The sequence below is a fragment of the Phocoena phocoena genome, chromosome 3 (assembly GCF_963924675.1).
Source record: "Phocoena phocoena chromosome 3, mPhoPho1.1, whole genome shotgun sequence".
In the NCBI taxonomy this organism is placed as follows: Eukaryota; Metazoa; Chordata; class Mammalia; order Artiodactyla; family Phocoenidae; genus Phocoena; species Phocoena phocoena.
In genome coordinates this window covers 168,456,486-168,523,456 of record NC_089221.1, presented here as the reverse complement: position 1 = coordinate 168,523,456, position 66,971 = coordinate 168,456,486, and the positions used below count along the sequence as shown (strand labels likewise).

At 55.1% G+C, this 66,971-nt stretch overlaps 6 protein-coding genes across 14 annotated transcripts in view; 1 reads left to right on the top strand and 5 right to left on the bottom strand.

Annotated features, from left to right (window-relative positions):
- KHSRP (KH-type splicing regulatory protein) overlaps positions 1-8,527 on the bottom strand; it is a 9,662-nt gene extending 1,135 nt beyond the window's left edge. The window contains exons 1-15 of the mRNA XM_065873222.1: positions 8,270-8,527; positions 6,436-6,532; positions 5,764-5,802; positions 5,379-5,418; positions 4,397-4,446; positions 4,035-4,106; positions 3,193-3,250; positions 2,710-2,884; positions 2,436-2,534; positions 2,003-2,101; positions 1,773-1,875; positions 956-1,056; positions 716-860; positions 478-638; positions 287-396 (exon numbers count right to left, since the gene is read on the bottom strand). Coding sequence (XP_065729294.1) covers positions 287-396; positions 478-638; positions 716-860; positions 956-1,056; positions 1,773-1,875; positions 2,003-2,101; positions 2,436-2,534; positions 2,710-2,884; positions 3,193-3,250; positions 4,035-4,106; positions 4,397-4,446; positions 5,379-5,418; positions 5,764-5,802; positions 6,436-6,532; positions 8,270-8,527 — 1,607 coding nt within the window. The remainder of the gene's footprint in view (positions 1-286; positions 397-477; positions 639-715; positions 861-955; positions 1,057-1,772; positions 1,876-2,002; positions 2,102-2,435; positions 2,535-2,709; positions 2,885-3,192; positions 3,251-4,034; positions 4,107-4,396; positions 4,447-5,378; positions 5,419-5,763; positions 5,803-6,435; positions 6,533-8,269) is intronic.
- A 2,236-nt stretch (positions 8,528-10,763) lies between these two features.
- On the bottom strand, positions 10,764-17,069 carry SLC25A41 (solute carrier family 25 member 41). Its single transcript, XM_065874242.1, is given in 11 exon segments — positions 10,764-10,841; positions 10,844-10,938; positions 11,945-12,092; positions 12,317-12,429; positions 12,432-12,477; positions 15,577-15,685; positions 15,865-15,983; positions 15,985-16,047; positions 16,497-16,669; positions 16,884-16,970; positions 16,973-17,069. Coding segments are annotated over 11 exon segments (1,128 nt in total).
- A 6,476-nt stretch (positions 17,070-23,545) lies between these two features.
- Positions 23,546-35,004, bottom strand: SLC25A23 (solute carrier family 25 member 23). Its single transcript, XM_065875470.1, has 10 exons — positions 34,849-35,004; positions 33,642-33,768; positions 32,982-33,069; positions 32,619-32,730; positions 31,123-31,281; positions 30,885-31,037; positions 30,574-30,681; positions 29,282-29,449; positions 24,734-24,884; positions 23,546-23,730 (listed from the first exon to the last, which is right to left on the bottom strand). The coding sequence occupies exons 1-10, from the start codon at positions 35,002-35,004 to the stop codon at positions 23,546-23,548; spliced, it is 1,407 nt and encodes a 468-aa protein (XP_065731542.1).
- Positions 35,005-37,821: 2,817 nt separating this feature from the next.
- CRB3 (crumbs cell polarity complex component 3) lies at positions 37,822-39,894 on the top strand. Its single transcript, XM_065873842.1, has 4 exons — positions 37,822-37,903; positions 38,642-38,715; positions 39,354-39,497; positions 39,823-39,894. The coding sequence occupies exons 1-4, from the start codon at positions 37,822-37,824 to the stop codon at positions 39,892-39,894; spliced, it is 372 nt and encodes a 123-aa protein (XP_065729914.1).
- A 481-nt stretch (positions 39,895-40,375) lies between these two features.
- On the bottom strand, positions 40,376-48,909 carry DENND1C (DENN domain containing 1C). Its single transcript, XM_065874003.1, has 23 exons — positions 48,893-48,909; positions 47,904-47,968; positions 47,775-47,818; positions 47,583-47,632; positions 47,098-47,217; positions 46,948-47,017; positions 46,697-46,777; positions 46,540-46,605; positions 46,398-46,451; positions 46,175-46,285; positions 45,321-45,421; positions 45,171-45,216; positions 44,953-45,054; positions 44,739-44,864; positions 43,750-43,854; positions 42,899-42,989; positions 42,753-42,793; positions 42,498-42,569; positions 41,838-41,882; positions 41,661-41,768; positions 41,414-41,481; positions 41,092-41,275; positions 40,376-40,990 (listed from the first exon to the last, which is right to left on the bottom strand). Exons 1-23 carry the CDS (start codon positions 48,907-48,909, stop codon positions 40,376-40,378), a joined length of 2,382 nt encoding a protein of 793 aa, XP_065730075.1.
- A 7,805-nt stretch (positions 48,910-56,714) lies between these two features.
- Positions 56,715-61,738, bottom strand: TUBB4A (tubulin beta 4A class IVa). Of its 9 annotated transcripts, none has more exons than XM_065873242.1 (5): positions 61,565-61,621; positions 60,916-61,024; positions 60,697-60,807; positions 57,762-58,369; positions 57,312-57,416 (listed from the first exon to the last, which is right to left on the bottom strand). In XM_065873242.1, exons 1-5 carry the CDS (start codon positions 61,619-61,621, stop codon positions 57,312-57,314), a joined length of 990 nt encoding a protein of 329 aa, XP_065729314.1. The 9 variants fall into 9 exon arrangements, with proteins under 9 accessions (XP_065729315.1, XP_065729314.1, XP_065729307.1 ...); XM_065873235.1 differs by having other exon boundaries at positions 57,312-58,143; positions 58,216-58,369; XM_065873240.1 differs by having other exon boundaries at positions 57,312-58,000; positions 58,247-58,369.
- Between the last annotated feature and the right edge of the window lie 5,233 nt (positions 61,739-66,971).

Below are 66,971 nucleotides of genomic sequence, written 5' to 3'. Positions count from 1 at the left end.
CGCAAACGCCACAGGCTGTGCTGACTCAAGGAAGTGCAAGTCCCCGAGCGCACCATGCATGGATATACACGTGGGTGGAGACCAGGAGCAACACCTGTGGCATCTTTTAAGAATGTGTCTGTAAACAGGGGGCCAGCAGGGATCATGTCTGGGGCCAAACGCTCAGCACTTCCACGAGGCAGGGCTGGCCATCTCAGCGGAGGGGACGGACACAGGGTCTTCCAGTCTCCCTGCCAGCACAGCCCTACCCCACCCCAAACCCCAGGGAGCCGGCAGGGATACTCACTGAGGGGGAGCCCCGGGTGGCCCCTGATTGAAGGGCCCGGGGTTGAAGGGTCCCATGGGGCCGGCAGGGCCTGGGCCCCCGGGGCCTGGTCCCACTGGGCAGAGGGGACCCTGGAGGAAAGAGAATCGGACAAGTCAGTGGAGGGGGAGAAGGAGCCGGGCCCAGGCTCCCAGAGCCCCTCCCCAGCCCACCTCGATCTTCTCCTCGATGAGCTGCTTGGCGTGGTCGATCTGCTGGGGCGAGCCCCGGATGATGAACAATTTGAAGTTGGGGTCCCCGTTGGGTGGCAGCTGCCGGGAGATCTCTACAAAGGCGCCCGTCTGCTGGTTTATGGCTTTCACGTTCTCGCCACCTGTGGGAGCCACAGGCCGTGAAGGAAGGGTGGGAGGAGAGCGGGGGAGGGATGGGGCCCGTGGAAGGGCTCCTCACCTCGGCCGATGACCAGCCCACACTTGTGAGTGGGAATGGAGAAGGTCATCTCCCCACCGGGAGGGCCCCAGTTGCCTTGGCCTCTTCCTCGACCTCGGCCCCCTGGGGGCATGCCAGGACCCCCTGGAGGGCCCGGGGGACCACTCTGCAGGGCAGGGAGGAGATGGAGGATTAACACAGGAATCCAGCCTGGCCCCTCTGTCCCCACCAGCCCTTCTCAGCACAGCCGACGCCACCCACCCTGAGGCTCTGGAGGAGATCATTGATGATCCTCGCGGCGTGCTCACACCGGTCTGGGGGCCCCATTATGTGAGCTATCTTCTCAGGACCCGTCCCATCATCTGAGGCAGCACCCAGAGAACAGAAACGCAATTATAAGAGAAGCACAACTCCAAACCCCCGTAACACCGCCTCTTCAGGGCAGAAGCTGGGCCAGGCTAGGTGTCTGAAATATCTCAGCCTCAAAGTACTGCTTGCCGCCCTCCACGTATTCAGGGGCCGAGAAAGGCCGGCGGGCCCACGTTGCCAGAGAAGGAAACCAACCAGCTAAGGCAGGGTGATGGATGAGGCTTCTTTCTGCATCGGGTATCCCCCAGAACTAACGGATGCACTTGACAGAACTAAGAACTGACAACATATCTCTCAAAAGCGCAGAGGAGTCCCTCCTCCCCACAGACCAGCCACTCAGACACTCTCACTGCAGTTGGCAGGAGCCCAGAGCTGGGGCCGTGCAAGCTAATCCAGCCCAGGGGCCCCGGTGGCTTGGTCAGGAAAGCCCTTGGGCGGGGGAGAGGAAAAAGAGAATTTGACAGGAGAGAAAAACACACTCCCCCCTTCGACTTGGAAAGCCTGCCTGTCACCCACTTTTTCACATGGCTGTCCCACCGGGGGGGAGGCGATGAGGCATGTCCTGGTCTAGGAGTAATGAGGCACTGCAGAGGCTCAACAGGCTAACCCTGGTGCCAAGCTGCCCGCAGTGAACCCCAAGAGTGCTCCTCAGCGGACAGACCTGGTCAACATGTCCACATGCCCAGCGGATGCCCAGCTGGCCCCTGACCTTGTTTAAACTGTATCCGAACACCAGCATCATTCTGGATCTTCTTGATCATCTCTCCACTCCGGCCGATGACCACCCCCACAGAATGCCTGGGCACTGGCACCTGAGGGTGGGTGGGACGCAGGAGAGTCAGCTGGCCTCTGTCCCCAGCCTGCGGCCCTCTGCTGCCCAACACCCCCCACCCTCTGCCCACCCTGGCACTCCATCCACCTGGGGAAGCCTGCACTCACATCGATGCCCCCGCCGATCCGGGATCCATACTCATTCCGGTCCCCGAAGCCACCCTGGTCACGCTCCCGAAGAATGTCCATCACCATCTCACAGGCTTGCTGAAAACACACGAAGCACAGCGCTCACATAAGCACCGCCGCCCCACCGCGTGCCCAGGGGTCACGGGCCTAAGCTAAGGACCAGCGCACGTGTGCCGAGCTCTTTATCCGCCGCCCTAAGAGGCAAATGTGGTGAGCACCCCCATCTTCTGGAGTTTAGGCCACCTGCTCACGTACAAACGGCCAGGAGGCAGAGTTCAGCAGAGAACAAGTCCTGGGCTGATTTCAAAGCCAGCGCTCTTGAAAACCTCTCCACTTGCATATGAATCTCCAGCTCACCTGCCTGCCCTCTCTCTGCCCCAGAACCCCTCGCCAGCCCCCAGGGTGCGCTCACCTGTACTTTGTAAGGGTCTCCAATGATCCGGAGCGGTTTGTCCACGTTTGTGTTCTGGGATCCATCTTGGATTAAAATCATCTTCACTCCAGCCCGTTCCTTTACAGCCAAGGTTGAGAGTCAGTGCTCTCTCAAAGGACTCTCTGGGGCGTGTGGGGGGCCAGATGTGATAAGAAAGGATGAAGGACCCTGGCAAAGCGGCTGGGGCAGTGGCGTGCAGACGCACAGCGCCAGGGAGGAACTTTCTTGGGAGGGGAGCGGCCCACTCCCTTACCTGCAGCTGCTTGATCGTCTCTCCACCTTTGCCGATAACCAGGCCGGCCTTCCCCGCGGGGATCATGATCTCCTGCACTGTGCCGTTCTGGCCCCCGTTGGCGTTGTCGTGGAACTGTCCTGGGGGGCCCCCACGACCCCGAGAGACGATGTCATCCAGCATCATCTTCGCTTTCCTGGGAAGGGGAAGAATGGGTGTCATCACCTGAGAGAGGACTGGCCTGGCAGCTCCACCCAGGTCCCAGGGAAGGAGATTCCAACCCACACGGTCTGACAGATGATAAATGGTCCTGTCCTCGGGGGTGGGGCTATTCAGGCCCAGGTTCCCCAGATCTCAGGATTCATGGGAATCGTAGTGTCAGGACAGCCCCCTGGAGAGGGCAAGGCTTGAGAGACATGGTGTGGGAGTCACCCTCAACTTCAAAGGGATCCAGAGGGCTTCTGCCACTCTCCTCGTCAGTGACAGGCCCAGCCAGGGACTTACTGCACAGACTCCGGGGCTCCTGTCAAGGACACGCTGCGCTCGGGTAGGCCACCGCTGTCTGGAGAGAAAAGAAGACAGGGTCAATGCCTTCTTGGGTCTGCAGACACCAAGAGGACTTTCCATGGAGATGAGGAGACCTCCAGAACAATCAGTGGCTACTTCTGCCACCGTGCAGGGGCCTGACAGATCAATCTGCCTCCCCAAACACTTGGGAGGCTGCTCTACACGAGGCCAAGGTCAGGAAGCTTACAATCCAGCAAGGGAGGCAAAACTTTTACAAAAAAGATGAGATGGAAAGCAAGGCAGATTCCAGAAAGTCCCAAACCTGGGCCCTGTCCATCACCACTGATGACGAGCAGCTTCCAGTCAATGAAGGGCACGGGTTAGGCAGGGCGAGCCCTCAGAAAGCCCTGCAAAGCAGGCATTTGCCAAGGAGCAGGCAGAACTGGACTTGAACCCAGGCCTGACCTCAGCTCTTCTTCCTAACGAGCTCCCCTGCCTCACACATTCCCACCTGTTTTCCACCAGGTGTTTAGCTCAGGTGGCAACATGGTCAGAGCAGGGTCTGGGGTGCAGCTCCCTGCACTGCATTCCAGCCCTCCCCACTCACCAGAAAACTGAAGAGAATAAGAGTTGCAGCTACACCTCGAGGCGCCAGAGCCTAGCACATAAAACGTGCTCAATGAACACCAGCCTGTTTCACCTCTAACCAATCACGGCAGTCAGAAGATTATGACAGAAAGCCCAAGAGCACCCCCCCTCCCCCACCCACACCCCAGCCCCGCTCAGCTCAGCTCACCCCAGCCCAGTGCCTGTCCTGGCCCAGATCTGGCTTCCCATACCTGGAGAGATCTGCACTTTGCAGCCCGAATCCTGCTGGATTTTGTTAATCTGTTCGCCTCCTCTGCCAATGACTAGGTGGAGAAAAAGAACAAAAGCAGAGATTGAGGCGGGGAGCCTGGCGCTGAGAAGACTGTGTGAAGGGGGTCCCGGCCCTGCTGATGTTTGGGGGGTGCGGGTGGGGGGGGTGGAGCAGCCAACTTGAGAGCTCCGCCATCCCCCCCGCCAGAGAGGATGGGGACAGAGAGAGCATGAAATGGGCTCTTTCAGACCAGAGGTTCCCGGGCTGCCGGGGGCGCCTGGGAGACTGTCCCAGAGACGGGGGGATAACGGGCATCCCTGATCACAGCTGACCCACACTCACTTAGTCCCACCATGCCATCTGGGACTCTGTACTCTTCTGTCATTGAAGTCCTGCAAAGAGAGATGACGAGAGTCAGCCTCAAGTAGGAGCAAAGTAGGGGGGATGCAAGAGCCAGAGGGCCTCCTGGAGAAAGACCCCCAAAGCCACAGGCCCTGCCTTATGACATGGGGACCAAGCCCCCACAGGCCCGAGCAGGGTCTGACAATGGCTTGGGGGCTCCCTCGGCCCACAGAAGATCACCCAACCTCTCGGGGCCTCAGTTCCCCTTCTGGGCCACAAGAGGCTTGGTCTGGGGTGGCGTGAACCCCTGGGCCAGTGCAGCTCCACCGACTCAGGGCAAGGAGGAGAACTTGGGCCACTTTCACAAGAAATCTGATGGTGTCACCTGATGTCTATAGATTTTAATTAAAAAAAAAAACTGGTTTTGTATCTTTTTCATTTCATTCTCCTAGTAAGTTGTTTTTAATGCATTTCACAAAACTTTAGCCAATTGAAAAAAAAAAAAAGAACAACAGGGTCCTTCACAAAGGATTCTACGTCAGATTCACTGAGGTCATTCTGGGGCGAAAAGGTAAGAAAGACCTTCCTCCCACCCCAACCCCCTGGCTCCTCCAGCTCTCAGGGAACAAGAATCTACGGAAGACAGACGAGAAGGCCAAGGTCAGTCCCCAGCCTTTTCTAGGAGGAGGGAGAGCTGTGCTTCTGACTGTCCCCACTCCAAACAAAGGAAGCAAGAGGATGCAGAGATCCCCCTTCCTCATTACAGCTAACAGCCACAGCCCTGTGCTCTCTGCAGCCCCACAGACAGTAAGTACAAGGGACAAATGAAGCTCCTTCTGCTTTTCATTCCTTTCCCTGGTCGAGCAGCAAGGGAGACAAAGCCCTAAATGATGTGGCCTCAGACAGAGCCCTCCCTCAAGTCAGTACAAAAGGCCAGAGATAGCGAGGAAAGAAATGACATGTTCTCCAAATCACAACTTACCTGGGGGGAGGATGGATGGGTCCGAGCTGAGAACTGATGGCTGCAGAGAGAAAATCCAAAGGAAAGATTGGCCTGGCTCCTCTTTGGGACCCCAAACACTGCCGGCCCCAGGCATTCCTGCCTGCACGAGGGGCAACTAGCACTTATCACAGTGCTTCCCAGCCTTCCTGAGTGAAAGCAATGGAGCCCGCCTCAAAACCACACACACTCTGAGGTTTCTGCCTCAATTCCCAGGCTCTGGGTTCTCTAAAGCTCGTGGACCCCAGAGAAACACCAAGAGCCTCCATGAAGGAGAGGTGTTGTCTGCTCAGTAATTCCAGCTCCCCAATGCTAGAAACCTAAAATCCTGAAGCTGCCCTCTGCCTGTGTCACCCAGTGGACTTACAGTCTCCCTGGGAAGCCAGTTTCTTGCTCTCCGGTTGGTCTGTGAAAAGAAGAGGATGTCAGATGCAGCACCCACCCACCCACCCACAGCTGCCTCAAATTTGATGCTGGTGCCGCATGTCCTGGCAGACAATCGTCCTGTCCCCCAGCCCCCACGGCAGAGCCAGGACAGGGGAGTAGCAGAGATGAACCCCTGAGGGAGGCCAGACTTCATCAATCCCCCGCCCTGGCACTCAGGGATAAGAAGCCCTTTGTAACAGGGGGAAAATTACGGTGGCACCCGAGTCCTTCCGGCTTAGGACCAAACCTGCCTTGGGGAAGTCAGGCTGATCACTGACTTGATACTCTGGGCTGCTCTGGGTCACACTGCATGCCCCGGGGCCAACCACACTGCACTGATGTGGGGCCTCGAGAGAACTGCCAACACTTCCCTAGCTTGGCAGGAGGGGAGGAACAGTCTTGAGAACTCACAGCTTGGACCTGGTCACAATCAATCTGCCCTCCACTCAGCCACCTGATACCTCAGGATAGCAGCGCGAACAAAAAGAGACAACAAAGCTGGGATCGCTGAGGTTTTAAAAGACCAAAATGGCAGCGGGCTCCCCCCACTTTGAACCACATTCAAACAAAGGCACCTCACTCTCTCCCCGCTGCCCCTCCAGCAGGTAGTTACCTCCATCTTCTAACTGTCTCTTTTGGCCTCCAAAACCAAAATCAGGAGTGCTGTTATTCACTGTTGTAGCGGCATCACCTCCAATTTTGGCTGCGATCTAGAAATAAAGTTGTAAGCAGAGAAAAATTACCACCCAAAACCTCCCTCCATGGTGCTTAGATCGACTTCTCTGGTTCATTAAACCCAACAGGTCTTGTTGTCTGGCCTGGGAGTGGTTTCCCCCAGATTTCGGTGAGAGCCTGTGGGTTAAGACCTTCTAGAAAAAGTTTTTACCCAAGGCCTCAGAGTTCAAGAGTTATTCAGGAATTTCAAAACTCCTTTTTCTCTATGAGATTTGTGCCTAAACTGTTCGTGGCCAGAGTGTAATCCACACTGACTTGTTCTAAGGGTGAAAGGAACAGAAGTTCAGGTGCCAGGGAAGGTCCTCAGGGCCCCTCCTCCAGGGAGAACTTTCAGACATTCACTTGCCCAAGCTCCTGGTCCTCTGGGATGCTGAAGAGCACAATTTTCCTTTATCTCCCCTCCCTCACCCTCATAATCTTTGCATTTGTTCAACAAATCTTAGGAAAGTTTTTGTTTCAAGGCATCTGAAACCCTCATTTTGACCAAAACAGAAGACCTTTCTCGGAACACATGTTACATTTTAGACACACGAACAAGCAACATCAAGTAAACTCCAACCCAACAAATTTAAGACCAGAGTCGGCTGATAGAATTATTGCAAGTTTTCCAAAGAAACACAGCCATGAGCTGAGGACCTATCTTTTCACCTCTAATACTTTAATAAAAACAAAAAACAAAAAACAAAAAAACCCCACTTTGAGCCAAAGCTCTTGGGATGCCTAGATGAGGCCTTATCCCACTCCAAATGACAGCACCAACTCCCCTTGTCATAGTTGCTTCTCAATCAAGACAGTTTGGGGACAACCAGATCAAATGCAGCTTAGAACCCTATCCCACCCCAGGGGTGAAAGCCACAGACAACGCTGGGAGGAGAAGAGGGCATTCCCCTAACGGGACCTCCCACTGTGTCCTGGAGGTTTGGGGACAATCCTGAGTGAGAAAGCACTCAATGGCCTGAGCCCGGTCAGCTTCCTTTCGAAAGGGCAACAAAGTCCTCACTTTCTATGGGCCTCCTCCCCTCAGGCCATGGGGAGGCCGAGAATGGAGCCGGGGAGGTCACACACCAGCATGTGACACCTCCATGGAGTCATCATGCCCCCAAACACAGTGGTGGGACCCTTCCCTTCCCTCCCCAAAAGAGACAGACCATGCTTTCAAGTCACCAGAAGCATCAAAAAGTGCCAGTCCCTAGGCCCACCCTCCCCATTTCAACTAAGTGCTTGGCCACTGCCTGGCAGCCAAAGGGTCCCCTTTCTACTTTCCAGGCTCAAGAGGACTTTTCTTCCCCTCCACCCCGAAGTCCCTCTTTCCTAGGGAGCAAGCAGAAATGGGACCGGGTTGGGGGCAAACAGTGCTTTTTACCCTGATGGGGAAGTGGGGGCACACAGACCTCCCTGGGAAGGCGAGCCCCCTGCTTCCAGGAGTGGAGGATGTCCTAACGGGGGAGGGAAGTCCCCAAAGTGAGTCCCTGCGCTCCAGGTACCCTGCACACCCAGGGGCCGCTCTTGGGTGAACCCCGGACGACCCTTCCCCCTGCAGGGGGTCACCCCCGGAGGGGGCCCCACTCCAGGTGTCTGGGGAGGCCCAGGCCCCCGCCCACCGCCCCACGTGACCCCGCGGCGGCCCCGCCCCCCCGCGACCCCGCGCGCGCACGTGACCCCGCCCCCTCCCCCGCCCGCGCGCGCGCCCCTCAGGCCCGCGGCCTCCTCACCTGGCGGGCCCGCTGCACTGCGTCTGCGAAGGCGTCCTTGCGGATTCCCGGGCCACCCCCGCCGGGCGGCTGCGAGGGGCCCCCGGCTGACCCTCCGCCCGGGCCGCCGCCGCCTGGACCGCCGCCGCCCCGGTCCCCCGCGCCCGGCGGGCCCGGCGGCGGGCCTCCCCCGGCACCCCCGGCTCCTCCGGAGCCCCCGCCCCCGCCGGCGGGTGGTGGCGGCCCGGGCGGGGGTCCTCCCGTGCTGTAGTCCGACATGGCGCGGCGGGGCCGGGCCTGGCGCGGAGGCTGAAGCTGAGGAGGCGGCGGCGGCAGCAGCGGCTCAACGCGGGAACAAGGCCTCGCTCCACACGGCCGCGGAGCACTCTGGGAACCCAGCGGCTGGAAAGACGACGAGGGGGGAGAGGGACGCCCCCTCCCGACGCCGGCTTGACGGACGGCGCCGCCGGGCCAATGGAAGGCGGCTGCTGTTCCCGGGACACCAATCACGGGCTCTGGAGGCGAGCGGCCAATCGGAGTGCCGCGAGGGGCAGTGGGCGGGAGGCGCCGCGAGATCGACAGCTTTCCGAGGCAGTGGGCTGCGGGCTGCCGGCGCTGGGAGGGCAAATCGAGGAGATCCGAGAAGACCCGAGGCCCAATGAAGCGGGAGTTCCAGAATCGGTGGGCGGCTTCAGAACCGGATTGATGGCTCGGAAGAGTCAAGTGGACAGGAAGGAGGGATCTGGCGAAAGGCTTCTTTGAACGGCCGGGCGGGCGTCCGGCGAGATAGTCGTCTACGCAAGCCAATGAGTACACATGGAAGGAGGTTTTTATAGAGATTGGCAATCAACGTATCCAGTCTCTGACGAGATCTGTGTGACGCGCTTGCGTTTGGACTGAATTACTTTCGGTCTTAACCAGAATCCTTTTCTAGTCCTGTCTTCCAAGCCAATGGTTGAGTGGCGGGGGCGGGCGCAAAGTGACTGACACCTCTCCGGGCAAATGGCAATGAAGGAAATAAAGGTGCTTCGTTTTGGTGGGAGCCAGTGGAAGCGCAGCTGCATTGGGGCGGAGCCGGCCACCAGACGGCGGGAGGGGATTAGCCGTAGCCGGAGTGAATGGCAGCCGACGTGGGCATTGGCGACCGGCTGCCGGAATTCAGGCCTGACGTCTGGGTTAGCGCCCCAGGAACCTGGCTGGGTAGGCCATGCACGTGGCCTGCTTGAGGCCTTGGAGACGGGTGCTTCCGGGGGTGGGGTGGCCCCAAAGCAAGAGGAAATCGAGGGATCCACTGTACCCCCTCTCCTCTCTCCACCCAGGGATCTAGAGCCCCCACTTCTCTTCCAGCACTCACGGAACCAGCTCTCCTCCCGAACTCAAGGGTCTAGGGCCTTTGGTTTCCTCCCAGGACCGAGGGATCCCAGACTCTAATTCCACACCCCACATCCGCTTCACATAAGGTCTTTGGATCCGAGCTCCAAGCTCTGATCCTAGGCCCTCATTTTCTCTCCTAGACCTAGGCTTCTTCCAGGCTTCCAATTCCCATTCAGGACTGAGGGGCCCAAGGTACCCATCCCCTCTCCAGGACCCAGGGATCCAGATACCCAGCTCCTTCTTAGACCCAGGGTATTCCAGGTTCCCAGCTTACCCACTGGACCCAGGTATACCGGGTCCCCAGGTCTTATCCTAGACCCAGGATTCCAGGTCCCTAGCTCACTTCCTGGAACCAAGGATTCCAGGTCCCTAGCTTTCTTGCTGGACCCAGGGAGTCCTAGTTCTGTCCTAGACCCAGAGATTCCAGATAACCAGCTCCTCTCTTGGACCCAGGTATAACAGATCCCCAGTTGCCCTCCTGGACCCAGGTATCCCAGACACGTCCAGCAGAAATCATCACTTTATTCCTGGTTGTCTCCACATTCACCCTTTTGCCCTGGAACAAGGACAAGTCACAGCGAGTCAGACTGGAGTCCAAACTAGTCCCAGGCTGCACCCTGGAGAGGAGGCTCCAGGAATCTTTTTTTTTTTTAAGTTATTTATTTAATTTATTATTATTTTTGGCTGCGTTGGGTCTTTGTTGCTGCACACAGGCTTTCTCTAGTTGCAGTGAGCGGGGGCTACTCTTCGTTGTGGTGCCCGGGCTTCTCATTGCGGTGGCTTCTCTTGTTGCAGAGCACGGGCTCTAGGCACGCGGGCTTCAGTAGGTGGCACATGGGCTCAGTAGTTGTGGCTCGCGGGTTCTAGAGCACAGGCTCAGTAGTTGTGGCACATGGGCTTAGTTGCTCCATGGCATATGGGATCTTCCTGGACCAGGGATTGAACCCATGTCCCCTGCACTGGCAGGTGGATTCTTAAACTCTGAGCCACCAGGCAAGTCCCTCCAGGAATCTTCTGACCCAGGCCCCCAGCCTGCTTCTGACAAAAACCACCCTGGGTCCCAAGCCTGGAGGGTTCTTTGGGGCCAGGGGACACTGGATCCTCCTGTCCATTTCTGCCCAGGGTATGCCTAGTTCACTGCTTAAACGCCCAGGGTCTTCTTCATGGCTTCGTACACCACATAGCTGACGCCACCTGCTGGTAACACCTTCAGTAACGTGAGGGGGTCATACCTCGGTACAGCCCCGGGCAGCCCTGCTGGGCCAGGATCTGCCGGAAGACTCCACACATGGTGAGGTTCGAACCCTCCACGGTGTCTGCGGGGACAGAGGCAAGCTCAGAGCCTGGGCCAGAGATGACTGGGCATTCTGGTGGGGGGCGCGGGCTGGAAAGTTGGGGGGGTCAGTGAAGCCAGGAGCAAGGGGTCTGGGTGTCAGTTGGAAAGAAGTTTGGAAGACTTTTAGAGGAAATTGGTCAGTTTGGGGAGAGTGAGGGGCAGGAATTTTCAGATTGTTGTAGGGAACATCTTAGAAAACATTCCAATTTCTAAGATCTGCTAGAGATTTGGGGATTGTGCTAAGGGATAGTTTGGGGACATTTTCAAGATCAGGGTGCTGGGCTAAGGACCTGTTTGAGGATTTGTTTAGGGGTTTGAGAGCCCCTTTGGGGGGTGGTCACATCTGGGGAGTTCCCAGCATACTGCAGCAGGTGGTTATGAGTTTGGGGATGTCTCAGAGTCAGATTTGGCAAATTTAGAAACGGTTTGACTTCTGGAGTCAATTGAGGGCTGGGTCCGATGTGGAGAAGTTGGGAGGTCATTTGGGGAGTATATGTCTTGAGGTCAGTATGGGGGCCTGAGTCACATTCAAGGAGGTTTGTGGGAGTCATTTGGGAGCTGGTTGTTTGTTTTTGTTTTTGCGGTACGCGGGCCTCTCACTGCTGTGGCCTCTCCCGCCGCAGAGCGCAGGCTCCGGACGCGCTGGCTCAGCGGCCATGGCTCACGGGCCCAGCCACTCCACGGCATGTGGGATCCTCCCAGACTGGGGCACGAACACGTGTCCCCTGCATCAGCAGGCGGACTCCCAACCACTGCGCCACCAGGGAAGCCCTGGATGTTAGTTTTAGTGATGTGCAGGGTTAATTGAAGGGCTGAGATCAGATTTGGGGGTGAGTGTAAGTTTTGGTGGATTCAGGGGTCAGCAGAGGTGGCCAGGATCAGATATGGAGAGTTTAGGAGTCAGTTTGGGGCAGGGATGAGAAAGTTCAGAGAGCAGAGGCAAGGTGGGGAGGGGCATGCGAGGTCGCCTCTAGGGCCAGGCTGACCTTGGGCTTGCATCCTGGTGCGCACCGAAGTCAGTGGGTAACTGGCCATCTGGCCACAGGTTGTGGACAGTGTCACGGACGACAGACTGACCAGGCCACTGGGGTCCTCCATATCCCTCCCTGATTTCAGCCAGAGGCACCTGAGCATCTACAAGAGAAAAAGGACAGGAGAGGGACTTCCCTGGTGGGCCAGTGGTTAGGACCCCATACTTCCACTGCAGCGGCACGGGTTCGATCCCTGGTCAGGGAACTAAGGTCCCACATGCCACGTGGCCAAAAAAAAAAGAAGAAGAAGAAGAAAAGGCCAGGAGGAAGCTCTCTAAAGGCCTGGGTTCACGCCGCCCCTGACACCCCCCTCTGCGGGACCCACACCTCGTAGACAGCCAGGTCGGTGCAGGTGTAGGGAATGATGCCAAGCATCAGGTAGCCGCGGTAAAGGACACGGGTGCCCTCCTGCTCCACGATATGCCTGGCGCAGTCCAGCAGCCCTTGTACTGGCCAGTCTGGCACAGGGTCAGCCATGTCTTCAGCACCTGGGGAGGATGAGGAGTGAGGTGGCTTGTTTGATCTAATCCTCTCAGTGACCCCCAACTATGGCCACATGTCCCCATCTACACAGAAGGAAACTGCTCAGGAACGCACACAGCTGAGTTTCAAACTCAGATGCCTCGGCCTGTATGTGCTCTCAGCCCAAGAGGGTGAGGAAGGGACTTCCCTGGCGGTCCAGTGGTTAAGCTTCCGCACTTCCACCGCAGGGGACGCGGGTTCGATCCCTGGTCGGGGAACTAAGATCCCGCAGGCCGCGTGGTGTGGTCAAAAAATTAAAACAAAGGGTGAGGGAAGAGATGTGAGCCGGGTGGGGTCTGCCGCAGCTCTGCCCTAACGCCAGCCAACTGTAGTGCCATGCAAGTGTGGACCCCAGGTAGCCAGATCTGCCAATTTTCTGAAAGAAGCCAGTTACTGGAATTTTTATGAAATGCCCCAATATCAAAATATTGGCAGCTCTACAATTGTGCAAAAGACAGCACACCGAGTGTGGTAGGCAAAATTCTAAGGTGGTCCCCAAGATTTCCATCCCCCGATAGCATCATCTATTTAATGCCCTCCCTCCTGCCCTTGAGCTACTGAAGCCCGCCTGCCTAGAGACCTGTGAATGTGATGGGCTGTCACTCCCCTCGGTCAGGTTACATGATATGACAAAGCTGAAGGGATTTTGCAGATGTAATAAAGCCCCTAACCAGTTAAGTTAATCAAGAGAAATCGTCCTGGGTGGGCCTGACCCAATCAGGAGAGCCCTTTAAAAGAGAGTCTATTGCCGGAGACAGAAGGCGTCAGAGAGATTGGAAGCATCAGAAACACTCTTGGGTTGTGTCTTTTCTTTTTTTTTATGCCGTGCCACAGCTTGCAGGATCTTAGTTCCAGGGATCAAACCTGGCCCTTGGCAGTGAAAGTGCAGAGTTCTAACCACTGGACCATCAGGGAATTCCCTCAGGTTGGTCTCAAACAAGCAAACTGTTATGGAGAGGATCACATGGCAGGAAACAGTGGGTGGCCTCCAGGAGCTGAGGACCTCGGTCCTACAATCATAAGAAAATGAATCCCACCAACAACCAGGGAGTTTCGCAGAGGACTGCAAGCCTCAGATGGGTTCATTGGTAGCCCAATTGACACCTTGATTTCCACCTGATCAAACGCTGAGCAGAGGACCCGATTAGCCAGTGCCCAGACGTGACCCACAGAAACAACGAGATAATAAATCTGTATCATTTTAAGCTACCGAGTGCAGTAATTTCTTATGCAACAATCAAAACCAAAAACACTTCACAGATGCAAACTATTGTATACAGAATGGATAAACAGTAAGGTCCTGCTGTATATAGCACAGGGCACTATATTCAATGTCCTGTGATAAACCATAATGGAAAAGAATATGTATATATAAAAGAATGGGGACTTCCCTGGTGGCGCAGTGGTTAAGAATCCGCCTGCCGATGCAGGGGACACGGGTTCAATCCCTGGTCCAGGAAGATCCCACATGCTGTGGAGCAACTAAGCCCGTGCGCCGCAACTACTGAAGCCCACACGCCTAGAGCCCGTGCTCCGTAACGAGAAGACAGTGAGAAGCCCGCGTGCCGCAACAAAGAGTAGCCCCCTCTCGCCGCAACTAGAGAAAGCCCACGCGCAGCAATGAAGACCCAGAGCAGCCAAAAAAAAACCAAAAACAGAAAGAAACAACCAGACAAGGGCAAGAATTATGTGGAGAAAACTTTAAAAGACCATTAAAGGGCAAAAAAGGAGACTTGAACAAATGGAAATGTTCTCGGATATGTAGAACCGATATCATGTGGATGGCAATAATCTCTAAACTCAACTACGAATTGAACATCATGCCAGTAAAAAACAAATACCAGTAGGTGATTTTGTGTTCTGAACGAGGTGCATTGCTTCTGAAGTTTGAATGGAAAAACTCAACAGAGAATAGCTTGGAAAACTGATAAAGAAGAGAAGGGATGGAAAATAATAAGACATAATATCAAGTCTCAAAAATTAAACACGGGGCTGGGACTTCCCTTGTGGTCCAGTGGTTAAGACTCCACGCTTCCAGTGCAGTGGGTGCGGGTTCAATCCCTGGTCGGGGAATTAAGATCCCACATGCCACGTGGTGCAGCCAAAAAAAGAAAAAATGGTGGGGCAAAACTTCATAGACAGGGCTTCCCTGGTGGCACAGTGGTTGAGAGTCCGCCTGCCGATGCAGGGGACACGGGTTCGTGCCCCGGTCCGGGAAGATCCCACATGCCGCGGAGCGGCTGGGCCCGTGAGCCATGGCCACTGAGCCTGCGCGTCCGGAGCCTGTGCTCCGCAACGGGAGAGGCCACAACAGTGAGAGGCCCGCGTACCGCAAAAAAAAAAAAAAAAAAAAAAAAAAACTACATAGACAGTAACATGATCAGTGGTCCCCAAGGACTGGGGGAAGGAGGGAGGGGTTAATAGGTGTAGTACAGAGACTTTTTACGGCCGTGAAATTATTCTGTGTGATGCTATTATGGTGACTACTTGTCAAAACCCATAGCAAGTACAACATAAAGGGTGAACCCTGATGTCAACTCTGGGCTTTGGTTAATAATAATGTATCAATATTGGCTCATCAATTGTAACCAAAGTACAACCGAAATGCAAGATGTTAATGGTAGCGGAAACTCTGTATGTGCGAGAGGTATATGGAAACACTCTGTACATTCTGCTCAATTTTTCTGTAAACCTAAAACTGTGCCACAAAATAAAGTCTATTCATTAAAAAAAAAATTAAAAGATAGTAGTGCATGAAGAGACCCCAGAGCGACAAGAAGAGAAAGGTCAGAAATAAACCCAAATATATACAAATATAGGTAATTTACCCAATTTAGTAAATTACAATGATGGCGTCTTGGGTCATTGCTGGGGGAAAGGAGAGGACCCATTCAGTAAATAGTGTTGAGGTCAGCAGGTAGCCATCCGGAATACAAGTTTGATACGTATCTTACATGAAGAAGGAGAGGAGGAAGAGGGGGAGGGGGAGGGGGAGGGGAAGGAGGAAGCAGTAGCAGCTACCACCTCATCATGTTTCATCTTCTACGGGGCAGATATTCTCTTACCTCCATGGGGTCGATGAGCATCTGGGAAGTGGCCACAGCCAGGGAGCTGGCAAGGAGTCATTCCTGAAAGGGTGGTGACTCATGCACTCCGCAGAAGTAATTCTTAACACTGGGACAGGAGAGAGGAAAATGAGAGAATAACTAACCTTCCTTCCTTCCTGAAGCTCATCCAGGGGAAGAGGTCTGGGACCCGGAGGATGAACATATGTCTTGGATAAGGATCTGGGCCTTGGGGGTCGTGGGTACAGGAGAGGTGAGGGCTTGAGGGTGGGGATGGGAAAAGCAGACCATCCCCCCACCTGTTCAAAGACAGAGAACTTGATGGCATACTCCGGGGCGATCTTGAGTACGTTGATACCATTGCCCCTCCATAGCAAGCAGACACCACCACCCCCACCCCCACCCCGCCTCCTGGACCATGCTCCGTATACCTCCCAGCAAATTCATGAAATTTGTCTTGGAGGAGTAGACCTGGGGATACGGAGGCCCCTGGCCCTCTGAGGAAACCTCCACCCCATCTCCATCCCCATCCCAGCCTGGAGCTCAACCTCTCCTGTCTCCAGCTGCCCAACTCCAAACCTACCCGCTCCCATCCCCATTCCTTCTTCAATGCCTTCCTTCACTAGTCGTAGAATTCTCTAAAACGACCCAGACCCAAACCCAACACCTACTCACATTCCCATCTCATCCCTCATCTTCTCCTCCTCTCCAGTCCTATTTTGTCTTCAAAGACCCCATCCCCAGTTCTCTGATCCCCACCCCATCCTTGTCCCTGGTACCATCCTCTCAACTCCAACCCCTTTCCCCACCCCACCCTTTTACCTGTTTCCGGTTACACCCTCACCCCCATCCTGAACTCCATCAGCTCCACTTCCGCCCATCCCCATCCCAGCAGCTCCAGCGCCATGTTCCCCATGCACCTGCATGTACACCTTGGCACAGTCCAGAGGGGCCGTGCCCAGGTGAGACACCGCCCCAGCCATGGCTCCCGAGAGGAGAAACTTCCACAAGGCTCCCTGATTATCTACCTCCACGATAGCCATGGGGACCATCAGCCGCTCTCCAGTGTCCAGCACCTGCAGGACAGACCCGGCTCCCACCCCCACTCAGCCAGGCTGGAGCTCCTTCCCCAGACACATCTCCAGAACCCCCTCCCAGTCCAAGGCCTACCCGGTCCCCACTGCTTCAAGGTGGTATTCCATCCAGGTCTGCTGGGAGAGGAGCGGGCCATGCAGGGGTGTGGGCAGCGTAGCCTTCTCCCCCTGCAGTCCTGGCTGGAGGTTCTGGGAGGCCCATGGTGCCCAAACTCCGCTGCTGTGTTGGGAGATACTCCGGTTTGCTTTCAGGCACGTGCCCAAACACGTACCCATATACATGGGTACAGCCCAGGTTCAAGGAGCGGGGTGAGTTTTGGTGAGTAAGGACTTGACCCTCTTAAACAGGGTCTGGACCCTCGAGCAAGCCTTCTGACCTTCCTCAGGTTGGGCTCCCATGGCAGCTGGAGGGTCAGGACACTTAGGTTCAAATGCCTGGTGAGAAGTTTGCCCATCCAGCAACCATGTGGGAGGGACGCCTTGTAAATTTGGGTCCCAGGGGATGATGAGGTTACAAAGGCCCTTGTGAGCTCACTGCATATGAGACGGAGTGAGTGTCTCCCCGCCCACGAAAGGTCCACATCCCAACCCCTCTAAACATGTGAACGTGAAACATTACATGGCAAGGGGGAGGGGGTGGATTAAATTTGCAGATAGAATTCAGGTTCCTAATCAGCTGATGGGGAGATGGAAAGGTTGTTCTGGATTAACCACAGGGGCTCAATGTAATCTCACGAGTCCTTCAACAGGGAAGAGGGAGGCAGAACCATCAGTGTTAGAGGGACTGGTTGTGAGAAAGATTCCACTGGCCACTGCTGGCTTTGAGGATGGAGGAGGGGGCCACGAGCCATGGAATGCAGGTGGCCTTTAGAAGCTGGAAAAGACCAGTTAGCAGATTCTCCCCTGGAGCTTCCAGAAGGAGCCAGCCCTGCTGACAGCTAGATTGTAGCCCAGTGAGATCCGTGTCAGGCTTCTGACCTCCACAATAATATTTTAAGCCACCAAGTTTGTGTTCCTTTGTTACAACAGCCATAGGAAACTAACAAACTATGTATCGTTGTCATGGCAAGAGGAGGTGGAAGTGGGGGAGAATGGGAAGGCTCTGGAGCTCTGGGAGAGAGAGACACAGTTAGTCCCCGAAGTAAGACAGGCATAGGTTTGGAGTCAGATGGACCTGAGTTTGAATCCTAACTCAGACACTTCTTGCTGTGTGACCTTGCTTTTTTTTTTTAAAGAATCATCTTTTTTTTTTTTTTTAAATTTATTTATCTTTGGCTCCGTTGGGTCTTTGTTGCTGCACGCGGACTTTCTCTAGTTGCGGGGAGCGGGGGCTACTCTTCGTTGCGGTGCGCGGGCTTCTCATTGCGGCGGCTTCTCTTGCTGCGGAGCACGGGCTCTAGGGCGCGCAGGCTTCAGTAGTTGTGGCTCGCGGGCTCTAGAGCGCAGCCTCAGTAGTTGTGGCGCACGGGCTTAGTTGCTCCGTGGCATGTGAGATCCTCCCGGACCAGGGCTCGAACCCGTGTCCCCCGCATTGGCAGGCGGACTCTTAACCACTGCGCCACCAGGGAAGTCCCGGGGTACCTGCTTTACTTCTCTGAGCTTCAGTTTCCCCAGCTGGAAATTGGAAGTAATGAGTAACTCTACCAAATAGCGTTGTCATAGGATCCAATGAGAGTCTTTGTTGGGAGCATCTCCATCCTCAAAGTTGTTTGATCAAAACCCTTGAGGTCATCCTTGATTCCTCCCTTTCTCTCTTACACACAGTCTGTCACTAAATCCTGTGGGCTTAACCTTCAAAGTATATCCAGAATTTGGCTGCTTCTTACCATGTACGTGGCCACCACCTTGGTCCAGCCCCATCGTCGCTCACATGGACCAGTGCAGTGGCCATCACCCAAGTTCCCCCAGCTCCTGCCCTCGCCCTTCACAGTCTGTCCTCCCCTCAGCAGCCATCAGAGGGCGCCTGTGAGCACCTGAGTCAGGTCCCGCCCTTCTCTGCCCACAGCCCTGTAGGCTCCACCTCCCGTGGGTAAAAGCCCCAGTTCTCCCCTTGGCCCAGAAGGCCCTGCAGGACCTGCCATGTCCTCTCTCTGTCCTCACCTCCTCCTTCTCTCCCCATCACTCACGCTGGCCTCATGGGCCTCCTTGTTGTTCCTCCAACACACCCAGGCCCGGTACTACCCCAGGACCTTTACACTGGCTGTTTACTCTGTCTTACGTGCTTTTCCCTAGACATTCCCATGACTCCTTTTTTTATTTTTTATTTTTGGCCATGCTGCGTGAATTGTGGGATCTTAGTTCCCCAACAAGGGATGGAACCCAGGCCATGGCAGTGAAGGCACCAAGTCCTAACCACTGGACCACCAGGGAATTCCCAAATCTTTTTTTTTTAAACCATCTTTAAATCTTTCTCCAAGCATCACCTTCTCCCTGACGCCTTCTCTGACCACTCTACTTAAAATTTAAACTCAATCCTGCAGTATTTCTCATCCCCCTTCCCTTCTTTGTTTTTCTCTGTAACACTTTTACTATCTACACTGCTACATATTCACTCACTTGTGTTATTTCTTCATCTCTCCCCACTGGAATATAGGGTCTATGAGAGCAGAGATCTTTGTTTGTTTCATTCACTTCTGCATCCCATGTCCAGAACTGGATCTGGCATAAAGTAAGTGTTCAGCACATATATACATTAAGGGGGGCTTAGCACAGAGTGAGGGTACATAGTACTTGCTTAATAAATGTAAGTTCTTTTCTCTTTAAAGATGTCAGTGGACATCTTTAAAGTGTGGGTGGGGAAACTGAGGCTTAGAAAGGGGAAAGCAGCCTGTCTGATGTCACACTGCATGTCAGCAGAGCCTCCTAAATCCCAAACACAGTGTAACGGTTTAAAAGAATGTGGACAATGTATAACAGCAACTGACATAATGTTTAGGTCAACTACACTGCAAAAACAAACAAATGCAGAGAAAAAGAGATCAGATTCTTGGTTACCAGAGGCAGGGAGTGGGAAGAGTGGGAATTGGATGAACGTGGTCAAAAGGTACAAACTTCCAATTATAAGATAAATAAGTATGAAGGATGTAATGTACACATGATAAATATAGTTAACACAGCTGTATGCTGTATATGAAAGAGAGTAAATCCTGAGTTCTCAAGAAACATTTTTTTCTATTTCTTTAATTTTTAATGAGATAATTTTTAATATGAGATGATGGATATTCACTAAACTTATTGTGATAATCAATTCAGTATGCGTGTAAATCAAATCATTATGTTGCACACCTTAAACTTTTTTTTTTTGTGCTGTATGTCAATTATATCTCAACAAAACTGGAAGAAAAAAAAGAGTGTGGACAAGAAAATGAATGTTAACAGGCACAATTAAATCAAATGAAGTGGTAATACTCAGTGCTGGCATGGCTGCATTAAAACTGGTAATGCTAATTCCTTGTTGGTGGCTGTGTATATTGCATACAATTTTTCCAGTGACATGACCCTGAGATAGTCATATCCTTTGACCCAGAAATCCCACTTCTGGGCATTGATCATTAATTCAAAGGAAGTAGAAATACAAAATAGTTAGCAAGGTTTGATCCCTTATCTGGGTGTGTGAAAAATCATATCTCTGTATGTGTATATGTATCAGTTAGCTACTGCTGCATAACAAATAACCCCCCTCCCCAAACATAGCAGCTTAAAACATGAACAAGATGGTAGCTTCAATGTCTTTTTTTTTTTTCTTTTCTTTTTTTTTTTTTTTTTTGCGGTACGTGGGCCTCTCACTGTTGTGGCCTCTCTCGTTGCGGAGCACAGGCTCCGGATGCGGAGGCTCAGCGGCCATGGCTCACGGGCCTAGCCGCTCCGCAGCGTGTGGGATCTTCCCGGACCGGGGCACGAACCCGTGTACCCTGCATCGGCAGGCGGACTCTCAACCACTGCGCCACCAGGGAAGCCCTCAATGTCTTTTATAACCTAATTCTGGAAGTAATATACCATCACTTCTGCTGTATTCCCTTGGTCCTACAGACCTGCCTTGGTACAATGACAGAGGAGATTACACAAGAATGTGAACACCAAGAGTCAAAGATCATAGGGGGACATCTTAGAGAATGACGCTCACAGTCCACATAGGAAAAAGTTTGATCACGTGAAGACAGGCAGAAATTGGAATGATGGGTCTAACATCCAAGAACACCAAGGGGTGTGGGCAGCCACCAGAAGTTAGGAACAGGCACGAACAGATCCTTGCCTGGAGTCTTCAGAGGGAAAATGGCCCTGCCAACACCTTGGTTTTTGACTTCAACCCCCCATAACTGTTAGAGAATAAATTTCTGTTGTCTTTCATTTATGATAGCCAAAAGGTGGAAACAACCCCAGTGTCCATCAACGGATGAATGGATAAACAAAATATGGTCCCTCCATAAAATAGAATATTATTCAGCCTTAAAAATGAAGGAGATTCTGACACCTGCTACAACATGGAGGAAACTTGGGGACATGATGCTCAGTGAAATAAACCAGACACAAAAGGGTAAATACTGCATGATTCCAGTTCTAAGAGGTCCCTTGAGGAGTCACATCCATAGCGACAGCAGGTAGATGGTGGGGGCTAGGGGCTGGGGGAGGGGATGGGGAGTCAGTGTTTAATGGGGCAGAGTTTCAGTTTGGGGAGATGAGAAAGTCCTGGAGGTGGATGGTGGGGATGGTTGTACGACAATGTGAATAGACTTAATGCCACAAAACTGTACACTTAAAATGGTAAATCTTATGTAACGTGTATTTTACCACAATAGAAAGATATTTTTAAAAATTTTGTTGTTTTAAGCCCCTTGTTCGTGGTAACTTTTTAAGCAGCCCAAGGAAAAGTACAAACTTGTGTAATTACAAAAAATACAGGAAAAATTAGGAGTGCTCTTGAATGTGGACCTTCCCCCACACCCACTTTACAGATGTGGAAACTGAGGCTCACGGAGTCATTTCCTGGTCTCCCGCAACAATGTATGATGGAAGTCGGCCCATGTCCCTTCCCTGTGGGCGGTATGAGGTGGTCCCACATCCACCCCACCCCCTTTCAGTAAAAAACACAATGAAAGAGCTTAGAAAATGTATTCCTTTGTTCTTTTCCTTTGAAATAACACACACAGGCAGGGAGGTGGGGAGTGGTGTAGGTGGGGGAGGTGGAAGCATTGTGGGGGGTCATCCTGTCACCCCAAAATCCAAGTTCTTCTTTTACAGTCCTTTAATGGGGTTCCCCAAGGACTTGGAAGGAATGGAGAGAGGGGTCCCCCAATAAGCCTAAGCTCAGGATCCAAATATAAAGTGCAGAATATACAGGGTGGGGGTACTGGGAATTAGGGCGGATGGAATGTCTGCTCCTCTCCGGTAGAAAAATAGACCTGGAATGAATTTGGGGGGCTGGGGAGTTTGGGGTTTGTTTTGCATCCTTGGATGCTTGGGTTTAGGGAAGCTGCTTCTGGCTTCCAACTCTGAAGTCTGGGGAGGGGCTGGCAGTGCTGGGAGATGTGTGCGGTCCCCTTAATGTGTCCCCAGCCTTGGATTGCCTCCTTGCCAGCCCCTAAGAAAGAGCGACTGGGTCCTCCAAAGGGACCCAGGCTCTGGGGGTTGTTATCAGCCTAGACAGTGGGAAGGGGGTGTGAGACATGGTCCTGCTGGGGGAGTATTTGAGAGAGAAGTTTCCCTGCAGTCCAGGCTTTGCTGGGGAGGTAGGGGGTCCAGTGTCTGTGCAGGGCCTGGGAGAGGCATCTTCTCCCCTTGTGGCCGGCATGAGACATGTCAGGACAGTGGACAAGTCCCATGGGTTTTCAAGCCGGGAGGCCAGGACCTGGGTTTCCTGGAGGCTCCGTAGACTATGGGGTTTGTGCCATGTGGGGAGAGGTCTCCGGGCTCTGGTGTGTGTCTGGGACGGGGGTGCGTGGGATCCAGGACACTGATTGGCCTATTGGGAGCTAGACTGAGGGGGGGGGGCCGTCTGAGCGTTCCAGATCTAGTGCTTGGGAGGACTTGGGTCAGAAACCAGGAGTTAAGGGGTTGGCATCCAGTGCCTGGAGGTGGTAGGGTCTGCCTCTTATGGATGAGGTTTTAGTACCCAGTGCCTGCAGTGAAGGGATTTGGGGTCCAACAGCTGTAGTCGTCAGCACCCGCTCCTCTGCCATTGGGCTCTCACGACTGTGGTCTGAGGAGTGAGGATCTGGTGGGTCGGGGCTTGGAAAGCTGGGATCCGGTGGTTGAGGGTATAATGGTTGAAATGTGGGGATCCGGGAGTCGAAGCAGAGGGATCCAGGACCCAGGGTCGAGGTAAAGGGATTCAGGAATCCAGTGGCTGGATGGAGGGGGTCTGAGATCCAGTGGTTGGGGCCCCGGGACCTAGGCATTGCACTGTCAGGATCCGGTGCGCTGAGGTTTCTTGATATCCAGAATCCAGTGGCCAAGCTTGGAGATCCAGGACTTGAAGCATGGGGATCTAGGATCTGGCAGTGGATCTAGGATCCAGTACTGCCTGAGGACACTGGATTTGGTGCCTGAGGCAGCTGGGGTCTGGGAGCTTAGATACATGGTATGTGCTGCTGTGGTCGGGGTATCAGGATCCATTAGCTGGGTTGCGGGGGATCCAGTGTTTACGATGTGGAGGTCCAGGACTCAGTACGTGTTGGGGGAGAGGGAAACGTGGGATCCAGTGGCTGGGATGTGGGGATGCAGGACCCAGTGGATGAAGTGTGGGGATCCTGTGGTCTGAATGCGTGGGGAGGGGGACCTGGGATCCACTGGCTGGGCCCTCGGTCTCCAGTGGCCGAGGTGTGGGGGATGTCACGATGGAGGTGAGGGATCTGGGGGAGGGGTGGGCTCTGGGTCCCTCACCTGGACGTGACCCCCAGGGCCTGCTTCATGTTCTCGTAGACCACGTAGGAGATGCTCACGGCTGGGATAACCTTCATGAAGTTGGGGGCAATGCCCCGGTAGAGGCCCCGCACGCCCTCCTGGGACAGGATGTGACGGAGCAGACCCAGCATGGACAGCTGGGGGGCTCCCTCGATGGAGGCTGGTAGGGGGTGGGGAGGCCAGGTAAGGCCAAAGGTCCCCCTCTCGCTTCCCCCTCCCCCCCTCCCCCCCAGGGCTGGGCCAGGTGGCAACTGCAGCAGGAGGGAGGAAGGTTAGACTAACAGTGGGACCTACCACTCAGAGTCGGGACTTCTACTGGCCTTGGAATTGGCTGCTCATCTCTTCACCCCAATCTGGAGGCCCCAAGTTTGGGGATGACTAGAAACAGATCAGCTATGTGTGGAGGGGGAGGTGGAAGAGGGCACAGAAATTTTCTCTTCCGGGAACTCAATTCCTTCTCCCTTTTCCCAGCTAACTCTTACTCAACCTTCCAACCTCCATTCCAAACCAGCTCTTCAGGGGAGCCCTCCTTGGCACTCCAGTCTAAGTCCAGCTTTTCCTTCTCCCCTTTATTCAACCCTAAATCCATACTTCATTGTGGAATGATTTATTCACCATCTTCCTTCCTCTCCAGCTTGGGAGCTCTTTGAGGGTGGAGGACCACATCTGTCTTATGCACGGATGACCCCCGGCAAAAACCACAAAACACAAATGCTAAAATCCCCGAGGAAATTCTCAAAAAAGATTCAGGGATAGTAGCGGGAAAAGAAAAGAAAAAAGAACCTCAAAAGAGCAATACAGAGAAATACAGTAAAACAATCGTAGCCTGGCCCTTCTCCTCCTTTTGACCTCACTATATCCCAGCCTTGCAAATTAGAACCCAAGTTACCAGCTGGGAAAGCTGCCTCCCCAGCTGAGATGGCTAGGATGCTCTTCCGGCACTGGCTGTATCTGTTCTCCTACTTAGGGTAAAGGGCTCCCATCCCAATGTCACAAAAGGGTAAACTGAGGCCCAGAGAAAAGTAGGGACTTTAGTCAAGGCCATCAAAATCCAGGAGGATCCCAGCCCAGGACCCTGCCTTCTCACGGGAAGGAGCTGGGGATGGGAAGGTGGACCCAAGTCGTGAGACCTTCCCTACCTCCTCCTCCCACCCAGGCCTCACCTTGGGCCTGCATGCGGGTCCGGACCAGGGCCAGGGGGTAACTGGCTATCTGGCCACACGTGCTGGAAATGGTGCCGCAGGCCAGGAGCACGAGGATGCCCGGGTCAGCCGAGTCGTGGCTATACTGCTGGAGCCACCGGTTCTTCAGGGTCTGGCAGGGGTGGAAAAGGGAGGAGGGTGGGTTGGAGGTGGGCGACACCAGGACCCTGGCTCCAGCGGTCCTGCTGGCTGGCTTCTGTATCCCGTGATGGCTGGTGTTAGCCAAGCATTTTACCTGCACGCTCTCACTCAAACCTCACCTAAACCCTCTCTGGTATGTGGAATAACAGCCCCCCCCACTGTTCCTGCCTTAATCCCTGGAGTCTGTGAATATGGTACCTTCCGTGGCAAAAGGGACTTTGCAGATGGGATTAAGGATCTGGAGACGGGAGATTATCCCAGGATATCCAGGGGGGTCCGATGTCATCACGAGTCTCCTTGTAAGAGTCAGAGAAGGAGATGTGATGACAGAAACAGAGATGAGAGAGAGACAGAGAGAGAGATCTCGGGGAGGGGGGATGGAGATGCTATGCTGTTGGCCTTGAAGATGGAGAAGGGGCCATTAGCCAAGGAACATGGGCACTGCTGGAAACTGGAAAATGTAAGGAAACGGATTCTCCCGTAGAGCCTCCAAAAGGAAAGCAGCCTGCTGACACCTTGATTTTAGCCCAGTAAGATGCATTTTGGATTTCTGACCTTCATAACTGTGAGATAATAAGTTTGTGATGTTTTAAACCACAGTTTGTGCTCATTTGTTACAGCAGCCATTGGAAACTCATACAGTCTCCAAGGTGGCCACCCTGCCCCTTACCCCTTACCACTTCAGCTCAAACCTGCCGACTCCAATGGCCAAGCATCCATGGCTCAGCCTGAGGATTTTATCTGGTCCCAGGCAAGGCTGCTCTAAGCACATAGGAACAGGTGGGCAGTGCTGGGAAATTAGCACCCTCAGAAGCAACCTTCAAATGATGACTGACTTGGTGTATCAATACCCCAGCTCCCTTGCCTCTCTGATGGGGGAATGTTCTACACTTTCTCCCGGAGGTCCCCACCAGGACTGAGCTCCACCTGTCTGCTGTGGTATCTTGCTTGATAATGCACTGTTATGGGTTTAAATGAATCCCCCACCAAAAAAAAAAAAAAAAAAAGATGTGTTGGGGTCTTAACCTTAGAATATGACCTTATTTGGAAAAAGGGTCTTTGCAGAGATAATGCATTAAGATGAGGTCATACTGGAGTAGGGTGGGCCCTTAACCCAATATGATTGGGGTCCGTAGAAGAAGAGGAGAAGAAGAAAAAGGACCCATAGGGGAGAAGACAGTCATGGCAACAGAGGCAGAGACTGGAGTGATGCGTCCACAAGCCAAGGAATGCCAAGGACTGCTGGCAAAGGCCAGAAGCTGGGAAGAGGCAAGGAAGGATACCTCCTACAGATTTCAGAGGAAGCATGGCCCTATTGACCCCTTGATTTTGGACTTCTAACCTCCAGAACTGTGACAACAAATTTCTGTTGTTTTAAGTCACCCAGCTTGTGGCACTTTGTGAGGGCAGCCCTAGGAAACTAATACTAAAGCATGATACTTTTTGGTTGCCTTCCCTTCCCTGTCTTACTACTTCCCCCCAAAACCACTTGCCCCCCCATCCCTGCTTCTGGAAGACCTCCAACTAAGACAAGTACCACTACAATTCCCATTTTATTGATGAGAAACTGAGGCTCAACAGAAGTTACTTGCCCAAAGCCACAAGATAAAGGTGACAATCAACATTCAGAGCCACCCCCAAGTCCAGAGCTGTGCCCTTGGCCAATCCCTTCTGAAGCCTTCTGTGAGGCCTCTGTAAATCCAGGATCTTCTTTTTGGCCTTGGGACTGGAATTGCTCATAGGTTTCATTTCCTAAGTCAATTCCAGTGCATTGGTAATGGCTGCCTGGAACTGTGTTGAGAGGGACTCAGTGCTGTGATGGATTGGTGATGTCTGGCCTGGGCATGGAAGGGGCAAATGAGAATCGTTTACCATTACTGCCTTTGCAATTTTAATAGCCGCCTTTTGGGGGTGGAGCTGCATTTGCCAAATAGGTGTTTTTAAGAGCAGTTCTGTGAAAAAGAGGTTCTGATGACTGGAAAAGTATGGCTAACACTGGGCTTAAAAAAAAAAGGGTAAATCACTTTTCTGCAGGACTTCTCAGAGCCTTTAAGGGGCTAATTTAGATCTTGAAATGCCAAGAGGGCACAGGGCTTTTCAAACTTCTTAGACCTCTGAAATCCCTTTTGGGGTGAAGAATGAATGAACTAAGGCTGCAGAATAAGGTCTTATTTCTGCTCATGACTCTGAATGGCTCCCTATCACATTTAGGAGAAACCCAAACTCATGATCAATTGAGTCCTTGCTGACTCTTCAGCTCCCTCTAGCCACTCAAGACTTCCACTCCTCAACAACAAAACAATCTCATCAAAAAATGGGCAGAAGACCTAAACAGACATTTCTCCAAAGAAGACATTTAAGATGGTCCACAGGCATGTAAAAAGATGCTCAGTGTCGCTAATTATTAGAGAAATGTAAATCAAAACTGTAATGAGGTATCACCTCACACTGGTCAGGATGGCCATCGTTCAAAAGTCTACAAATAATAAATGCTGGAGAGGGTGTGGAGAAAAGGGAACCCCCCTACACTGTTGGTGGGAATGTAAATTGGTGCAGCCACTATGGAAAACAGTATGGAGGTTCCTTAAAAAACTAAAAATAGAGTTGCCATATGATCCAGCAATCCCATTCCTGGGCATATATCTGGATAAAACTATGATTCGAAAAGATACATGCACCCTTATGTTCATAGCAGCACTATTTACAATAGCCAAGACATGGAAACAACCTAAATGTTCCTTGCCAGATGAATGGATAAAGAAGATGTGGTACATATATACAGTGGAATAGTACTCAGCCATAAAAAAGCATGAAACATTGCCACTTGCAGCAACATGGATGGACCTAGACATTGTCATACTAAGTGAAGGAAGTCAGAGAGAGACAAATACCGTAAGATAGCACTTATATGTGGACTCTAAAAGATGGCACAGATGAACTTACCTACAAAACAGAAACAGACTCACAGACATAGAGACCAGACTTACGGTTACCAAAGGGGAAAGTCGGGGTGGGGAGGGATAAATTGGGAGTTTGGGATCAGCTGATATATACCACTATATATAAGATAGATAAACAAGAAGGTCCTACTGTATAGCACAGGGAACTATACTCAATGTCTTGTGATTAACCATAATGGAAAAAAAAAAAAAAGACTTCCATTCCTCCAATAGGCCATATTCATTCCTGCTTCTGGACCTTGGCATTGGCTGTGCCCTTGTTCACATTCCCTCCTTGATATATTTTCAACTCATCACTCCAACACCACCTCTCAGAGACATTCCTAGACACGCCCCCCTCCTGCCCATGGCTACTTTCGATTGCACGTCTTGTTTATTATCTTCTGAGAACACTTCAGGATCTGCAATTACTTACTTGCTGGTTGACTTGACTCCTGTGTTCATTGGAGGGGTGTCCCGGGAGGACAAGAATTATGTTGTACTCCCTGAATGCGGCAGCCAGCACAGTACCCAGAACACATGGATGCTGAGGACACAGTTGCTAAGTGAACGGGTGAATGAGTGAATGCGTGAAAAAATGAACGAACGAATGAATGAAGCCTTGTCTCACTTGGCTCCGTAGACACTAGGTGCTGGTAGGGCAGGTACGGGTACGGATGGCAGGTACCGGGGATCTTAGATCAGGACCAGCTACGTCATTTGCGGGGTCCAGTGCGAAATAAAAATATGTGAGGTCCCTTGTTCAAAGATTATTAAGAATTTCAAGAGGGTGACAGCAAAGCATTCAACCAAGTGTGGAGCCCTTCTGAGTTGGTGACTCTACAGGTTGCCTACCCATGAAGCTGGGCTGGATACAACGATTGGGGGTGGGGGGATGCCTGGGAACTTCAGAGGCTGTGCTAATTGGGAGAACCTGGTGATCCCACCAGGAGAAGGGAAAGGCAATGGATGAGGTCCCTGGAAGAGAAACAGCAAAAACTCCCAGTTCCTGCTTCTCCTGATAAAGGCCCCGAGATGCTGGTCACGGGGTATGGATTTTATGGTGGCGGCAATGACTGAAATGGCCTTGAAGACGATATTGGCCTGGAGATGGAGGTGCGTCTGACCCACGTTTTGGGGGGGATGGGCATCTTTGAAGCTCATCTTCGCCTGCTCCCACGTTTCTGTGGGAGCTAGAGTGGTCCCCGACTTTCACATGTCCTGAGACCCGGGAAGGCCAAAGTACAGATGGAAGGTTCTTGCGGTGGGAAGCGCAAGAGTGGCGGGGCAGGTGGGGAGGTCCAATGTCTGAAGGAGTTCCCCAGAATCCCAAGGCCCACAGTGCTTTGCTTCTCCACCCCTAGCTATGGAGGTCAACTGAGCCAGCCCCACAGGAAGGACAGATCCCAGAGAAGGGAGGACCACAGACCTCGTAGACGGCCAGGTCGATGCCTGCGTAGGGGATGATGCCCAGCACGTTGGGCAGGTAGCCGCGGTAGAAGGCTCGGGGCCCTTCTCGCTCCAGGATCCGCCACGCACAGTCCAGCAGCCCCTTATACTGGCCCGTCCGGCGAAGGGTCAGCCGTGTCTTCAGTACCTGGGGAGAAGCCGGTTATCCCTGGAAAAGCTGCCTTCGGAATCACTACATCCAGGAATGAAGACACTTCGAAATTGTACCTCCTAGATGGAGATACCCTGAGAATAACTGAATTAAAAGAACCACTTGTGGGACTTCCCTGGTGGTCCAGTAGCTGGGACCCTGCACTTCCCTTGCGGGGGGCATGGCTTCGATCACTGGTCGGGGAATTAAGATACTGCATGCTGCTTGGCGTGGCCAAAAAAATAAATAAATAAATAAAAATATAAATAAGTAGAAGAACCACTTGCTCTAGAATCTTCTTCTACCCCCAAACTCTATACCTACAAACTGGTTACGCCTATCAGACTTGCACGCACTGTTGTCTCCCAATATCTTGTTACTTTCTCCCTTATCTATAGAAACTGCTCTTTTCAGCAAGAATACAGCCTCTAGAAATAAAGACTACATTTCTCAGTTTCCCTAGGCACGTAGCCACGTGACTGAGTCCTAGCTGATGAAACAGATGGTGAAGAGGTATGCAAGGCTGTCAGAAAGCATCCTTAAAGGCAGGGAGGTGTTCCTTCCTCTGTTCCTCCTTCTTGGCTGGAGCATGGATGCTGTGACTGGAGCACAGCAGTCATTTTAGTCCATGAGGTGGGTGCCACATGCTGAGGTGGTAGAACAAGATAGAGGGAAGGAACCTGGGTCTCTAACACTCTGAAGCCACCAGACCATCCCTGAACTGCTCACCTCCGGACTTCACTTATGTGATTTGAGTTTTCCGTCACTCAGAATCCTAAGTGATGCCTGGCACAATCTGAAACTTGAAATGATTTCTCCAAAAGTGGTTTCACCTAGAAATGATTCCCTTGGGGACAAGCATCATGGAAACCAGTATCCTTCGATGCGTCATATCCATAAAGGGCTGCACCCCACAACTGTTATTTAAACAGCTAAACCAACACTACTGTGATACCCAGACCAGCTACACATGAAAGAGCATTGCTCTAATGAGCTACAGTCTGAATCAAGAAGAAGCAAAGTTATAATCCCAATGCTTATCCCACCTTGGAGTGAAATGGTTATTGCAGGCCCACCCCCAGCCCTGCAACGGAGCCTCTGCTAGGGCCCCTCCTTCTCACCTCCATGGGGTAAATGATGGTTTGGGCTGTGGCACCAGCCAGGGAGCCAGCCACAAAGCGCTCCTGCACATGCAGTGTCTCCTGCTGCCCCCAGATGGCCCGCTTGATCTGAGAGGGAGACACAGAGGTGGCGGGACCTCAGGGGTTGGGCCTTCAGTGCACCTGGACCTTCCCTCTACTGTCCTCCTCCTGGGCGCATCCCGAAGGGGAGCAGATGCCCACTCCTGGGGACCTGCAGACATTCCGCACCCCCAGGCCAATCCTGCAAAGCCTCCTGTCCGTAGCCCACGCCTCCCCCTGCCTGCCCCCACCTGCTCATAGGCCATGAACTTGATTGCCGACTCAGGTGCAATCTTGAGCACGTTGATCCCGTTGCCACGCCACAGGGAGCGCACGCCCCCCTCTTGGATCATGCTCCATAGGCCTCCCAGGATGTTCAGTTGGTTGGTCTTGGAGGCGTGAACCTGGGTGGGAAGACCAGGTGGCTCTGGGGACCCCTCCAGGGGTCCAGGCCTAGGGAAGGGGGTGGGTCTCTCCAGGGCCCCTCACCTGCATGAAGACCTTGAGGCGGTCCAGGGGGGCTGTGCCCGTCCGGGACACGGCACCTGCCATCGCACCCGCCACCAGCTGCTTCCACCACACGCCCGTCAGCTTCTCCTGCTCCGAGAACTCATCCGGGACAGTCAGGCACTCGCCAATGTCCAGGACCTGGGGATGCAGAGGCTGGGGGTGTCATGCCCCAGTGGGGCTGGGGGGATGCAACTCTGCCCTAAACTGGGGCGTCTCCCCCATGAATCCCAGGGTACCCAGCAATGAATCCCAGTCCACCAGTGAATCTCACTTGGAGAGCCCGAGATCTCTCTTGGACCCCTACCAGATCCAGCCCTGCAGTCTCCACAAAAGATAATAACATCCTTCCTGGGGATCTCCACCAAATCCCATCAAAGCATCCTATTCAAGTCTCTACCCCACAGGGGACTTCCCTGGTGGTCCAGTGGTTAAGACTCCATGCTTCCACTGCAGGGGGCCCGGGTTCGATCCCTGGTTGGGGAACTAAGATCCCACATGCCGCGTGGTGTGGCCAAAAATAAATAAATAAAAGAGAATATATATATTATGGGAATTCCCTGGCGGTCCAGTGGCGAGGGCTCTGCGCTTCCACTGCAGGGGGCACAGGTTCGATCCCTGATCAGGGAACTAAGATCCTGCATGCCGTGCAGCATGGCCAAAAAAACAAAACAAAACAAAAAAAACCCCAAACAACAACGACAAAACAAACAAGCCCCTGACCCATAAAGATCCCTCTGGAGCCAATCGGATCCCTCCAAAGGATCCCAAGGGTCTCCCACGTAAGAATTCCAGAAGATACCTCCAGGGCCACACAAGATCCTACCAGGGACTTCCTATATATGGAGCCCAGCAGATCCCTCCTGGGGGTCTCACCAGATGCCCAGGGGTCTCCCCCACAGAGATCATCCCCCCTCTAGCATCCTTCACCTGCAGACTTCTTAACCAAGCCCCTCATGGGTCCCCCAGGGTGGGAATCTCTGGACCTCCCAAGAGGATCTCAGCAGGTCGCATGGATGGACCCCTCGAGATGCCATCAGTCAAGGATTCCCACCCGGGAAATGGCAATCCAGAGCGCTTCCTCCCTCCCAAGTTCCAGTAGATCACGTGAGACCCTCTGAAGACAGTGGCTTCCTAACTTGTCTTTTCAGCAGCGGAATCCTTTATTGAGGGGAATAGAAACCAGCAGAAAGAGAGCCATGTGGTTGAGGGTGGGAGACCAGATGCCCCATCTGGTGAGCCCTTTCTTCCCTGAACCCCCAGAGGCCCCACAGTAAGTCTGAAGGGTCCCCATGAGCTGGCAGAGACCTCCCCAAATGGGTCCCGGGAGCCCCAGATGGAGGAAGAGGAGAGCAGAGCCTCATCCCTCGGCTGCTCCCAGTGGGCTCCTCCTTCTAGAGTCCTGAGCCAGCCCCTCCCCCCATGCCCTGGGGAAGAGGGCCCGACCACCAGGCTGGGACAGCCGCCCCCCACCTCACCGTGGAATGCTTCCAGAAATACAGCACATCTTCCACATTCTCCAGCGAGTGCAACAGGAAGTGGTCACGCCATTCCTGCCAGTCAATGGTCATGGTGTCATCACGGTCCATGCTGCGGGGGGAGGGGTACAGGTGGGACAGAATCAGTGCCTGGGTCCAGGGGTGAGCTGACCTGTGGATTTGGGGGGTAGACTGAGCTCCCCATTTTACAGAGGGGGAAACTGAGGTTCAGAGAGGGGAAGCAACTGGGCCAAGATCTCAGCTCCACTGCCTTGGGATTGGATCTGAGGCTCAGAGGCTCAAGGTGGCTGAGGGGTCTTGGGGACCTGAGTTACCTGGGATTCTGGACACCCCGCTACTCACCTGTGCAGGATTTTCTCTGCCTGCTCCAGCGAGATGGAAATGCCCAGAGCTCGGAAACTCTGCTGGATCTCAGAGACGTCGATATGACCTGGGGAGGGGGCCCGAGGTGGGGAAGTGTGTGTGTAGGGACCCCAAGACGGAGGACCAGGACAGCTTGGAATGGGGATACTGAAGAAGACCAGAGGATCCAGGAACCCAAGGTGAGGTTTGTGGCGGGTTGCGGGGGGTCCTTGACCCACTGGGATCAGAGGGGTAGAACTGGGCCATATTGGGGGGGTCTTCTGTTTGATGAATGAATGAAGGATTGAATCCAGGGATAATTATGGGGGTCCCTATGCCACAGGGGGTTGAGAGGCAATATTGGACACCCAGAAAAAGCAATGGGGGTGTCTCTGTCTCATAGGGAATCCAGGAGCAATATGGGGGGATCTTTGTCCCACAGAAAAATAAGACTAATAAATAATAGTGTCCCACTCCAGAAGGAAAAGGAGGTGGGATAGGCCGGCTGGGCCCCAAACCACCTAGCTGGGGGTGAAGAGAGCTCCCAAAATAGCCTGTGAGTCATCAGGGAGAAGCGGCCCTCCCTCCTCCTCCTAGCACTGCCAGTTCTAACCCCGTTGGCATCTCCAGGGCCCCCACAGCCCCATCCCTGGGCCTTACCATCCTGATTCCGGTCCAGACTGTGGAACAGAAGTAGCAGGCGCTGTTCCCGCTCCTGCAGATAGAGGATAAACTCCTCCAGGTCAAGGCCACCATCTGAGTCAGCATCACCCTCAGGGGAGATGCCCTGGAAGGGGGGAAGGGACAGAAGGAGCTCTGGGAAGCTGCTCCCCCAATCTGGAGGAGGCAAGACAAGCTTATGCCCCAGGAACCCAGGTCCCCCTCCCCCAGCCCTGCACCTAGAGGACCAGGGCGGGGAAGTCACCCCTTCCCTTGATCATCTCTTTCCTCAATAAGATACCCAAGGCCAAGGTAGGTCTGTGAGGTGGACAGTGGTTGTCCAGTTTTCCTGGTGAGCAAAATGAGGCTCTCCAAGGTCAAGTCACTTGTTCAAGGTTACAGAGCTGGGAAGTGAGTAGGTGGACTTGGGCTCTTGTCTCTGAAAGCCTGTCCTTCCAGGTGTCTCTTATATGAACTTGTCCACATGGCAGTTTCAAGAGCTCTCCCTGGAGACAGCACTGGGCAATGTGGGGCAATGACATCCACACTGAACATCTGCAGGGCCTCTGTTTTCCCATCTGTAAAGTGGGAGGTTGACTGGAGGTCTCAGGGTGCTATGGAGACAGTCCAGTGGCATCTGGGCCTCCAGGTGTGGGGGGACACATGCACGGGCTTGGGGTCAAGTTCCTGCTTTGATAGGTGCATCCCCAGCTGAGGGTGGCATCGGATAGGATTGGGTCCTTGGCTGGGACAGCCTGGGGCATAGAGCCAAGCCCAGGAAAGGACAGGGAAGGGAAGGTAAACATAGAGGCTGGGGAGGGTGTGTCTCCTGGAGGTGGGTGCAGGCCTTGTGTCTCGGGTTGTGCAAAGAGTTCAGAGAAGGGTGTGTCCCGGGCAGTGGGCAGGAAAGCGCACGCGGCCCCATTCCCAGGCAGACATCCCTCACCCCGAGGGAGGAGGGGAACGGGTTTGGCAGCCGAAACTGCAGGCCTGGGGCCTCGGTGGTCCTGTCTTGAGCGCGCCCATTAGGCCCGGACACGGGCGGGCAGGGGGGAAGGGAACAAGGACGCCCAAGCTAGGAACGGGTCCTGGAGAACAGCCACAGGCAGTCCCGGGCTGCTCCCGGCGCTCCATTCAGCGGCTCGGGTTACCCTGCGCGGGCTGGGCTCCAGCGCCACGAGCCAGGAGGGGGTCCCTGCAAGGGTACCTGTTGTGCTCCGCGGTCCGGGCTGCCCCCGCCCAGCCGGGCCAGTCCCTGGCGCAACTCGTGGACGTCCAGGCGACCATCCTTGTTACTGTCCAGCTCCTCGAAGAGGCGACCCCAGCGCTCACGCCGCTCCGCATCGCCCGGGCCCCCCCGCATGGCGCCCGCCCCGGGGGGCCAGCTTCGTGGCCACTGCCACCGCAGCCTCCGCGCTGTCTGCCCGGCTCTGGCACTTGTAGGAAGCGGTGACTGCTAGCCGTCGCCGCCCGCGCCAGAACTTGCGTCTCCTCCGCATTGGGTGGGGGAGGGGATGGGGGCGGAGCTGGGGGGGCGTGTCAGGGATGCTCTCTTATTAGCACAATCTAGGGAGCAACCACGTTCATTCTGGGAAGGGGGGTTCGAGAGATCAATGATCTCAGGTCTGGTTTCAGAGTTCCGTTTCTGCGTGCCTCAGTTTACCCTCTGCCCAAGGGGACGAGGTAGGGAGATGTCAGGGATTGGGTTACATAATCCCTTTCCACTTGACCTCCCTCCTCTACTAATCCTCCTCAGGAACTAAAGTTCTCGGTTTCCCTAGACGTACTCAGAACCAATTCTGTGCCATCTAGCCCTGCAACAGCCCGCCCGCTCATTTCACATTGCCTAAGCGGCCACAGAAGCAGAAAAATCAAATGCTCTCCCTCCATGTTTTCTTCCTGCCCGCGCGCCTCCTTTCTCGGTCCCACTCAGACTGGGAAACAGAAGATCAACGCGTGGCGCGGCTGCAAAGTCGGTTTCCTATTGGTCAGAGCCGCAGGAGCTGTGCCCTGCGGTCCCGCCTTGCTCACCCTTCTAGGCGGGGCCTCCCCACTGACCCCACACCGCCTTGGGCCCCGCGGCCCCCGGCTCGCCTAGCAGTCTTAAAGGGGCCTCTGCCGGATCCAGACGCCGAACAGACTGCTTTCTCCGGATCGGCCTAGCGGGGGAATCTCAGAGTCCCAGGAGCGGCTGGGGATAAGGACCGCGTTGCTGGAAGCGGGGCCCCAGCCTGTCGCGCTCGCTGCACCTGCCAAATGTCCCTCCCACTAGTTTAGGGCGCAGTTTCTCGATTCGCCATTAGGGGGAGGAGCGCCCAGATCTTTTGACAGCGAATAATAATAATAGCTAACGTTGATTCATTGCTTTGCACAAGCCTTGGCCTTTTACTCACCCCTCGCGTCGTCCTCGCTAAAACCCTATAAGGTAAGTGGGACTGGCTTTCCCACTTCACAGGTGACGAAACAGGAGATTAAGCCGCTCACCGCAGTCCACATGCCCAGGAAGGGGCAAAGCAGACATTTAACTAGACCTGGGATTCTTACCCAACATCGCTCTATGCCCTAGAAGGGATTAATTTTCCCTTAACCATCACTCTTCTCTCTAGAGTCCCCAGGAGGGGGTCGTCTTATTATCTTCGTCCTTTATCCAAAGGACGATCGTGAAGGCACACATGGTTCCCACTCAGCTCCTGCCCAGACAGGTGTGCTCAAACGAGCCTCTTGTAGAGGGTCCCCTCACAGACGTTTTCATTCACAGGTCGCCCTTGCAGGTGCCGTACAGATATTTTCCCACGGAGATGCCCCAAACAAATGCTTTCTCACAGATGCATCCTTGACAGGTGGACCTCAAAACACACGAGCCCCCCCCCCCAAAGATGTGCTTCAATGTGAGTGTGCCCCATGCAGGCGTGCTCAGGTCTTCCTCTCGTGTGAACTCAATTCAATGCAGCTGTTTCCTTCACCTCACAGGTATGTTTCTCAACAGGTGTTCCTCCACCCAGGAATGCGTTATAGAGCCTCCCCCGCCATACATATGTTCCATTTAATCATTCACCCGTACGGGGCTCTTTCCATATAACTGGGTCCCCTACAGGTGTACTTAGATGCAGGTATGTCTCGTACAGGTGTTTCCAATACCTTTACACACAGGAATTCCTTCTGCAAGTCTTGTTCATTTCATAGGTGAGCCATGCAGATGCATTCCCCAAACAGATGTACCCCGCGCCAAAGTGCCTCAGCCAGGTGTTTGTAACCATGCAGGTGTGTTCTATACAGCTGTTTTCCACACAGGTAGGCTTCCATTCAGCTGTACTCCAAAGAGATGTGATTCAAAGCAGATGTCTCCCATGGGTGTTCTTACACATCCGTGCAGATTTCTTTACACGTTTGTTCCCATGCAGGTGTGTCCCACACCAGTGTTTTTTCATTAGAGGCTCCCCATCCCGGTCTGCCCCAGACAGGAGTGCCTCACACATCGGTGACTCCATGCCCCGTGTGTCTCCACACCTGGACGATTCTACAGATGCACCTGCAGTGCAGGTGAGAGGCCCCTTTTACACCTGCGCGCTTCCGCTCCTTTTCACTCCTCCCGATTATGAGATTGGGTTCCGGGTACAGGTGCGTCCGCGGCGCGGACCCGCCCCCGCTTGGCCCCGCCCTTTCATCTAGGCTCAGGTGCACAAGCCGGAAGTGCGCTCACCTCCAAGGTGAGTGACTAAACTTTCCGGGTCACGTGAGCCGGCGGAGCTGGAAGAGTCCGACCGAGCCACTGACCGACGGATCGAGGGTTCGAGCGAGGGACCGGGGTCGGGACCCTGAGCGGGGTCGAAGACGCCCGGGCCAGGTAGGGAGGCAGGTCACGCGGCTGGGCCTGCCACCCCTCCCCCCTTCCCTTCCCTTCCCCTTTCCCCAGCCCAGGAACGCGCCGCCCCGTGTTAATCTTTAATCTCTGACCTCTGGCGGCGGGGGGCGGGGCGGGACTCTTGGGTGGCCGGCGCGGGTCGCCCCTCCCAGGGGCCTGCGCTCGGGTCCGGCCCCCTCCCCCACGCTCCGGCCTTTCTCCTTTCCAGCCCCCAGGTGCGGGGTCGAAGGTACCCCCCCCACCCACCGCCCGAGATGCGGTAGGAGCGGCGCACGCGACAAGCCCCGTCCCCGGTGCCACCAGCCCGTCACCCGGCCCATGGCGAGCCCCGGCCTGGGGCTGCTCTTGGCACTCGGCCTGCCGCTGCTGCTGACCCGCTGGGGCCGGGTCTGGGGGCAAAGTAGGTACCGGTCGGGGGCACTGGGGGTCCGGGCTTAGAAGCGCTGGGTGCCTGGGACGCTGAGAGGGCAAGAACCCAGGAGCGGGCATGCGATGCCTAGGTCTGGGGCAGGGCTGGGGGCGTAGAATTTCTGTGTCCTTCCTTGGACGGTTGGAGTTGGTCTAGGAGAATTCCTGAGTTGGGCGGAATTGTGAGCTGCCGGGAGAAGAGGCCTGCGGTCCGGAGCCTCAGTAGGGTTGAGCAGTTTGGGGGAAATGGAAGCCAGGAGGAGGCCTGCCTGGGGCTCCAAGCCCAGGTGGAGCAGGTTGACCAGAGGTGGGGACGCTGCCTTTCAGTCCTGTATTCCAGTTTCGGGAGCCTGGGGGGAGGTGTGAGTCAGACACTCCAGGGAAATGCAGGATCCGCCCAGATCCTGAAGGGCAGAGGGAGGGCTGGAGAGGTGAGGCTGGGGTTGGGGGGAGGGTTGGGCTTCCCCACACCATCCATTACAATAGCCCCCAACTCTGCGCAAACTGCAGACCGCTGTTGGCTGATTACTCAGCGCTGGGCTCCCCTGGGTAAGGGGTGCCCTGTGGGGCAAAATGAGCGGGGCCAGCCCCTATGTGGAGGCCGCTCACAGAATGAAAGACTCAAAAGGGCAGAGTTCTAACGAGGGGAAATGGCCCAGGAAGATGCACATGCTTCCAGATGGGAAGGATAGATGGGGATTCATTTATCTTCTCTACCACCGCCCTGCAGCACCGGACCCCACTGTAAGTGGGAACAGCACAATTACACCCTCTGGCCCCAGCCCTGGCTCCAATGGGGCCCTGGTGAGTTGGGGTATATGTGGGAGAAGAGCGGCAGGGATTTTATTCGGGAGGCCCCCGTATGGCAGGTGGGAGGGCCTAGATTCCCAGAGGCGGCAGGCTGCACAGTGGGGGAGGCACTGGAGAACCCTAAGTGGGAGAGACCAGAATATCAACATGGCAAATGGGGAGACCGAGAACCCCAGGAAGGGGATGGGCAAGAACACCATGCCTGGCGGGACTTCCCCGGCGGTCTAGTGGTTAAGACTCCGCGCTTCCAGTGCAGGGGGCACAGGTTGGATCCCTGGTTGGGGAACTAAGACACACACGCACACACACACACACAAAGAATACCATGCTTGGCAAGTGTAGGGGGTTCAGGAGCCCCCTATGCCTCTCAGCCAGGGGGAGGAGGGATCTAGGAGCCTAAGATGCGGCAGGCGCTTGGGAGAAGGACCCCAGACATGGCAGGTGGGGGAACCTGGGAACCCCAGATGTGATATGATGGGGGTCAGGAACCCTGAGTGGAGGAAGCCAGTCACCAAAAGTGGTGGGTGCCGGGGGAGGGGATTAGCGTTTCCAGATAATTCTCAGGCGGGGGTGGACGGGATGCCCAAGTTCAGGTGGGTCACACCTGTGTCCCCCCCATCCCCCGCCAACAGTCGCAGGAGGCCACCATTGCTATCATCGTGGTCTTCTCCCTCCTGGCCGCCCTGCTCCTGGCCGTGGGCCTGGTACTTCTGGTGCAGAAGCTTCGGGAGAAGCGGCAGACGGAGGGCACCTACCGGCCCAGCAGCGAGGAGCAGGTGGGTGCCCGAGCTCCACCGCCTCCCAACCTCAAGCTACCGCCTGAGGAGCGGCTCATCTGAATGCTGGGGCTGGCCACAGCTGCCTCCACTGCTCAGGACTGCCCGGCGCTCAGCTGCATGCAGCAGCTGCCACCGACACACCAGCCTCTGATGGCTCCGGAGGACTTGGGGGGGCCACGGGGCACCTGCCGGGCGGGCTCTGCTTGACTCTGCCTGCAGCTGGGGTGCCGGGGCTGCGGACCTGCCTCCCCGCTTGCTGCACCATCGGCCATCTGTCTGCCTGCCACACAGGCCCGACACCCCCCCTCTCCTTTCCTTTCAGTTCTCCCATGCAGCCGAGGCCCAGGCTCCCCAGGACTCCAAGGAGACGGTGCGGGGCTGCCTGCCCATCTAGGTCCCCTTCCTCTACCCAACACCCTTCCTGGCTGTGCGACCTTGGGGGAAGGCAGAGCCCTCTCTGGGCAATCAGACACACCCAGCGCTTAAGAATAGAAGGGAAGAAGGTGCTTCAAAGACTCTGCCTTTGAAGGCAAGGGAGACTGAGGCTGCTTACTTTATGTATATCTATACAACGGGTAGAGCGATGTAATAAAACCTTTTTGTGAGCTGGTGGGGGCAGGAGAGCCTAGATGGAGGAGACACATAGGCTGTTGAGAGATGAATGTAAGGTCTCGAGGGTCCTAGGGGCTGGGAGGGCTTCCTGGAAGGGAAGCTGCACCTAAGAGCCAGCCGGAGGCTGCCTTGGGAGGGAAGGTGGGGAGCCGGGTGGGTGTCTGAGCAGAAACAGGGCTCCCAGGTAAACCCACCAGGAAGAACAAGCCTTGGGCTCTTGCAGCTTTATTGAGGGGCCAGAGTCTCCTCTAGACCCCTGATGCTTAACCTTCAAAACACTTTTTAAGCTCAGCAACCCTGGGCCGGCTCCTGGCCTGGAGCCCCCGCCAGTTCCTAGCAGGAGGATCAGGGGACCTGGGCGCTCCTGGCTCCTCGTGGGGCTGGAGGTGCGTGTGCTCTGGGAGCAGGACCTCCGAAGGCTGGGTTCTGGGGTTCTCTGGGGAACCGGGATCCGAGAAAGAATCAAGGACTTGGGATGTCCAGGTAATATCCGAGTTGGGCTTCGTGGGGGTCAGAAGTGGGGGGCTTTCTCGAGGGCTGGGTGCTGTGGAGAGCTGGGAGCAGGGACTCTCCTGGGCTGTGGGATCCTGGGTTGCCTCGTGGGGAGGGGAGAGGCGTAGAGGCTGGGGCTCTGTGAGAGAGGAGCTGGGGTCCCCTTTGCTGCTTGGGTCTGCAGAAGCTGTCGAAGACTGGGACGGAGAAGTGATTTCTGGGCTGGCCTCTGAGGGCAGCTGGGAAGTGGGGTGCTTCGAGGTGCTCGTGGCATCTGAAGGCTGGGGGGTGTGCAGAGGCGGCAGGCCGACAGAAAGGGACAGGGGCTGGGGCCCTGGTGGTTTCTCGTCATCTGCTTGCCATCTCCATCTCCCTGGTATGTCGGGCTGGGTGGGGATGGAGAGATGGGCACGTTGCTGGCCTTTAAATGAAGGAGGGGCCGGCAGGTTGGATGAGCAAATGGGGGAGGGCTGGGGGGGGCTCTCACCAGGCTGTGGCAGCAGTCCAAACTCTGGCTTGGCCGCAGGCTGCTGTTCCAGGTGGCTGTCACGCTCAGGCTATCCAGAATCTCGCTCAGCAAATCCAGTTCTTCTCCGGACCCAAGGAAGCTGCCATCCAGAGCTTCCTCTGCCAACGGTCCCTGGGCATCCTCGGGGCTCAGAGAGGGTGTCCTGGGTGAGGATGGGCAGCCTCAGGTATCTGCCCCAGACCAGCTGCTCTGAAGGGTCTGGAGTTTTGGGGCCCACTTCCCCAGGAGTCCCGGCTCCCCACTTCCAACATTGCTCCCTCCCTCTGCCTTGGAGTCTTACTCCTCCCCCAGGGACTCAGAAGGTCTCTCTTCCCGCTGGAGTCTCCTGCTGGGGCGAAGGGGCCGGTTCTGCAAAGGACAGATTTGAGGGCTGGGGCCTCAGGAGCTACAGAATCAGGGGGTTCTATGAAGGGGGGAGTGGGCGCCCCATTTTGGGGGTAGTCGAGATGTCTGGCTGGAGACGGGATGGGAGAAGGACTTGGTGATAAGTCCAGGTACATGCGTGGGCGTGGGGTTGGGGCTCTTACCTCTCCAAAGTGCTGGGTGATAGGCAAGCGCTGCTGCAGGCAATCTGAGCGGCTGGTGAGGGAAGGGGCCCTCAGGGAGCCCCCCCTCTGCAGGCCAGAGTCCCCATCCTAGGAAGAGGGTGGGTGAGCCAGGAGCCCCTCCCCCCGCTGCCCCGCGGCGTTGGCTACTGGCTTTACCTTGTACGTCAGAAGGCTCTGCACACCCTTCAAGCCACACTTCGCCTACGGAGGAACCGAAAGAGACTGAGAATCCAGAGCGATTTGACCCTGGACATTTGAGAACTCAGCCCTCCATCCGTGAAGACACTTTTGTCTTGCCATCTGCTCCTGTGTGTCTCAAAATATATTCAGGTTCCCCCGGTACCCCCTAAGAAGTCAATACCAACTTGCCCCTTTGACTAACACAGAAGGAATGTCACTGGAGGAGATAACCCCCAAATGAAACAGGGAATGGCAAAGCCAGAACGTCGTAAAAGTGAGTCAGTGTTCAAAAGCCGAGCAAAGAAGAAAATCCGGCAGACGATTGCGAGCTGTGGAAGTTGGTCCCAGGAAAATCTGGGGCTTGGGAGAAAAACCAACCACAAGGGCAGAAGCTGGGATTGTGGTGTCTCAGGACAAAAGATGTTTGCCAAAGAACCTTGGTTGTCATTTTTAAATAGGAAAGACCTGATGCGACAAAAATGAATGAACACGGTCACTGGAAAATAAAAGTAGGAAACATGGTAAATGAGTTAACTGCTGGTTTAGTTCTGATAAACTGTGTGTGCTCTAAACGTGGGGTTAAACCGTCCTCTGCCTTTGTCACCCTGGTAAGTGGCCTGTCCAGCCCAGCCTCACCGAGCGGTACATGTTTCTGACGGCTGGTTGGGTCTTGGCCTTGACGGAATGCAGGAGGGCACCACCACCTTTCTGGGGAGAGAAAGCCAAGGAAGAGAGGCTTGGGCACGTGGGGTTATCCCAGACCCCACCTGCCCACCCCTCTCCCTCTCTGAGTCTTGATTTCTTCACCTCTATCTATAAATGAGCATAGTAGGGATGGTGGTAGGTTTGATTTAATCCCACAATAAACACCAAAGTGTTCGGTGTTACTACCTTTAGGTTGTCTGCCCAGAGCTGGTAGGAGCGAAGGGTCCCTGGAGAGAGGAGAGAGGAGAGAGCACTGCCAGGGTGGGCAGGCTCAGACTGGGCCACAGGTGTGTGTGTGGGGGGGGTGCTCCGGGGCCAGGTGCAGAGCTCACCTGAGGAAGCCCCGCTACAGGTGATCTCCTGCTCAAAGAGGTCTGAGAAGCCTTCTCCCGTGTTCAGCTTCTCCAGTCGGCCTTCGATGAACTGGGGGTGGGGCAAAGGGTCAGAGAATCAGGCTACCCCAAACATCTGAATGCGAGGACTGGGGATCCGCTCGCCCTCAAGACATAGAAGCCATCCCCGGCCCCTCCAGAAACCCAACCTTAGGTCCCAGGAGTCTGGAGCCCACCTCAGGAAGCCAGAGGTCCACCGTCTCCCCGCCCGTCCCCACCCCAAGTCAAGATCTGTCTTCAGGGACCAGACCCTGCTCCTCTCAGGGTCGGAGGAGTAGGACTCTGCCACTCCAGACAGGCCCCCCTCCTCTCAGTGACCTTGAAGGAGGTCGGCCCCACCTCCAGGGACCCTGGAAGCCAGCCCGCACTGAAGGACCCTGAAGTTCATCCCACGTTCTTCCAAGAACCCAGGAGTCCGGTTCCACCTCCCCCGCTACGTCCCTAGAATCCAAGAGTCCAGCCTTCTCTCCCTCCACCCTCGACCCAGGAGGTTCCCGCCTTAGGGACTCAATAATTTCGTTCCATCCCAACCTCCTCATGGACCTAGAGGTAGATCTTATCCCTGGGAACTCAGGTCAGGGGCTCCCATTTTTATGGACCCAAGAGTTCAGTCCTGTCTCTCCCACCCCGGAGACCCTGGAGTGGGGGGATCCGGCCGGGCCAACTCTCGCCCCGCCCACTGGGTCCAGGCGTCCGCCCCTGCAGTCCCGGCTTCGGCCTCGGGATCCGGGCGTCTGCGCCCCTAGCCTCGCCCCTCCGGCCCCAGCCCCGCCCTCCGGATTCTGGCGCACCTGTTTGAACAGCTGCAGGTGCACAGCCCGCCGGTGGAAGGCCTGCAGCGGCGCCCCGGGTTTCTGGGCCAGGAAGGCTTCTTCACTGAAGGTTACAGGCTGGCCCTGGAAGAAGGACTCGGATTCTAAGCTCCCCCCGGCTCTCCAGGATCCCTTATTCTGCTTCCCATATTCTACCTTACATCTACGTAGCAAACATTGATGGAGCGCCTCTGTGTGCCTGATGTCCTGCAGGGCCTCGTGGGCTGCAGGGAGGACTTGGGCTTTTACCCCGAGGGAGGTGGGAGCCCTGGGAAGGCGGTGGGCAGAGGAGGGGGCGGGGCCTGACTCAGACGCTCCCAGGTGACCTCTGGCGGCTGCACGGAGGTCAGACTGCGGAGCGCGGAGGGTGGGAGCCCGCGAGAGGGGACTCATGGTGACGGGCGAGCGCGCTGATCCAGGCAAACAACAATGGGGACCAGGCCGCGGTGGAGACAGAGGAGGGGGAGAAATGGACAGCTTCCGGCTGTGTTCAGGGCAGAGTCGAAAGCAACATCAGATTCTCAGATAATAGAACTCCCTGACCCTGTTTTTATAGAATAGTTGTGAAAAACTGGGGAGGAGGGGATGTCAGGGTTGAAAGTCAGCAGATCAGAGTCCTGGCCTCAACACTCACCCGCTGTGGGGCTTCCAAGCCTTGGTTTCCTCATATGTAGAATGGGACCATAAGAGTATCCGTCTCATAATACTGTTGTGAGCATTAAGTGAAATAATAATTGCAGCGGTAAAACCTATCATTTATCCATTGTGATGTGCCAGGCAGTAACCGAGCATTTTGCTCATGTCCATTTACAGACTCACGCGACCCTTTTGGGTAGGTACTGTTGGGATCCCATTTTACAGATGAGTAAACGGAGGCACAGAGTAAGCGCTCCATAAACGCTAGGTATTCTTATTCTGAATCCTTCAGGGACCCACGGAGTCTCTCCCTCTCCGTCCCCGAAGCTCACCGGGCCGCAGACTAGCGCATCGCGGTACCCCCCGAAGAGCAGGGCCTGGGCTTTGAGGAAGAGACGGGACACCCCTTCCCCGGGGGCCAGCGCGACCTTCCTTAGCCGCAGCCTCAGCAGAGACACCTGGAGGACAAGGGGGCAGCGCTGAGCAGGCGGGTGCGGCGCCTCGTCTCCCGGATGCGGCAGGAGGGCGGAAGGGGGTGTCACTGACCACATCTGGGGGCAGTGCCTGCACGTCGTCGAAGGGCGTCTCCAAGGTATTGGAGTCCACGTTCATCATCACGACGTCCTCCAGAGCTTTCTCCCGCACTCTCTGTGTTAGGGATTTGGAGTGGCGATGGCCGCTCAGAGCCCGAGGATCCCCGACAGGGGAGGATACCTGGGGGTGCACTCCACCCAACCTTGCCATCCAGGTCCGTACCCACTTACCTCGACGAGACTGGCGTGCACTCCGATGAGGTAGGGCATGGGCGCGCTGCGGAAGACCGAGGGGGCCGGTCATGCAGGCGCCGCCCCCGGGTGCCCAGGACCCTAGGCCTCATCCCCAAGCCCTGCCCCTCTCCAGCCCCTGCCCCTCACCAGCAGTAGTCCAGCAGATGCGGCGGCAGCGTGGGGATCAGCACGTGCTCCCAGCGCATGGGGTACAGGAGAGCGCAGGACGCGTGGACACATGAAGTCAGCTGGGGACGGGTGGGGGACCGTGGAGTCAGGGCCTGGACCCCCAGCTTCAAGGACCCTCTCTGGACGGTGGCTCTCCCGGCTTCATATCCCGTGTCCGCAGTCTCGTGCCTCCCTCCACCTCCCTTCCCCACCCGCTACTGGGTAAGAGGTGAAAACTCAAACCCCTTTCTTGTGAAGGCCAAGAATTCCGCAAATTACAGTGCTTGGAACTGGTGGTGCCAGGACTCAGCACGTGCTAGTCCCTCTCTCTAGGGGTGGCAGCTGATATTCAACCCTCCAGAATCTCTCTCCTTAGGGGTAGGACAGACTCAGCCCACTGACCCCACCCCTAGGGAGGCGGAGCTAGAATTCAGTCCCACCCCCACCCCCAAGTCCCGCCCCTAGGGGTAGAGGCTGAATGCTAGCTCCACACCTACCCCGTCCTTCTCCCCTAGGGGCGGAGCTAGAATTTAGCCCTCTCTGATCTCACCCTCCAGAGGGGCGGAGCCAGTCTTGTTCTGGCCCATAGTGGGTGGAGCCTGGACTCAGCGCTCCTGAAGCCGGGGGAGGGGGTACAGCGCAGCCCGCTCTGATTTCCCCCATAAAGGTGGAGCCAGGATTCAACTCAACCCTGACCTTCACAGGGGCTGAGCCAGGACTTTGCCCTCGGGTCTCGCCCACTGGGGTTAGAGCTAGGAATCCGTCCCGATGGTCCCGCCCCCAGGGGCCAAGCCAGGCCTCGGCCCCTCCCCGGCCCGGCGGTCCCGCCTCACGGTGCTCAGCTTTCTGGAGGTGAGCAGGACCCTTCGCTCTGCCAGGAGCGCAGCGAATAGCCCCACGATGTTGTCGTCGGTCACCGCCACCACCAGCTCCGTTAGGTTCCTCTGAAGAACAGAGAGGAACGCTGGACGCGAGGGGCCACAGGATCTGAGAGCCCTCTCCGGGTTTCCGGACCTCTTCCCCCCTCCCAGAGTGCCCTCTCAGGTCTCCACTCACGTTCTCAGGAATGGATGGCAGGCGGCCGGAGTCGGGGGCCACGAAGCAGGAAAGCTGGCGGGGGATTAACAGGGGGACTGATCCGTCAAGGGGTTCGCCTCACGTGGGTGCCCAACCTTCCAGTGTCTCCAGCTCTGCTCACCGGCATGCTCTTCCCCGGGCCAGGGGACGGGATGCCTTGCGCACTGGAGATCATCACTCCGCTGCCCTGGGGGAGATGTGGTGTGTGGTCCTCAGAGCCGGGGTGCAGCCTCTCCAGCCACCTGAGGTCCAACGCCCAGGGGGGAGGGGGTACTCACCAGCTCCAGCCCCACTGAGTCCTGGGTCCCGGGAAGGGGCTGCTGCAGCAGACGTAGAAGAAGTTCGTTGACCTCTGAGACCTGGGTAGGGGTGGGATGCCTGAGCCACAATGCGGGGTGGGGACTCTGAGGGTCTTGACTCAGGCTGGGTGGTCTGGAGCCAAAGGGGCTCGGTCAGGCCTGGGAATTCAGAGCCAGGCTGGGGCCTTGGTGGGGGTGGGACGGGGAATGACAGGGAGAGCTGGTCTCACTTGATCCTGTGCCAGGAGGTCCCCCACTGTGTTCAGCAGTTTGTAGAACACTTCAAACCAAGGCAGGTGGCTGCGGAGGGTGGACACAGTTTTCGTGCAGTGCCTGTAGGCAGAGGCCCTTCCCCCGGCCCAGACCCCCACATCCCACACCTGAGGATGCAGAGACAGCTGTGCGCACCAGCCCGGAGGCGGGAGAAACCAAATCTGCGGGTGCCGGTCAGGTCCGTGAGGGCAAAGGTGAAATGCTGTACGGCGGTGCTGGGGGGCTCCCTGGGGGCAGGAAAAGCTCTCAGAGACCTGGGCATCCCACCCCCGTGAACCCCCCTCCCCTTCATGCCCCAGCAATGCTCCTAGTACTGCGTGCACCAGTCTGGGGCCCTGGGTGTATAGGTCCCTAGTTGTCAGCGTCTCCGGTTCTCTGAGGCCCTGGGTCCCTGAGACCCTGGGTAAATGAGTCCCTTTGTGTATAGGTCACTATTTGTCAGGGTCCCCCGGTTTCTGAGTCCCTGGGTCTCTGAATCTCAGGGGCCCTGGGTATATGATGTCTGTTGTCTGAGTCTCTGGGTGTTTGAATCCTGGGGGGTCCGTGAGAGGTCTGGGTCCCTGGGTCCTTGGGTGTCTGCTTCCTTCCATACCTTTCCACATCAAAAGGGAAGCAGAATTTAGGCACCGTCTGCATAGCCTCCTGGGGGGTGGAGAGAAGCACACACTGCTTGGCCACTCAGGTTGGGCTCCACCCCTAAGCTCCCAGTGGTCTGAGACATAGGGTCCCCTCCCCCAGGGGGACAGGCCCTGGCCCCTGAGGAGCAAGGAGCCAGCCTGCATACCTGGTCCCGGAAGTCTGGGGGGAACTGCCGCAGGATGGGGGGATCTGCACAGAGAGCAGGCTCCTAAGTTCAGGGTCCCGGGCCCACCCTCCATCTCGACCCCCATCCCCAATGATGCCCCTGACTCACCCTCTTGCAGGGAGGGAGGGTAGGCCGCTTCGAAGAACCAGTCAAACAGGGCAGGGAGACCCCTTCTGCAGGGCAGGAAAGGGTTCAGTGTGTCCAGGGATTTGCTTCTGTGTGTGTGTCTGCACCTGTGTGTGACTCTGTGTGTGTGTGTATGTGTGTGTGTGTGTCTGCAATTCTATTCTGTGTCTGCCTGAAAGGATGAGACTGTCCAGGGCATGTGTCAGGTAGGACTGTGCATATGTGTGGCTGAGCCAGTGTGAGGGTGAATGACATCCCCATTTTCTTGGGTGGCCCTGAGGGTCCCTGGGTATATGTGCGAGGCCCTGCCCAAGTATCTCTGTGTACGTGACTTCATGGGGCCCTGGAGCCCTCAGAGTTTTTATCAGAGGAAAGAGGGCAGCGTGCCCTGGTCCTTCCGGGAACCCTGCAATCTCTGCCTTCCTGCCCTGGCCCCCAACCCTCTATCCATCTTGCAGAGGATGTCGGGACTTAGGCTCAGGGAGAGAGACAGAGGAAGAGAACGGGGAGTGAGTGCACACACACTGTCCCTGAGATTGGGAACCCCCTCACACTGAGCTTCATCCTCACGCTGACACAAGTCCCACACAATCAATCACTCCTGCACATGGACACACAGAGCCCGCCCCCCCCCACCCCCGCTGACCCCGGAAGCCAGGCTCCCCATCCCTGAGATACATCAAAAGGCAGAGGCTCGGGAGTTACAAACTTAGTCATACAGAGCCGGCGGAGAGCAGGGGAGAGAGAGAAAGAGAGAGAGAGAGAGAGTGGAAGGTCCCAGAGTGGCCCGAGTGTGCCTGAGAGCGGAGTCCATACTGTAGGCCAGCTGAGTGTCCTCCCCTGATTCCAGCCACCTGCCCCTGTGGCTCGCGGTCCCTCCCGGGCCTGCTGCAGCCTCGTTCTCCTTGGCCCCAGCCCAGGCCCGGTCTGGGAATCTTGGTCCAGAAGATGAGAGAGGGGGCAGCTCTTACTCAGCTGTGGATCCCATGGTCCCTGCAGGGCTGGCCCGGCGGGGCCCTTTCCTCATGGGGTGCTGGGGGGGCCTGTGCTTTCTCAGGGCTGGGCCCTGAGCCGGCTCAGCTTCCTGTGTGGCTGAGAGAGGAAGTTTAACGGGTGACGTCCCCAGAGGAAGGCCCCTGCCCCCACCCACTGTGAGAGACCCAGGCGTCCTGCCTTCTAGACTTCTACAGGATGGGTGGGCAAGAGGTGTGCAAGCTCAGAGCCCAGACCCCCCAGACCCATCCTCCCAGGAGGGTTGCATCTGGTTTCTGCCATCACACCCAAGCCTTCCCTTCTCCGTGGCAGCCAAGGACTCACAGTTTGCCTAAAATGCTTCCTCTTCCCTCAACTCTTTTTCCTTTGATCCCTCTGCGCTGGTCATTCCCCCCAGTACCACCAGAGGGAGCCAGGCTGAAGAGTGGACACAGAGGCACGAGGAAGGTAGACAGACAGCAGACAGAACACAGGCACAGACAAACAGACAGCACACACATGGCCAGGGAGTGACCAACACAAACAGGCCAGAACAGCCACAGACAGCAGACAGACACGGAGAACTACCAAGTTATACAGGCAACACAAAGCCACAGACACAAACCAACAAGTACAGCGGGACAGCACACACATAAAGAAGTCCTTGTCCATCCAGATGATAGGTGCAAGGAGATAGCACACAGGCACAGCCAGCAATCAGTTCCAGACAGAGACAGCAGATACACTTGCAGGGACCACGGCTGTCAATGCAAACGGAATAACAGAGAAGCAGACCCAGACAACAGACAGAGACGCACAGAGCACAGACATAGAGCAGTAACAAAGGGACAGACGCAGTCAGGGCCCAGCCACGAGACAGATTCACGGCCAGACGTAGTCACAACACAGAGAGAGGTACACAGCCAGACAAATCCAAGCAATGTTGCAGACCTAGAAACAGACAGACAGCCAGGCAGACAGATGTCATGTTGAAAAACAAAGATACGTAGACACACTCACAGGCACAAAGGCAGGACGCAACACAGGTACTCACGGTCCTGTACCTGCACGTAAAATCCCACAGACAGATTCAGAGAGTCAAAATGCAGAGGAGTCTGCAAGACTCCTCGGGCTCCTGCAAGGTACCGAGAATATCTGTGTGGATATAGGCATGCATCTGCATGAGTCCACATGTGGCCTGCCATGTCCTGGGGTATCTGGGGGTGAATGCCGTGTCTGTGTGCCTAGGAATTTGTGTCTGGTCCATCAGGCTGAGTGAAGATGTGGATGACTGGGGATTCTCATTCTGTGCCTGTCCACATGACTGTGGGTGCGAGGGCATTTTCATGCTGAGGAGGAAGAGGTGAGCAGATTCACCAGCATGGGAACACACACACACACACACACACACACACACCTCCAAACCCTCCAGCCAAGACACAGGTGCATGAGGCTGAACGCAGCTCGGTGCCACCTTTCTCTCCAAGGGGAGCTAGATCTCAGCCAGGGCTGGGGATCAGGGGTGCAGAGTACCCGGGGCAGCCTTCTCCCCTTCTCATACTCTTGGGCCTTGCTACAGAATGAATGTTTGTGTTCCTCCCCCACCCCCGAATTTACATGCTAAGTCTTTTTAAAAAATTTTTTATTTTTGGGGCTGCACTGAGGAGGTTGCCGGATCTTAGTTCCCCAATCAGTGATTGAACCCGGGACTACGGCAGTCCAAGTGCAGAGTCCTAACCACTGGACCACCAGGGAACTCCCGGTGCTAAATCTTAACCCCCAAGGTCATGGTATTAGGAGGTGGGGGTCTTTGGAACATCACTACATCATGAGGGTGAAGGCCATGAATGGGATTAGTGTCCTCATAAAGGAGACGTCAGAGAGATTCCCTCATCTTTCCACCATGTGAGGACACAGCAAGAAGACGGCCATCTATGAACCAGGAAGCAGGCTCTCACCAGGTACCAAATCTTCTGGTGCCTTGATCTTGAAATTCCAGCTTCCAGAGCTGTGAGAAATAAACGTCTGTTGTTTATAAGCCACCCAGTCTATGGTATTCTGTTAGCAGCCTGAATGGGCTAAGTCAGGCATAGCATTTGCGGAGATATCCCCAATCCTTCTTCATTTCTGAAATTTACTCCAATTCAATCCAATGGCAAACCCATGGGATGAGGATAAAGGAAGAGTTCACATCCCTGAGTGAAAGTGGGACCCTCTCTGTCCCTGTTTCTGCATCTTTTTTTTCCTTTTTAGCTGTGCTGTGCAGCATGCGGGATCTTAGTTCCCCAACCAGGGATTGAACCTGAGCCCCCTGCAGTGCAAGTGTGGAGTCTTAACCACTGGACCACCAGGGAAGTCCCCCCGTTTCTGTATTTGTAACAAGTAAGTATGGTGCCTGCCTCAGAGATCCTGTGAGGGTTCGATGAGAGAATTCACATGAAATATTTAGTATGTGGTCAAGCCTGAACGGAGCTTTTGATATGTTCTCTGTATGATTATGGGAGATGGGTCAGTGAAGTGGTTAGAGAATGCTTTTGGAGTCAGAGGGACTTGGGTTCAAGACCTGACTTAGTTCTTTAATGTCTGTGTGACCTTAGGCAAGTCATTTGACCTCTCTGTATTAGTTATCTATTGCTGTGTGACCTATCACCCTAAAGTTAGTGGCTTAAAAGAACACACATTTATTATCTGACAGTTTCCCTGGGGGCTGGGATTCTGGACACAGCTTAGGCGGGTCCTGTGCTGCAGGGTCTCTCAGCTGTAATAAGGTGTCCATTGGGCTGTGGTCTCATCTGACAGCTCAACTGAAAAAGGATCTACTTCCAAGCTCACGATGTGGCCGTTGGCAGGATTCATTTTATTGTGGACAGAGGACCTCAGCTCCTTGCTGGCTGTTGGTCAGAGGTTACCCTCAGTTTTTGCCATGTGGACCTTACCAACCTGCTTCTTGCTTCCCCCTAGCAAGCAAGCTGAGAAGTCAACAGAGAGCTCACCAAGACAGAAGTCACAGGTTTTTGTAACACAGGCTTGGAAGTAGCATCCCATCGCCTTTGCCATATGGGTGCCATATTACATCTATTGGTCGGAAGCAACCTTCAGGTCCAGCCCATGCTCAAGGGGAGGGAATCACACAAGCACATGAATGGGGGAAGACGGGCATCATGGAGGGCCATCTTAGAAACCACCTTCCACCTCCCTGTGTCTTTGTTTTCTTGCTTTAGTTAAAAAAAAATTTTTTTTTATTTTAAAAAATTTTTGGCCACATCGCGTGGCTTGTGGGATCTTAGTTCCTCAACCAAGGATTGAACCTGGGCCCTCAGCAGTGAAAACTAGGAGTCCTAATCACTGGACCGCCAGGGAATTCCCATGTTTTCTCACTTTAAGAGGAGGAAAACAGGGACTTCCCTGGCGGTCCAGTGGTTGGGACTCCACGCTTTCACTGCCAAGGGCCTGGGTTCGATCCCTGGTCAGGGAGCTAAGATCCCACAAGCCTCACCACACAGACGAAAGATAAATAAATAAATAAATAAACTTCATACATCTTTATTTTAAAAAAAAAAGGGCTTCCCTGGTGGTGCAGTGGTTGAGAGTCCACCTGCCGATGCAGGGGACACGGGATCGTGCCCCGGTCTGGGAGGATCCCACATGCCGCGGAGCGGCTGGGCCCATGAGCCATGGCCGCTGAGCCTGCGCATCCGGAGCCTGTGCTCCACAACGGGAGAGGCCACAACAGTGAGAGGTCCGCATACCGCAAAAAAAAAAAAAAAAAAAAAAAAAGAGAGGAAAACAATACACCTCACAACATGTGGATTCACTTGCTTGTTCATTCAGCAAAGAATTACTGAGTATCTGTGTGGTATAAACTGTTCTATGCACGTGGTGAGCAAGGTAGTTAAGTTTCCTTGAAGCTTACATTCCAGTGGGTAGGGCAGGGGACAGATAAAAGAAACAAATCTACAAATAGACGAGATAATTTGAGTTACTGGTAGGTGCTCTCAGGGAAATGGAACAAGATAAAAGAGGCAGAGTGACTGGATACAATTTAGAGTTGCCAGGGAAGGCTGCTCTGAGGCGGTGTCCTTTGAACTGAAACCTGTGGACGAGAAGGGGCTGGTCATGTGCACCTCAGGGGGAAAGAAGGAGCAGGAACGGCATGTGCAAAGGCCCTGAGGTTGGATTGAACTTGATATGATCAAGCGCATAAAGGCCACAGTAGTTTCAGCTTAGGGAGGGAGGGGGAGGGGGATGAGGTTGTCATCATCAGTCATCAGCGAGTGGAGACCAAGGTGAGTTTAGGTTTCAGTCCGAGTAGCATGGGAGCTGCGGGAGGGAGGGTTGTGATTTGCATATAAAGGTTCCTCTCTGGCTGCTGTAGAAGGAAGATGCTGCACACTGCAGAGGGCAGGGGTGGCAGCAGGGAGCCCAGGGAAGTGATGAGGGGGAATTGCCTGGGTGAACAACAATGGTGGCTTAGACCAGAGTATAGACGGCTGAAGAGGAGGGGGTCAAATTCAGGATAGAATTTTTTTTGAAGATTTATTTTATTATTTATTTATTTAGTTAATTTATTTTTGGCTGCATAGGGTCTTAGTTGTGGGCACGTGGGATCTTTGGTTGCGGTGCACAGGCTCTTCCTTGTGGCACATCAGCTTCTCTCTAGTTGTGGTACGTAGGCTCCAGGGCACGTGGGCTCTGCAGTTTGCGGCACGCAGGGTCTCTAGTTGAGGTGCGCGAGCTCAATTGTTGTGGCGTGCGGGCTTAGTTGCCCTGTGGTACGTGGGATCTTAGTTCCCTAACGAGGGATTGAACCCGCGTCCCCTGCATTGGAAGGCGGATTCTTTACCACCAGACCACCAGGGAAGTCCCCAGGTTACATTTTGGAGACAGAGACAACTCGACTTGAGACAGGCTGGGACCTGGGACCCTTTGCTGCAGTGCTTGGCCCCGGATACACCTCTCTTTGAGCAACAAAATACAAGGAAACTATATGGGACTAAAAATAACTCAGTACATGTGCAGTTGGGGCAAATTCTGGACCCAAAATATGCAAAGAGACCAAGACAACCCAACTGCCACTTTTGAAAAGCCTGGAGCAAAAACAGGGTGTTGGGAGCAAAAGCAGGGTACTGGGCATGCTCCGTGCACTCAACACCACCAGACGGGTGGGCAAGCCACCTAAGCCATCCCTCCGGCCCGACCCCCTGGACACACCCCGCTACCCTCACCCCATATAGAGAACCAGCTCGCCCCCCTGCACCCCTGCTCAGCAAGTGAACAAGCAAAGGAGATTAATGTTTGTTCTCACTCCCTCCTGCTGCTGCAGGTGCCCCAATAAAGCCTTGCCTGAATTTCTTGTCTGGGCTCCAGTCAATTTCCATTGATTGGGGAAGGCCAAGAACCCTGGTCGGTATCAGATTCAGCAAAAGCTAAGAAGAATGTGTTGGGTCCAGAAAACAATGAGTCCAGGCTGACTTCCAGACGCAGGATTTGAGCACACAGGTGGTGCCATTTCTCGGCGAAGGGGATTTAGTTGGGCAGAATAGGCAGTTCTTCTGGGGCCACATTAGGTTTGGGATAATAAAGACAGCCAAGCTCACTGCCTAGTTCGTCGTCTTTCTGCCCCACCGCCCAGTGCTGGGCTGGGCCTGCTGAGATGACGGTAGCTGCAGGCTGGATTTCGCAGGTTGCCTTCCCCATGCTTCTCCTTCCTCTTGGCTGAAATGGGACCCAGGGAGGGGGCTGGGGCCCCATCTGGGGCTGGTGGTCCAGCGAAGAGCCTGGTGGAAAAAGTTAATTGGCTCTCAGCATCCCTCCTTCCTCTCTCTCTCTCTCTCTCTCTCTCTCTCTCTCTCTCTCTCTCTCTCTCTCTCTCTCTCTCTCTCTCTCGTTCCTCGATGGCCTTTCTCTGTACCAGAAGCTGGGGGAGGGGGGAACTACATTTCCCAGACTTCTTTGCAGCTCTGGTTCTGGATGCAGATTAGGTTCTACCAATGAGAAACGCTCATGAGAGATTTGGAAGGTAGAAGTGAGGCAGAACTCTGTGTGTGTGTTTAATTATTTAAAATTATTTTAAATTCACTTTAATTAATTTTTGTTCGGCACTCTAGCGGACCTATCTCTGTGGATTTGTGGGTGTTGGGCAGTGTTTCTGAACTCAACAGTTCCGGTGGCAGCCTCCTGATTCTCCACTGTGCAGAGAAGAAGCTCCCAGGGTGCTGTTCCGACCTATTCCAGGGCTACTCAAAAGGTGGTCTCATAGGCAGCATTATCAGCATCACCTGGGAGCTTGTTAAAAATGCAAAGTCTCCCCCCCTCCCCCCCACCATTGAATCGGAAACTATACGGTGGAACTCAGGAAGCTGTGTTCTTGCAAAGCCGTCCTGGTGACTCTTTTGCACACTAAAGTTTAAGCGCTGGCCTATAGCTCCCTCTCTCAGCCCCTCCAACGATGTTGTAAGCTCCTAAATCCTTGTATCCAATCCCTTTCTGCTTGATATGCCTAGAATGGTCCCTGCACTGAACCCTGGCTGATAAAATGCAATCAGAGTTCTAGACTTAAATGGCCAGCGTTTGAATACCAGGTCACCACTTCATAGCCATGGGACCATGGACAAGATACTTTGTAATTTCCATAGCTGGCCATAGCTGTATCTTCCATCCCACATGCTCTTCTAGAATCTTGCCACTCTACCCTCAAGAGGTGCAGTCTGTAGTCCATCCCCTTGAACCTAAACAGGGCTTTGTGAACACCTCAATTAGGAGTCCTCAGGACACCAAACAACCCCTAAAGTTAAGTCAGAAAAATGCAATGAATTCTGCCTTGCTCTCTTAGGATGTTTGCTCTTGGAGAACCCAGCCACCATGCTGTGAGGAAGCCCAAGCAGACTATGGAGAGGTACTGACACCTTCCTTCTACCTGCCCCTGCTGAGCCCCGAGGCATCAACTTGGCAGTCATGTGAGTGAGCCACCTTGAAAGGAGAGCCCTCAGCCTCCAGCAGGATTCTCTAGCTGATGCCACAGGGGGCACCAATGAGCTGCCTTGCCAAGCCCTGCCCAAATTGCAGAGTTGGGAGCAAAATAACTAACTGCTGTTGTTTTAAGCCCCTACATTTTTTGGGGGGTGGGTAATTTGTTACTCAGCAAGAGCTAACTTATATACTTTGTCTCTCTAAAAGCTCAGATCTTTGTTTGTTGGCCACGCTGTGCAGATTGTGGGACCTTAGTTCCCCGACTGGGGATCGAACCTGCGCCTTCTGCAGTGAAAGAGAGGAGTCCTAACCACTGGACCGCCAGGGAATTCCCTAAAAGTTCAGATCTTACAGGGTTGGTGTGAGGTTTATGACATAAGGCATGTGCCAGGCCATCAAAGTGCTTCACACATATCAGTGACTCTGGCAGGACTGCCCCTCGGGCACTACCCCCGGCTGCCATCTACTCAGTTTCCTTCCCTAGAGACTCCTCCCTCCAGCTTTCCATTCTTGCAAAATGCCCCACGGAGAGTGGCAGCATCTCCGTCACTAAGAACCCACCCAGTGCCAGGTACCGTGCCCTTGAGTCCTTACAAACATCCTTGAGGTGGTGCGTGGGGGGAAAACATATGAGCCCATTTTACAGGTGAGCCAGTGGAGGCTCAGAGTGGGCCAGCATCTTGCTCAACACCAGGGGGTGAGTTAGTGGCGCAGCCTGGTCTGACTCTGAAATCTCTGCCCTCTCCCCACCCCCAGACTAGAAGTTCCTTTAGCACCCACCTCCATCCCATAGGGAGGAGCCCTCACGTGACCTTCCCACAGGATGATGAAAAGTACACTCTGCAGAAACACGGCAGGACAACAGTTAATTTATTGAGGGTGAGGCGGGGGGAGGGTCGGGGAGCAGCCTCTCTTGCCCACATGCTCCAGGGCTTCTTTCTCCCCCAGCAGCACCCCTGGAAAACCAAGGTCGGCGGGAGCTGACGGGAGTGAATTCAGGAAGGAAATGGGGGGTCACGGAAGCCAGAAAGGTGGTCAGTTCAGAGGGCGGGTGGGACTTGTGGGGTCAAAGGTGAGGCAAGTTCAGAGATGAAGGGAGAGGCTCAGAGGGAGGGGTTGAAGTAAACCAGGGCTTATAGGTCTGGGGGGTGCAATGGGGCTCGTGGGGAGGTCAAGGGTGGAGAGGTCAGGGGTGAAGGAGGGAACGTGGAGTTAAAGGTGGGGCCTGTAGGGTCAGAAGTGAAGCTGGGCTCATGAGGGTGTCCAAGGTGGGAGAGTTCAAGGGGGGTCAGAGATAAAGTGGGGCTCAAGGGTCAAAGGTTGGGTGGGGAAGAGGTGCAAGGTTGTAGGGTCAGAGGGGAGTCAGGCTGGGAGGTGAAGCAGGGGGTTCTTGGGGGGTCAAAGGTCAACATCCTAGCAGGGCGCTGATGTGAAGTGATGGAGGCGGCCCTAGGCCACTTCCTCCTCGGCCTCCTCCTCAAACTCCCCCTCCTCGGCCGTGGCGTCCTGGTACTGCTGGTACTCGGACACCAGGTCGTTCATGTTGCTCTCGGCCTCGGTGAACTCCATCTCGTCCATGCCCTCGCCCGTGTACCAGTGCAGGAAGGCCTTGCGCCGGAACATGGCCGTGAACTGCTCCGAGATGCGCTTGAACAGCTCCTGGATGGCCGTGCTGTTGCCGATGAAGGTGGCGGCCATCTTCAGGCCGCGGGGCGGGATGTCGCACACGGCCGTCTTCACGTTGTTGGGGATCCACTCCACGAAGTAGCTGCTGTTTTTGCTCTGCACGCTCAGCATCTGCTCATCCACCTCCTTCATGGACATGCGGCCCCGGAACACAGCGGCCACGGTCAGGTAGCGGCCGTGGCGCGGGTCGCAGGCGGCCATCATGTTCTTGGCGTCGAACATCTGCTGGGTGAGCTCGGGCACCGTCAGCGCCCGGTACTGCTGGCTGCCCCGGCTGGTCAGCGGCGCGAAGCCGGGCATGAAGAAGTGCAGGCGCGGGAAGGGCACCATGTTCACGGCCAGCTTGCGCAGGTCGGCGTTGAGCTGGCCCGGGAAGCGCAGGCACGTGGTGACCCCGCTCATGGTGGCAGACACCAGGTGGTTGAGGTCCCCGTAGGTGGGCGTGGTCAGCTTCAGGGTGCGGAAGCAGATGTCGTACAGCGCCTCGTTGTCGATGCAGTAAGTCTCGTCTGTGTTCTCCACCAGCTGGTGCACGGACAGGGTGGCGTTGTAGGGCTCCACCACCGTGTCCGACACCTTGGGTGACGGCACCACGCTGAAGGTGTTCATGATGCGGTCCGGGAACTCCTCGCGGATCTTGCTGATGAGGAGGGTGCCCATCCCGGACCCCGTGCCCCCGCCCAGCGAGTGGGTCAGCTGGAAGCCCTGCAGGCAGTCACAGCTCTCGGCTTCCTTCCGGACCACGTCCAGGACCGCGTCCACCAGCTCGGCACCCTCTGTGTAGTGGCCCTTGGCCCAGTTGTTGCCGGCTCCAGACTGGCCTGAAGAGGGAAGCGGAGGGGACACCCAGGCTGATATGGGGAAAGCCCACCCTCCACCCCGCTCCCAGCCATCCTAGTAGTTGAATAATAATAGCAAAATCATTATTACTATTATTATTATTATTATGACTTGTTCTCTCGGGTTCCATCCTTGCTTCCCTTCACCCAGCAGCCAGAAGGATTCTGATAAAACCTAAATCATGTTCTGCCTTAGCTCAAAATCACCCCAGTTCTTTCATCTTTCAGTAAAAGCCTAAATCTTCCCTTCGGCCCACAAGGCCCTGAATGACCTGCCCCGTCCCCTCCCTGCCCTCCCCTCCTCCCTCTCTCCCCCTCGCTCACTCTGCCCCAAGCACACAGGCCTCCTTGCTGTCCCTGCCACACACCCGGCACAGTCCTGCCTCAGGGGCTTTGCATATGCTGTTCCCTCTGCCTGGAATGCTGTTCCCTCAGATACCTACATGGTTCCCTCTTTCCCCTTCTTTAGGAATTTGCTACCCGCCGCAGAAGTGATAAACCTGTTTTTTTTAATTAATCATGTTTATTGTCTGTAATTTCACTGGGGAATGCAAGCTCCAGAGGACAAGGATTAGGATTAGAATATTGGCTGGTATTTTTGTGAGCACGTAACATTTCTTCTTGCCCCCTCCTCTGCTTCCATCCTGGTCTGGCCCCCTCACTGCCCATCTGGATCAGTAGAGTTGCTTCTGCCTTGGTCCTCCCACAGCCTCCCCCCAGTCTGTTCTCCTTGCAGCAGCCAGAGGGCACCGGTGAGCACCTGAGTCAGGTCCTGTTCCTTCCCTGTCCACAGCCCTCCAGGATTCCCACCTCCCCGGGATAAAAGCCCAAATCTTCCCTACAGCCTACAAGGCCCTGCACGACCTGCCCGCATCCCCTCCCTGCCCTCCCCTCCTCCCTCTCTCCCCTTCCCTCACTCTGCTCCAGCCACATGGGCCTCCTCACTGTTCCTCCAACACACCAGGCCTGGTCCTGCCCCAGGGCCTTTGCACGTGCTGTGCCCTCTGCCTGGAATGCTCTAACCCCAGGTACTCCCCTGAATGACTCTTCAGGTCTCTGTTCAATGTCACCTCCTCTGAGAGAATAGGATTTGAATTTGGTGGTCTGGCTCCTGAGTCCACACTTTTCTACTACCTCCCCTGCCTCACCTATCAGAGGCCACAGAATCTTTTTGGCCCAACTGGAGCCACCCATAATCATCCTAGAATCCCTCACATCTCTTGGTCAACCTCATTTAGTCTTTCCACAGCCACTTCCTGAGGACCTATTGTGCGTCATACCCACACATGACCATCATTATCTTCCTGAATCTTTGCACAGACCAGAGAGGGGAAGTCGCTCATCCAAGGTCACATAGCTTGTCCCGTCAATCCCTAGACTCCAGAGTAAACTACTGTGTACTAGGAGGAGGGGCCTGGGGGAGGGGGAGCCTGGGGCCTGATGTCAGGTGGGGATGTGCATTTAGCTTGACCTAGAGGTACCAGGAAATGTTTCCTACACGGTTGTTCAGAGTGTGCAGGCCCCTTCAATCTGAGGGCAGCAAATGTGCCCACTGTCTTCACATATGCTGTTCCCTCTGTCTTACACACCTTTCCTCCCTTCATTGCCTTTTGGTCAACCCTAGTCCTATTCATCTTTTAGGCTGCAGACATTAATAGTGATAATGATAATAAAAATGACAACAGAACATCAAATGCTTAGTTATCTTTTCCTCTGTGCTAGGCATTGTTCTAAGTTCTTGATACGTGTTAGTGGCTTTAAGTCTCACAATCCTGAAAAGGAAGTTTTTGTATAATCCCTGTTCGAAAGATGAGGAGACAGGCACAGAGAGATTGAAGGGCCTGTCCAAAATCACCAAGATGCCTCAATCAGTGGCTGAGTTTGACTTATTTCTCTTCTCTTCCCATTTATTTATCTTCCCAGCTCCCTCCACCAGCTTGGGGGTGGGGGCAGAGAGCTTTATCTGTTTTATTCTTGGCTATATTCCCAGGGGGTACAGTAGGGCCTGGTATGCAGTAGGTGCTAATAAGTGTTTGTCGACTGCATGATGTGGCAGAACAGGGGTTTGAACACAGCAGTCTGGCTCAGGTCCATACTGTTAAATTAAAATGCTACCTTCTCCGGGAAGCCTTCCCTACCCTGTGCCTCCCCTGGATTCCCACAGTGGCCTGTGTATCCGCTTTCCCCGCTGGCCTCTGGGTTCCTGAGTCTAGATGCTAGGTGAAGAATTTTCACCAAGCATGTGGAAGTGAAAGAATCTGGGGAGTGGGGGCTTCCCTGCCTGTGTCTCTTCCCTGCCTGTGACTCACCAAACACAAAGTTGTCAGGACGAAAGATCTGGCCGAAGGGACCTGAGCGGACAGAGTCCATGGTGCCCGGCTCGAGGTCCACCAGCACAGCTCTGGGGACGTAATTTCCTCCTGCAGAGAAGCAGATGGAGAGCAGCTTGGTCAGCGCCAGGAGCCAGTATCCTGTCCCCTCCCAGGCCCTCGCCATCCCCACTCTGGCAGGTGCCCCCTGCCCCTTACCTGTGGCCTCATTGTAGTACACGTTGATCCTCTCCAGCTGCAGGTCACTATCCCCATGGTATGTGCCAGTGGGATCGATGCCATGCTCATCACTGATCACCTCCCAAAACTGGGGGGGGGGGGGTAGGGCGGTGGTAAGGACCAAGAAGGTGGAGCCGGTGGCCAGGTCTGCCCCACCTCCATCTTCTGGGCTCAGGACCCCCACTCACCTCCCTAGCTGCCACCTGTCCCCCAGGCAAGGTGAGTGTGGAACCTAGAGGCAGAGTGGGCGGACGAGGATGAGGCAGCAAGAAGGGAGCGGTGGGGGCGGGGTGGAGCAGACTCACCACCGCAGCCCAGCGGGCTGGGGTCAGCGCTCCCTGGCTGCTGCCGTGGGGAGGGGCGGGGTCTCTTTGTGCGTGCGGAGGGGACAGTGGGCCAGCTGTGAGGCCAGCTGTGGCAAGCGGACAGAAGCCTGGGCCCCACCCCCATGGGCCTCTTTGTTCCCAGCTTGGCCCTGCCCCCTGCGCCCTTCCCCACCGTCCCTGGGGTGCTGGCCTCCTGGGGGGCCCCGTTCCCCAAAAGGCCCATGGTGGAGGAGCTCTGCGGAGCTCGGTGGACCGCGCTCCGCATCTCTCGACCGCCTCCCCAGGCCCGGTCCCTCGCGTACCTTGGCTCCGATCTGGTTGCCGCACTGGCCGGCCTGCAGGTGCACGATCTCCCGCATGGCGGCGGCGCTGATGGTGGACGCGGCGGCGCTGGTGCTGATGCTGGGAACTGCGGCAGCGAGGCGGGTGGTGGACGCGGCGGCGGCGGCGGCGGCGGCGAAGCACGGTCCCTGCGCTCCCGGGGCGCCTCTATATGAGCGGGCGGGGCTCGCGTCACTGCAGGTCACCGGCCCGCTCCGCCCCCCGGTCCCGCCCCGGGACGGAGGGTGCGGGGATTGACGGATACCCCTCCCCTGCCGCCTGGAGACCTCTGGGGGCAGGGGCTGGGGCGAGCCGGGGCTCCGTGCGCCCCCCACCCCGGGCCGTTGGGGGGGAGTGAGGCCTCTCAGGCACCAACAGTACCATCTTCCTCCATCCCACCCCTCCCGCCCCCAGCCAGGCCTGGCGACCCGGGTTTTGCAGGGATTGGGCGGGGGGAGGGAGAGCGCCCGGTAAACAAGCAGCCGGGAGATTCTGCCTCTCCCGGCTCTCGCCCCGAAAGACCCTGCCTCAGTTTCTCCGTCCCAAGCCTCCCTCCCCATTCCGTTTAGTTCTCGTTCGCCAGACCCTCGCATTAACCGAGAGGGCTCCTAGTGGGGCCGAGCTGGCCGCTCCGGAGCAGCCGACAGTTTTGGGAGGAGGGGGCGGTCGGTTTCTGCAGGACTTGTCTTGAAGCTGGGTAGTAAGTAAAACCACGATTTCCCTTCCATGTTTGCGGATGCTTTTGGAAGCTGATGGAGGTTTGGGGGGGACTGTTCGCTCCCCCTGGACACCTCGGTTGGGCTTTGGGTCTGTCGCAGGTGGGGTCACCCTCAGCCTTGCCTGGGGTCGAACATCAAAGATTAAGATTTATAGCTGGATTACATACTGCGGGGATAGAGGGCTTCCGGCGGGCTGCCTTACTCCCCCCAGATCGGCACCTCTCTGCTCCATTGTTATAATTTATTCCAATCCATCGTCCTGCCTTTGCATTTATTACTATTATGACCTTGCACAGGCCACCTGGCTTCCCTCTGGCTGAATTTCCTGCAGGATGGGGCTGTCAGGAACCCTCTAGGCGGTTAGGAGGGTCCAAAGATGGCCCAGTTAACAAGATGGCCCCGGTCTCCCCTCGCAGAGTAAACGATAAATCGTAGCTATTAGTATTACCATTATTATCGTAATACTGGGCAAGACTTCCTGTGCTGCCCCACAAGCGAAGGCCAGACTTCTTGGGGCCAATTTCTGCTGGCAGCCTCCGGCTCTGCCATCCCTGGAAGACTCTCCCTCCTCCTCCACAGCTTCTGGCTACTGCGGGGTGGGGGTGGGATTAGCCAGGTAGGCTGAAGGGCTGGGACCTCACGCTCTCACCAGAGGCTTCCAATTCTGTGGTTCTCAACAGGGAGCGATTCTGCCCCGTAGGGACACTTGGCAATGTCTGGAGATGTTTTTGGTTGTTATGCCTGGATGGATGTGTGTGTGTGTGTTACTGGCATCTAGTGAGTGGATGTTGCTAAACATTCTAGGGTGCACAGGACAGACTCCCCCTCCCCCCAAAGAATTATCTGGTCCAAATGTCAATAGTGCTCAAGGTTGAGAAACACTGTTATTTGAGAAAAACAAACAAACAAACAAACAAAAAACAACTGAGTTAGATCTTTAGGCTCAGACTAGACACCAGAATAAACTCCTGATGGATCAGACAGTACAAACGAGGGTGACCCCCCTCCCCCTCCCCCCAGCATCTGTGAATTACTTCCTCTCTCTGTGATTTAAACGTGTACAGCATCCTGGGACTTCAGTAGGTCAGATGATTATGGAGCACAGTCTCCTGGGGGTCAGCAGAATCCCCTAAGCCAGAAATTCTCAGCTGGTGGTGATTCTCCACCCCCGCCCCCCCCCCCCCCCAACACACAGGGGATACTTGACAATGTCTGGAGTCATTTTTGATCTTTACAACTTGGGGCTGTTATTGGCATCCAGTGGGTGGAGCCTAGGGAGGCTGCTCAGCGTCCTACAGTGCACACGGCTGGCCTCTGCGGCAAAGGATAATCTGGCCCCAAATGCCAGTGGCAATAGCCAAGGTCGAGAAACCTGATTGAGACTTCTGAGGTTATCAAATGTTACGGTTGATCCCCGAGACCCGGTTCCCGGATTGAAATAGGAAGTCCATCAACACATGTTAATATCTGTCAAAAATTCATAAACCCTGTGTTGGCATTTTATTATTTAATACATCAAGAATCATCAAAACATAAAAGTGGAAGTGGCCCTGCTGGGAGGGGCCGATTTGGAGTTCAGCCCCAGAAAAATGGGGCTTCCTGTGTCACCCCACCAGGGCAACGCTGATTTGGGGTCAGGGCTGAGCTCCAGGGAGGTGGGGCTTCCTGGATTAGCCCACCTTGGTAGGTATAGCCCCCTGGAGAGCACAGGTTCTGGTGAGCAATGGGTGCCCTCTATCTTTCTCTGAATCGGGGCATCCCTTGGGTTCCCTGAGGGCCCTCAGGGGAGGAATACAGAGAGGGGAAATGAGGAGGAAAGTGGTGAGCAGGGGATGGGTGGTCTTCTAGCACCTGGAGACTCTGGGACTTGGCATCGCCCAAGATGTAGAAAGCCCGCAGGGATGAAGTGGGGAGGGGTTGGGGTGGGCTGACGTCACCTACACCCCAAGGCCGCTCCCTCTTCAGTCTGGCCTCTCCCGGGCTCCCTTCCTGGGAGATGAGGAGTGCCAGGTGTACCCAATGGCTCTCGGGCAAGCAGAGCCTCCCTGGTACCCAGGTGCCCCATGGTATCACTTACCACCCAGAAAGCCATCAAAGCTCCCTGCAAGAATCTGAAGATGGCATCGTAGGGGTGGTGCCATGGTCCAAGACCCGGATGTAGCCAAGGACAAGAAAAGGAGCTGGATGGTGGGCCGTAAGAGCCAGATTTTCTGTCCCCAGGAACTGGCCTGTACATAGAGCTGGAAGGCAGGTGGGCAGCGCCTTGAAACCCTGGGAGCAGATATCCAGGGGGACTCCACCCCGCGGCTGCATTTTTGTGCCCACCGGCCTGTCTGAGCCTGTCAGTTTTATATGGAAATGGATTTCAGCCTCTAAAGAGGGTAGGGGCTGTGGCCCCCGAAACCGTCATTGTAAGAGAACTTCATGCTATTAATATTGGGAGAATTGTTAGATGGTGAATGATTTCCCAAGAGTCAGGTGAGGCCCTCTGGATACGCTCATACTGTGACCCGGCACTGCCACTTTCTGCCAGTGTCAGATCTCTAATCGAAGCAGGTTGGCCTCATCAGGGGGCCCTCAAAAAGCAGAGTTTGGGCTCTTGGTTTTGAAATGGAAAACAGAAAAAAAAAGGTGGGGGAATTCCCCGAGACCCAGAACATTCTGTTCACAAAGTTGACCATTCGGTCCATAAAATCAGGGGAAGGCCTGACTCCTAGCTGTGTGTGGTCGGTCTGTGCACCTCCTGGCGTTGTTGGCATGCTCCCCTGGGACGGAGGGAGTCTGTTTTGCCTGCTATTAATGATAATAGTGACCTTTAGGGCAGATCCTGTTCTAAATACTTTGAGCAAGTCAGCTCATTTATGTGTTAACTCATGAAACCACAACCCTAGGAGGCGAGCGCTATTTCCACACCCATTTTACAGATGAGGAAATGGAGGCCCAAGGACATTGAGTGTCTCACCCAATGTCACACACAGTTGAGGCTGGGAATAGAGCATGTACATTCCAGCTCCAAAGCCCTGCTATCACTACAGGAGACTGTAGTTACTTTGTTACTTTGTCTTTAAAAAAAAGGGGGGCCGGCTGGCAGTCGAATGGGCTGCCTTTCAGGAAGAAAACATTGCTGGTGTGAAGGCAGCCATGTAGCATCACGTGCACTGTGGCCAGGGCTTCTGTGTCGTTGTGTCTGCCCACCACGGTGCCCAGGTGCTCTGGGCTGGCTCCGATGTGTGCGATCCACTTCTGCCAGCCGAGTATATGCCTGTGGGTCATCGGCTCCTTCCCAGGGGTTCCCCCACCCCCCCGCCCTGCTCCTCCTGCCACTTTATTACCCAAAACTTAGAGCTACACCTCAGCTGGGTCTGATTTCCCTTCCCCCTGCCCTTGGTGGAGCCCAGCCCTGGGCATGGACCCAGACTGGCATGGGCCCTCTCCAGCTGCAGGGAGGGGGAGACAGAGGGCTCTGGAAGTTGCTGTTCTGGGACAGGGATGCTGAATGAGTCTTAAGAGAAGATGGGCCCTCCCCGTTCTTGCCCTCCTGACTCTGGGGGAACACACAAGCTCTATGGAAGCTGTGTCTGGCACTGCTGGCACCAAGCATGGGGTGGGGGCGGGCGGGGGGACAATGGAGTACTTTCTGGCCTTGCCGGGCGTGCAGCCCACCTCGGGCCAACACTCACCACCAAATACACCATGGAGTACATCCCGATGGAGGCGTCCACAGAATAGAAGGATTTCCTGGGGGACAGGCAGGGGCAGGGTGGACATCAGCTGGGGCTGGGGTGGGGTGCGGATGCTTCCTGGGTTCCCCTCCCTGACCGCCCACTCGCCTGGCATCGAGGACGTCTTCGGGGTGCCCTGTGCAGGTGTAGTTGGTGACCTAGCTGCTCTCGAGGTCAAAGGAGGCTGGGTCAGGCAGGCACGTGGCCAGGAAGTGGGGCCGCAGGTGACCTGTGGTCATCTTGGCAATGCTGGTCGGGGAGCAGCTGGCCAGGCCGCCAAAAATGAAGGTGCCCAGCTGCTTGTAGATCATGGCCGTGTAAGTGCCGCTCATGAAGGCTGGCGAGCTCAGCTGCAAGAGCTTGACACGAATCAACTCTCCCAGGCTGATCTGTGGGGCCGTGTGAGAGGGGTGAGGGGTCACTGCTGAGGGCCGAGGGCACAACAAGAGTGGGAAAACCCCAACCCTTTGTCTCAGACAGGTTCATATGGAAGGGAGGCTGTTCTTTCCCAGTAAACCAGGCAAAAGGGTGGGACTTCTCATTCCATCCCACACACACACAGATGGGTGACTTCTCCCACCCCTGTGCCTGAAATGGTTAGGACTTCCTGAGCCAATAAGGCTTCCCATATCATCAAGAAAAGGAGGGGGGGAGGTCCCATAACTGAAAGGGGCGGGACTTCCTGTTATACCAGGAAAAGAGGTGGGTCATCTCCCTAGTTTATGTCAGACATAGGCAGGATTTCCTGTCTCATATATGAAAGGGGTGGGGCTTCCTGTTATACCAGGAATAAAGGATAGACTTCCTCCCAAATGCCTGAAAATGATGGAACTTCCCTTGTCACTGGGAGAAAGAGGCAGGATGTTCCATGTTTGAAAGGGGGAGATTTCCCAGATCCCCAGAAAAGGGGCAGGACTGCTTCCTGCCTTCTGCATATAAGGAATGGG

Excerpts from the sequence above, each read along its gene's own strand:
- CRB3 (XM_065873842.1), top strand. The coding sequence starts at position 37,822 with ATGGCGAGCCCCGGCCTGGGGCTGCTCTTGGCACTCGGCCTGCCGCTG. Across the intron at positions 37,904-38,641 it reads GGGCCGGGTCTGGGGGCAAA|CACCGGACCCCACTGTAAGT; the intron begins GTAGGTACCGGT and ends ACCGCCCTGCAG. Across the intron at positions 39,498-39,822 it reads GGCCCAGCAGCGAGGAGCAG|TTCTCCCATGCAGCCGAGGC; the intron begins GTGGGTGCCCGA and ends CTTTCCTTTCAG.
- DENND1C (XM_065874003.1), bottom strand. Across the intron at positions 47,819-47,903 it reads CCCTCCCTCCCTGCAAGAGG|ATCCCCCCATCCTGCGGCAG; the intron begins GTGAGTCAGGGG and ends CTCTCTGTGCAG. Across the intron at positions 41,482-41,660 it reads TCACCCAGCACTTTGGAGAG|AACCGGCCCCTTCGCCCCAG; the intron begins GTAAGAGCCCCA and ends TGTCCTTTGCAG.
- SLC25A23 (XM_065875470.1), bottom strand. The coding sequence starts at position 35,004 with ATGCGGGGGGGCCCGGGCGATGCGGAGCGGCGTGAGCGCTGGGGTCGC. Across the intron at positions 30,682-30,884 it reads AGTTCATGGCCTATGAGCAG|ATCAAGCGGGCCATCTGGGG; the intron begins GTGGGGGCAGGC and ends TCTCCCTCTCAG. Across the intron at positions 23,731-24,733 it reads GACCCGCATGCAGGCCCAAG|CCTCCATCGAGGGAGCCCCC; the intron begins GTGAGGCCTGGG and ends ACCCCCTACCAG.
- TUBB4A (XM_065873243.1), bottom strand. The coding sequence starts at position 61,621 with ATGCGGGAGATCGTGCACCTGCAGGCCGGCCAGTGCGGCAACCAGATC. Across the intron at positions 61,025-61,564 it reads GCAACCAGATCGGAGCCAAG|TTTTGGGAGGTGATCAGTGA; the intron begins GTACGCGAGGGA and ends CCCCCCCCCCAG. Across the intron at positions 60,808-60,915 it reads GTACTACAATGAGGCCACAG|GAGGAAATTACGTCCCCAGA; the intron begins GTAAGGGGCAGG and ends GCTTCTCTGCAG.